This window comes from Taudactylus pleione, unplaced genomic scaffold, assembly GCF_031769625.1.
Source record: "Taudactylus pleione unplaced genomic scaffold, aTauple2 ptg001327l, whole genome shotgun sequence".
Lineage (NCBI taxonomy): Eukaryota > Metazoa > Chordata > Amphibia > Anura > Myobatrachidae > Taudactylus > Taudactylus pleione.
The window spans coordinates 371,365-443,453 of NW_028285727.1; positions in this window are offsets into that span (position 1 = coordinate 371,365).

The window sequence follows — 72,089 nt, forward strand, 5'->3', positions numbered from 1 at the left end:
TAGATAAATGAGTATTGCTACCATTATAAATCAAATAGAATTACCCCTGTAATAAAGTAAATTAAAATTATCCCCGTATTTACAAACTAGACATAAAACTGCCAAAAAACATGCGGTTTGCAAAATCGCACTTTAGTAAATATACTCCTAAATCTGCCCTGCTAGGTTGATTAACTCTATACATACTTGCCTACTCTCCTGGGACTGTCGGGAGCCTCCCGAAAATCGTGTGCCACTCCCGACACCCCGCAAGAGGAGGCAAGTCTCCCGCATTGTCTGCCACACCCTGCAACTACACCGCAACCGCATGTAGAAGTGGGCGGTTTGGGTGGTGATGACGCGATTTGCGCTAAATCGCGTCATCGTAAGCCTGCCCCCTGCTTTGTAATGCTGGTAATATCAGCATTATAAAGCAGGGGGCGGGGCCGCGATGATGCAGACACGCCCCCACTCCGCCCATTACAGCCGCCTGCACCCTCCCTGCTGGACCGACCTGGCAGCCCCCTCCCGGAAGGGGCTGCCAGAAAGTCGGCATGTATGACTCTATATCAGGTCTGTAATGCTTTATGTATACCTAATACACAGTATTAAGTCATAAGGCCCCCATAAACAGTCCGATATAGCAGCCGATCCGATGGCTTGGTACTATATCGCTGCTAGATCGTACCATGAGTGGGCATGATATCGGCCAGTGCGCGCTCCCGTGGGACCGTACATCGCACCTCCAGATCTTTCTGCATATTCACTTGATCTGGGGATGTGATGTATGATCCCATGCAGCGCTAAGCGGGTGGGGTAGGGAGGTCCTGGCATATCGAGCGGTCGCCCACCCGATCACTCTGTGTGTGGGGACCGCACGATATGTCGGCCGTCGGATCGCAATTCGCCTATAGATATTGTGTGTTTTCTGTCTACATTCCTATATTACACTACCAGTAGACAAGTGAATATTGGCTTATGCTGCCTCAGTAAGGTTAGTATTGGAAAACAGTATTTTATCAATGTTAAGTGGATCTTATATTTAGTTAGGCAAATAATTCTACCTAGGTAATTGTTTCTTGAATAAAGGTGAGGTGCTATTATTATCTTCAGCAATAACAGTTGGAAACTACTCTATTTTATTTGGTGTTCTTCTGCTGATGAATCTTATGATAACATGCTTTGAAAGGTATGAAGTGATGCAATAGCAGACATTCCTAAAAACAAAAGAAGAAAAAAAGAAAATTGATTTATTTAGTATAAATGATCTAAACTGTACTTTGGTGGTCTCCATTAAATAGGAAGTCTCATGACTTGTATTTTCTGCTTATATAGCCTTATGGCCCTGTTGTCAGTGTGGTCTCATGGGTTTTACAGTATTAATTCATGTCAAATCTCTGACCCAGCAGAAACCCCGCATGACTGTATGGCTGCACATAAAGGGATTTCTCCCCTCTCTTACTTGATATGCTCTGCTAGTTTAGCATAAATACATCTAAAATCCTCTAGGAAACATTAAAAAGTCTATAAAATTGTACACTCAAGTCAGTATAAAGTTCCTTGGCATAAGATGTTATGGCCTTAAGTGCCCCCTATGTTTAGATACAAGAGTAATGTATAGCTGCTGCTAGTGCAAGTGCTCTTTCAAGACTTGGGATGAAATCACATTACAGCAGTTGGCTCACATCACTCACTGAGGTTTGCCACATAAATAGCAACAAAAACAGTTATAGGATGCAGGGTCTGAACACAAAGGAATTCTTTCTTCATGTGTCCTAGCTTGGTATCTGTTATACTTCTCAAGCACACTAGCGGCCTAATGTAATTTATATTTGGAAGTATTCATCTACATTCTATTATGTTACCCTACAATAGTTAAAATAAGTAAATAATTGTCTTCCTTCTTATAATATAGCTGAGACGCTTATAAAGTACAATCAAGCTTTATGGGTCAATGGGGGAAATGTATGAAGCCCAGAAACGGTATCAGCGCACGTTATGTGCGCTGATACCGCTTCTCCACGATGTATGATCGGGGGTCTGGGCAGTAAATGACAGAGGCGCTATGCACCCCTGTCATAATCGGTCGCTGCTATCTACAAGATAGCAGCGCCGAGCGGCAGGGCCATGTACGAACGGTCATACCACATGACCGTTTGGCCGGCTGTAGCTATCATTATCGACAGCTACAGCATGGAGCTATCCTATCCCCGGCTCCAGGCTGCGCGCGGGGATCTCGCGATACTTGCGAGATCCCGCACATGCTCAGTGGAGCCGGCCGGGACAGAGACACAGCGCATCAGCACTAGGCTGATGCGCTGCTGTCTCTAGCAGGTAGCGCCGGAGGAGGGAGTTAACGCTCCCCCTCTCCGGCCAATGAGATGTTCTTACATCTCATCGGTAATGCTTCCTGCTTCGCCTCGGTAAAGAGGCGAAGCAGGAAGCGGTATAGAGGCACGGTAAGTGCCGCTATAATACATCTACCCCAATATGCTATATCTTGATAGTGCTGCTGATAGTCACCACTATCACTGTATTTTGTTGCACAAGCCCTCCAGCACACAGAATAAATGCCCCTGACTTTACCTAATCTTGCCCACCCCACTTTTCAACTGAGATTACTAGTTGAGCTAGTACCCCCTCTGAATCAACATAAATATATACACACCATTTGTTTTCACTAAAAAAGACATGTCTACATATATTTAACAGGCTTAGGCCCTGATTCAGACCCACTCGCAAGCGGGCGCACGTACGTTAGGCGTACGTACAAAAATATTTAAATTCAATGGCTCGCTCGTATTTTCGTTCGCATCTAAATTTCCTCCCTAAACTCAGACGACCCCTCCTCTAACTAACGAGCGTACGAAATAGCGAGCGTACATCCCCGAAATGGCTTGAAAGGAACGCACGCACAAGTATAAACAGGAAGTGGCCTTGTCAGATGTCGATTACCTGCTCCTTTATTCTGCCTACCTCCCTCAATCGTATCATGCCAATCAATGTATCAATTAGCTTAATTGTTTGTTTTTTTTCAACACAATGCAAGAAACTTTACTCTTGTCCGTGTTTGTGTTTACCCGCAGAATTTGTACGGATGAAACATTCGCTTTTATTGTTCAAAAAACATGTGAACCACAATTAAAGAATTGTTCTATTGCTGTGGATCCCCGCATATTTCCCTGGGTTCATTTCTTTATTTAAATTTGCTTACGCATGTCACTGCATCAAGCCTATCATAACTCTCCAGAGATTTCTGGCCCTGTCGAACACATGACTCATACACTAACCAATAAAATTGCTCCTGTTAATTTCCAAAATACATTAGCCAATCAGAAAATTTTTACACACTTTATCAAAAATGATTTTTAAGAAAAACAACATTGCCATCATGAGAGCCTCCGCATTCACCAGGCGCGAGCTGCTGGTGCTTACGGAGGTCATGGATCGCCGGATCACCAGCCAACCTCAACCCATCACCAACCGGCAGAAGCGCTCCGCGTATGCGGAGGCACGGTCCCGCCTGCGGTCCTTCAGCTCACGCCGCAACATCGGGCAGCTGGAGCGCAGGTGGTCCGACCTGCAACGGCGAACGCCCCGCTTGCTGGCATGCTTTCGCATGCAGATCTTGGAAAGTAAGTGTTATGTATTGTGGTTTTAATGTTTGTGTTTGTGGGGCAAACTGCGTGTGCATGTTTTCCTGTCTGTCCTATTTATTATTTGTACTCATATCTGCGTGTGCATGTTTTCCTGTCTGTCCTATTTATTATTTGTACTCATATCTGCGTGTGCATGTTTTCCTGTCTGTCCTATTTATTATTTGTACTCATATCTGCGTGTGCATGTTTTCCTGTCTGTCCTATTTATTATTTGTACTCATATCTGCGTGTGCATGTTTTCCTGTCTGTCCTATTTATTATTTGTACTCATATCTGCGTGTGCATGTTTTCCTGTCTGTCCTATTTATTATTTGTACTCATATCTGCGTGTGCATGTTTTCCTGTCTGTCCTATTTATTATTTGTACTCATCTGCGTGTGCATGTTTTCCTGTCTGTCCTATTTATTATTTGTACTCATATCTGCGTCTGCATGTTTTCCTGTCTGTCCTATTTATTATTTGTACTCATATCTGCGTGTGCATGTTTTCCCTCTATTTCTGATTTATTCATTCTACTCCTATTTGGCTTATTTTTTGGGTTGTTTTTTTTTTTTTGTTTTGGTGCCCGGATTTGTCCATAAACTAACCGCAATTTCTTTGACATATTTTAGGGGGACAGCCAAGACTCCGCCATCACCGTCCGTCCAGACGGCGTTCCCGGCCACTATCCCCAACCCCCAGCCAACACTCCACCCCAAATCTTTCCCCTATTCCCCACTCCTCCCCATCCTTCCCAGACCCTCTCCCGGAAATGTCGGGCCTCCTTCCCCTCCGTCCCACTTCCCCCTCTCCTCCACCCACCCCTCTTCCAATTACCCCCTCCCCGGAGTCCATCATAACTCCTCCCCATTCTTTGGGGAATGACGGATCCTCCGAGGAGGATCATGGAGGCATTTCCGGAGCTCCCGTTTTGGCTCCCGGTATGTTTTTATTTTGTTTTTTTTTAAACCACAAACTGTTTGTATGTAATCATGTGTCGTGCCTTTCTTTGTGTTTTTGTGGCTTGACTTTTGGTGATTTTGCAGTTTGCATTTACCTGTTCCTGGTGATTTCAACATACACATATCACACCTGTGGGAATTTGTACATAGGCCTTGTATTTTTGGCAGCACCCCCTTTTTTTTTTTTTTTAAAGGTTTAGGAGTGATTTGGTTGTGTTTTTGTTTTTTTAATGTGGATTCCCTATTGTTGTATTAACCCACACACTTTTCTCACCCACAGAGGAACAGAGGCGTCGGCAAGAGGTGGCGGATTGTGTTGGCCAGATGCGGCAACATGTAATCGGCATTCTGGTGGGCCTCGACCGGCTGTCTGGCCTCCTTCGCCAGTAGTTTTTTTATTTTTGTTAACGTTTCTAAATAAATTTATTCATACAAATATACGTTCTGGCTCATTTTTGAAATCCAAAACCAAGATAGTTTAGCATGACATAAGTAGACTGTTCCTGCAAGGATTTCCCTTTTTTAAAAGTTAGATTGTGTTTTGTCTTTGTATGTCAAACAGACACAAGAAACACATAACAGTAACAATGTCATTTCCCTTTTTGGGTGTAGTGTCAATTACATATTTCTACATTTTACAGGTTCCTAGTTGGTGCGCAAGCTGCTTAGGCCAATCTTACAAATCCCAAGGTTGGGCCAGGCTTCCTTTTGGTGTGGGTTGGGAAGCTGAAAACATATTTCAGTTTAGCTCAACTGGCGTCAGTACTGGATTACCCCTTAGTCAAATGTAACTTGTGTTAACCTGGTTACACTTGCTGTTAACGTCCCAAAAAAGGAAGACCATTTCACTCTCCAAACATTTATTCACAACATAACAGAGAAAACAAAGTGGTCACTCCCAAAAAAAGAACACAGTGATAAATTCAAATACAACACATACCAAGAAATATTTAAATAAAAACAAAAAATCAAGAACTGGTTGACGAAGGACCATGCCAACATGATTCCACAAACAGGGCGTTGCAATATGGGTTCCAGAATATATGCCCAAAAGGACCAGATCCAGGTTTGGTAAGGGTAGCAGGAAGTAGTGAGCGTTGGAGTGCCAAAGATTATGTGAACAAACAGAAGATGGTGAGAAAAAAAACACAAAATTAGATGTTCGCAAACAAACACAAACACATTAGGTATAAACACTGTAGTTTTGTTACAACTTACCTAAAAAATCTGGCCACCACATCATCACGTATGGCCCCCCCACATACTGACCTCCGACCAACCTCGGGGGGGCCATCCTCAGGTAAGGCATCCTCTGGCTGCATTGGGACACCACTCCTTATGGCAATGTTGTGAAATATCCCACACAGGACCACAATTTTAGACACCATATCCGGCACATACATGAGCTCGCCACCAGAGCGGTGGAGGCATCTGAATCGGCCTTTTAAAAGGCCGATACAGTGCTCCACCACTTGCCTGGTGGCTGTAAGTGCGGAATTATACGCACTTTGTGGCCCTGGTGTGGGAGCCAAATAAGGAGTGAGCAGCCAGGACATGCAAGGGTATCCACTGTCTCCTGTGAAAAAAAATAGCCAACATCAGGAACACTGTGTATCAAGCTTAACATTGTTATGTACTAAAGGTCTCCACTTACCCAGAAGCCACGCATCACCAGCTTGTAGGTTGGTTAATTTCTGCCATATCCCTGATTGCCGGATGACGAAGGAGTCATGAGCACTTCCTGGTAATTTAGCATTCAGGGACAGGATCTGGAGGGAGGCATCACATACCACCATTACATTCAGAGAGTGATAGTGTTTACGGTTTCTAAATATTGCCTCCAGCCGTGCTGGAGGCTGAAGTGGTATGTGAGTACCATCCACAACCCCTATGATGTGTGGGAAGCCAGCTATTTGGTAAAAATTGGCCTTGGCCACACTAAGGGCACCCATATCCAAAGGCATTTTAATAAAATGATGGAGGTGCTTGAAAAGTGCCTCCATCACTGCCCTCAGGATCCGGGAAAAGGAGGATTGGGAGATGCCCGCCACTATTCCCACCGTTGTTTGAAACGATCCTGAGGCACAGAAATGTAACACCGCCATAAATTGCGTCAGTGGTGGTATTGCTGTTGGACTGTCAATTTGCCGCTCAAGATCACTTTCTATTAATGAGAGAGTGTCTATGATGATTTTGGGAGGTAGACGGTAGCGTCTTAAAACCTCATCATCGGGCATTCCAAAAAGGGTGACACGTGTTCGAAATATCTGGGGCCTTGCACGCCTACGATGCCTACGCCTGGGACGAGTTTGAGGTTGGTCGTCTTCCGGGAGCAGGGCCAGAACAATTCGCCCCAGATCTACCTGAAATTAAAAGTTTACAATGTAAGGCTTTTGAGCCACCCCAAAAGTAACATAAAACAACTTAGCTTTATGATACCATCCATAGCTGCTTACATGCCGGGGTATTGTCATGATACGTATAAACTGTAAAAAAGCCAAAAATGAGACATCAAAAACTTAGAGGGTGATTTTTTGCTTGTCAAATTGGTGCAAGCCAACACATAAAATAGGCGAAACACACATTTGGCCATCGATTAAAACGACATTGCACACCGTACGTCAAATAGGGGTCAAATGGACCCCAAAAATGGAAAAGGGAAAAGCAAAACTGGTTTACATGATGAATAAGCCTCGAAAAATGCGTTAATTAGTTCGCAAATGCAAGTCACTACACCAACAGGCAAAAATGCGTTAATTAGTTCGCAAATGCAAGTCACTACACCAACAGGCAAAAATGCGTTAATTAGTTCGCAAATGCAAGTCACTACACCAACAGGCAAAAATGCGTTAATTAGTTCGCAAATGCAAGTCACTACACCAACAGGCAAAAATGCGTTAATTAGGTCGCAAATGCAAGTCACTACACCATCAGGCAAAAATGCGTTAATTAGTTCGCAAATGCAAGTCACTACACCAACAGGCAAAAATGCATTAATTAGTTCGCAAATGCAAGTCACTACACCAACAGGCAAAAATGCGTTAATTAGTTCGCAAATGCAAGTCACTACACCAACAGGCAAAAATGCGTTAATTAGGTCGCAAATGCAAGTCACTACACCAACAGGCAAAAATGCATTAATTAGTTCGCAAATGCAAGAAAAATAATGGACTTACCCAACTCGAATATATAAGATTTCCAACAAAAAGGTCTTTGGGTCCGAAAGCCAAAACAAACTAAAAAAGATGAAATTAGTGTAAAAAAAAATATATAAAACCAAAAACCAGAAGTAGACACCAATTGGCCACAAATTAGACTGCACAAAACTTACCAAATCAGGAAACGATGGAAAAAAATAAACCAAAAAAATGCGAACGGAAAACCAAAACAACTGTAGCAAAACAAAAAAAAAACCAACTCCGCCAAATCCTCCAACCGCAAACAACCAAATCCAAACAACTTAACCGCCAACAATCCAACAACGCAACCTCAACTCCACACACACCAAGCCATAAATAGTGTTTATGTTCCCGCACAAATTAAGGATGAATCATAGGGACGCACAATCAATGATGCGGCCGCAAACTAAGGACGCATGTATAAATACGTCACGAAATCACAGTTAATTTCTGGTTGATTTCATTCTGGAAGCAGAGACATGGCTTCAGACCAGGGAAACAATGGCCAAAAATCCGGCGGTAAGGCCTTCATGCATTTTGTCTCAATGATTCTTTTAAAACATAATATTGTGCAATTTGTGAAGTGGCTAAATCTGCATATTTACCCAAATAGGTGAGGAGGATGACATGGAAGAGACTGCTGGCCCCAGTCAACCCGCCAAAGCTGCCAAAAAAAAAAGGCAGCCACATTTCACAAGCAAGGAGATGGAGGTTTTGATCCAGAAGTGCGTTGACATCCTGCCCCAGGCAGCCAGGAATATGAGCCAAAGCCAGAAGTGGAGAATGTGGGAGGAGGTCGCCGTTGCTGTCAATAGGGTGGGTGATTATGTCCGTCTAGCCCGGGATGTCAAACGGCGGTAAGTAAACACTTTCCCATCCTAGAAACAAACCCCATTGTAAAACAAAGGATAATGGTTCCAATTTCATTCCACAGATGGGCAGACTTCAAATATCGTCTCAAGCAAAAACTTGCCGACAGGGCTAGGCATGCAAGGGGGACAGGTGGGGGTCCCACCCCTGTGTCATTGGAGTTGACAGACTTAGAAGAGCTGGCACAGGGGTGTGTGCAGGCTGTGGAGGTGTTTGGCGTGTCCAACATGGATACGGACATGCCAGACTTTGCGGCTCCTCATGTTGGCCAAGGTAAGTCTTGTGATGTCACCAACTCTGAAATGCTATTGTGCCAATATGTAGATTGTAATGTGAGTCTTTTCGCAATTTTCATAACAGAGACAGAGGCGGATGAGTCTGCTCCAGAGGGGAGCCTTGGCCGCAGAATTTCTGCTGGCTCTGCAGGGGAGGAACCAGTACATCCGGCTGAGGACCCTGCAGAAGCCAGTCCAGGGCGTGCCCCCTCGCAGGCAGTGGGCCTCCTCACAGAACTCAATTTTAAATCGGATTTCCATACGGAGATTCTGCAGAGGATGGACGCCAGTCTGATACGGGTGGCTGAGGCCCTGGAGCAAAATGCTGCGGCCAACGTGACCATTGCTCAGGCCCTGGCGGAAAATACCAGGGCCAACATCCGCATCGCCGATGCCCTGGAGCAGCTCGTTCGCCAGCACATGGTGGAGCCGACCTCCCTTCCTGCCGGAACATCCGGATCCTCCACCTCTGGCACAACATCAGCCAATCCTCCAAATGTGCCTAGCCCTGTGCCTAGTCCAGAGGCCACAACATCTGCCTCTGGACAGGCCAGCCCGATGGCATCCCGGACCCGGTCTGGCGCCCACCCTCACCCAGCCAAACGGGCGAGAAAACGGTGACAGCAATGGCGACTTTGCACACACTCCTTCTGTGCTTGGCTCATATTCCTTTCTGGTCAAAACTTCCCTCTCCTTTCTTGTGAAATTTTTTTAATTTTGGTATTTACGTTTATGTTACCAGTTATGGCTTTTTTTTTTATTTTAACAAATATCTTTGCCACAAAAAAAAGGCCAAAAAATATTAGGCCAATTTGTTTGTGTTTAAACAATAAATGTAAAACAAAAAACTGACATTGTATTGTGACATTATTGTACAAATGGGTTACATTTAATCCTGGCCCTAAAGGCAAAAACTGACCCTCTTAAAAAAAAAAAGGCCTCTTTAAGGAACGTTTAAAAAATCACATAGCGATGCAAATTCCACAGTAAACCAAAAAAAAGGGGAGCTAATTAAAACATGATGACATTATTGTTACAATAGGCCATAACCAACAAATTGTGTCCAAAATAAAACACCCAAAATGTACGCTAATTGATTGTGTAATCATGACATTAGCAGCTCTGATTTCCACCTGCGTACGCTTTTGTGCTATCCCAATAAACTGCTTTCCAAACACATACCAAGCCGGTTTTCAATCCAACACTAATTACTTTACTGACCAGCCGCGATTAATCGCTGCACCATCGTTGAGTCCCGGGACGGAGGAGAAGGCCATCGCCAATGTGGTCGAGAAATCCTGACCCTAAGCTGTGCGAGCATTTTGAAGGGAAAGCGGATGTTTCAGTGACGTATGAGACGGTCCGAACACATTTGACGTTCGCATCTGCTAATGTATGTACGCCCCAAAAACGCCTCGCCACGCCTGCGTTTTTTCATCTCCACCCCCGTCAACACCCCAAAACGCCCTGTTCTGTCAATCACATTTGACATGTCACTTCCTGTACGCTATTTTAGGAACGAGAGAAAAAAAGCTCGCAATCTGCCGTACGCACATGCGCAGTGTAACACCGACGCATGCGCGGTTAGTCAACATCGGAACGCAACGAGCGTACTGTTGTTAACGTGCGGCTCTGAATGAGGGCCTTAATCCACGGTACTCAACCATCTGGGGTGCCCTTGGTATGTGACCACACAATTTACATGAAAAAAAATCATACAATCTCGGCACTTACTTTTCAGACTGTAAATCACGGGCGTATCTATAATGGGTGCAGGGTGTGCGGGGAACATGGGTCAGGCGCTGTAAAAAAAACTGGAAAATGGCCACGGCAGCCATTTTCCCATCGTTTACGCATGCGCAGTACAGGGACAATGGCCGCCACGGCCATTTTCTCGGTGATCTGTGCATACACTATAGACTCTGGGCACACTCTAGTGCCCAGAGTCTATAACTCCGGCGCTGGCCGCGCACAGCTCAGTGCGCTGCCGGCTGCTGGGCGGAGAGGAGGGGGCCTGTGTCGGAGACTGCACACGGGCCCCCTCCTCTCTAGAAACGCCCCTGCTGTAAATACAGGGATTGTTAGTTCCAAAGTATTGCAATAATTTGTCCAGCTGGCCAGCCACATCATTTACATTATTCATTACCTCCGGATTGAAAGATAGTAACATATTTTTGATGGTGTCATGACATCTTGTTAATATATGGTTCATTAGCATTCACATTTTTAAGGGATATCCCTGTTTTAGCAGACTGCTGATTTATACCAATACGGGACATTTTCTTTTCTTGAATGTTATTATTGTACTTATTTATCATTGCCATTTCCTTTTCTTCGTTTTTTTCTTGTTACATTATTATTTAGTTAGTGTGCTAATAATAAAGCATATTTTATGCTTCAGATTTCTACATTAAGATTGTATTTTCATATGAGACACCTCGGTTTAATGGATAATTCCTACCGCGCAGGTCTATATATATTTTTGTGTTGATTTAAGACTTTGAAGGGACCTAATAATATTTTTTACACATTTTTATGTTCATTCAAAAAACTAAGCACATTATGTGGGCGGTTTTCAAAAGCATAATTTTATGTTGTTCTTATTACTGTGCTCGGTGAACACATGTATATTCTAATGCAAAACTAAATGCATTGTGCATTCACATACCTTGCAGGTATTGAGTTACTGTTTCTGCCTCATATCAGTAAGCATGAGGCCAATATATTGTGTTGCTATAATTATGCCAGCATTGCTCGCAGTGCTTTTCAAAATTCCTCTTTAATTCATCCTTCAAGAAGAAGAAATTCATAATTTCAGCTCTACTTTTGTTGTAAGGGTCATGTAATGCTTATCTAATCACCTGTCTTCCTCTCCGACAACATTGCTTGATACCCAGGGCCTGATTCAGAGATGGATGCAGAACACATCACTGCTGCGTCTTTGGACTCACGTGTAAATATGCTAATGCTACAGGAGGCATCTAAAGGAAAAAGGCCCCTCAAGTCAGAATCTGCAATATGAGTGCTGCATCCAAGCATCGGATCAACATCACAACCATCAGTCTGGTCTCCTCCTGCCCGCTTGCGAGGCCAGGAAGTCTGTGTTCTCCAACGCAGACAATGGCCCTGGAACTTAAAGGAAATGGGGAGAACACCACCCTGTTTCCGGAAATGCAGGCCGGCACCACCCACTCCCTTCCCCCAAATGGCACGAGTCATGCGTGCGATCATGCAGGACTCCTTCTGCACATGCGCAGATGCCCCACTATTGGAAATGTACATAAACCATCTGTTTTATGGGAATGGGTATGAAATACCGCCGGCCATGCGGCCGGCGGTTCGATTCCCGTCAGCGGCAGCCCGACAGGAGCAGAAGCCCGACAGCGCTGGAAATCCTGATCGTGGATAGGTAAGTATCCACTAACCTAACCCCCCTAACCCTAACCCTCCATAGGGGTGCCTAACCCTAACTTCCCCCCCAAGTGCCTAACCCTAATCCCCCCTCTAAGTGCCTAACCCTAACCACCCCCTTCCCCGCTACCTAAACCTAAGTCCCCCGCGGGGGTGCCTAACCCTAAGTCTCCCCCGGGGGTGCCTAACCCTAACCCTCCCCCTAGTCTAACCCTCCCGGGGGGATGCCTAACCCTAAGTCCCCCCCGGGAGCCCTAAACCTAACCCTCCCCTTCCGCGGCTGTCCGCTCGCAGCGCCCGGCATCACTACGATCGTGATGCCGGGCGCTGGTCTCCCGGCGTCGGGGAAATGCGGGCGTCTACATCTAGACACCCGGCATTTCACCCTTGCCGGGATAAGACAGTCGGGAAGCCGGCTGCCGGTATATAGGCAGTCGGCTTCCCGATTGCTTCCCCTTTTATGTATATTTCCGAATCAGACCCAAAAGTCCCTTCAGTCACATGAATTATTATTTGCTTTCTAATGCAGTTAGCTATAGCAGATACAAGAAAAACAGAGCTCTGACCATTAATAGATTACATGATAATTAAAAATGTAGATAAGTACAAAGCACTTACGAAGCAGAAGAATGCAAGGCATTGTAGAAAATATGATATAGCAGACAGCATGAACATTAGGACAGATATAATAGTGGCATTCAAAGTAAATTCTAGTAGAATATCTAGCTACAAACTGCCCAACATTGAGCAGCTAACTCCATACAGGTTGGGTATGAAATCCTGACAGGGGTTGTACGTATGCTATCCCTCCCCCTAACCCTCCCTTAGTGGTGCCTAACCCTAACCTCTCCCCCGGTGGTGCCTAACCCTATCCCCCCTTCCCGCACCCTAAACCTAGCCCTCCAGGGGGGGTGCCTAGCTCTAACCCTCCCCCCATTCTCTCCGGTGATACCGAACCCTCCCTGCCCGTAGCCTAACCCTAACCCTCCCTGGGGGGTGCCTAACTCTAATCTAAACCTAACCCTCCCCAGCGGCTAAGGGCTAAGACCTAACAAGCCCCGCTTACCTTCGTTCGGGATGCCGGCTGTAGGGATTTCCACATAAGGATAAAGATAGGCTTTGGGATTTCGACACTTATATTTAATTCCAGGTCGGGCTGCCAACGACCGGCATAATATAACTACATCCCCTCCATTCTATAAATAAGCCATAAGCTCCAACTGGAAGAATAATATTTGCAATCAAACCTATATTGCACTTTGGCTATAATTGTAGATATGTGAGGGGGTTCAAATTTATTCCAGTCTGAGCAATTATCATATGATTTGCTAGCAAAATGTGTTCTGTTCAATATTTATGATATACTTGGAAATCTGAGGAGAAATAACAAAGTAGTTCTAGCTCAGGGGTGAATCTAATGTCAGACTTTGTTACACAGAGCAATTGATTAGTAACCTCTGCTCAATCTTTCACATAAAATGTTACTGCTCCATATGTAAATTTCCATAAAGTTTAATTCGATTTGGCTTTTGAAAATGAGACTAGGAAATGTGTAATCTAAAGATGCTCAGTGTCAGTGTAATACTGGAAGTGGAGTCCAACCAAGCACCACACTCTCAGTCTAAGGAGCAGGTGATTCCGTCCCCACATTCTGCTGGCCAATGAGAGAAGCAATGCGATTTTACCGTTGCCATGTATCATCTGGCACCCGCAGGGACAAGGGCTGCCGGGGCTTCTGCTCATGCGCATATGTGCAGCACCATTGCCTGGGAGGATTTTGGGGCAACCCTTCCCCAGCTAAATTTGCGGTGTAGCCCATAGGCTGCAGTGGGCTACCGCCATCTTCAGCCTATGGGGGGGTTGCAGCTGCTGGCGGGAATGGAGGGATCGCAGTAGGTATCGGAGATATCTGCTGTGGTCCCTCGGTCATACATTCGGGGAAAACTAAATATTTATGGTTACACCCCAAAAACACCCAAACAAGCCGCAAATATTTATTGATAAATGGGCCCCTTAATAACAAGAAAACCTGAATGCCATTGAATGGGAAGCCGCACAAAAACTTTAGTATAAATTATAAAGCGTGGATGTTTATATTTTTCATTTTATTGGTGTCTGGCTCTATTCAAATAAAAGTAAATTTACTACTCCTCTCTTGAGTGTTTTTGCAGCCAGACAAATAATTTAATGGGATATATTGAGGGAGTCCACAAGTGAAATCAGACAGGACATCAATGTTTAATATGATAAATGAAGTGTTGTACATAAAGCTGGCATTATTCCCATAAGCAGCATCACTACAACAAATAACTGCACAGATTCAGATACAAACTTATTTATAGAGACAACCAGGCATAGATTATTATCCTGCTTTGGTGATATGAAGCTTTTGAAATTGGGCAAATGAGAAACAGGCTCTAACATGAGTACTTACGTAATTTTTTTCAAATACCATGAGCAATTTCAAAAATTGTCCTTGGTGGTCCTCATGAAATGCACATTGCCATTGGAAATTTTTAGGCTAAGATAAATCTATACAATTGGTTATACATGACCACAATAACATGCTACTGTCATGTTTGTCTATTTGTCTTACAATTTGCTGTACATGTTTAAAGGTAAATCTGTGTAAAGTTAATGTCAGGAAAATCGCTCGCTCTGAATCAGGGCCGTCCTTCTTAATTTTTAGAGCGGCCACCCACAGCTATAACGAGCGGCCATGATGATGATGATGGTCAAGACCATCGCGACCATCGGGCTTGCGACGAGACCCTTGTGGTAGGGTCTCGTTCATTGCAAGCCCTAGAGAGATTTCGGCTCTAACAGAGCCGGAAGCTCTCCACTGACATCACTCGTGATGTCAGTGGGGCCGCCCCCAAACGGCAAGCGTTCCCTCGGAAACGTCTCCGTTTGGGCAGCCACCCCCCCGGCCCGCCCCCACCAAAGGGTACGAGCTGTCACTCAACATCGACAGCTCGCCCCCTTTGGTGCGAGACCCGGAGCGACGGATTTCCCGTCGCTAGCCGTGTCTCGCGCATGCGCACGACGGAGCTGGCTCCGTCGTGCGGATGCGCTGTGGGCCACCATCGACCCGGTTGTGAGAGCTCAGCGCTTGTGACCGGGTCTGAATCAAGCCCAAACTTCCTAGTTCTGGGGTCAGTGTGTTCGTTCAGGCTAATCTCTTGAACCACTGGACGGATTTTGATGGGGTTTTCACTATTCTATACAGTATTGGTCGAGGAAGCTTTAGGTGTATGAACCATTTACCTGTGACAAAAGGGAGCCGAGTAGTGACTATTTAGTGAAGCAGTCACAGAAAAAAATTCTAATCTTACACCAAGCTGAAACAGAAAAGTGAGAGCCAACCAGAGCTAGCTATGTGCCCTGTTGCTTAGCAGCAGCCTAGAGAGGGGACAGAGCTAGGGAGTCCTAGCCGGTCTCACCTTGTTCTGCGGTTCCTGCGTGCTGAGATTATTTCTCCTGTGTCACACTGTATAGATCATTGGTACAGCCTCATCTAGAATACTGTATTCAGTTCTCAAGAAGGATATAGACACATTAGAGACGGTACCAGTGGTGGAACTCCCGGAGACAATTAGTCATTTGCCGCCGGGCGCCAGCCCTGAAGGGGGCACCTGGCTCCACTGTCATCCGGGCCGGCCACTGCTGAGGAGCTACATGGAGAAGGAGCGCCGCTGATCGGCGCTCCACCTCCAGTGGCATAACTACGGGGGGTGCAGGGGTGCGACCGCACCCCCTGCACCCTCCATTTGCCGGGCGCCCGCTGAGTATGTTACAAGCGGGCGCCCGGCTCCTTCTCTCCCCCTCCCCTGGCACCAGCGGCAGCGTCCCGCAGTGCACTATGGGAATGACGTCACTCCCATAGTCCCGAGTAGCAGGCGCCGGGGACAGAAGGCAGCAGCACTGGAGCGGAGATTAAGGTGTTATTTATTTTTTATTTTTATGTGTGTGTGTGTGCGTGGCGGGGGGTGGGGTGCTCACTACAGGGACTATTACTGGGGGTCTGCTCACTACAGTGGCTTACTACAGGTGGCATTACAGGGGGGGGGTGCTCACTACAGGGGCTTACTACAGGGGGCATTACTGGGGGTGTGCTCACTACAGGGGCTTACTACAGGGGGCATTAGTGGGGGGGTGCTCAATACAGGGGCTTACTACAGGGGGCATTACTGGGGGGAGTGCTCACTACAGGGGCATACTACAGGGGCATTACTGGGGGGTGCTCACTACAGGGGCTTACTACAGGGGCATTACTGGGGGAGAGTGCTTATTACAGGGGGCATTACTGGGGGGGTGCTCCATACAGGAGCTTACTACAGGGGGCATTACTGGGGGGGGTGCTCACTACAGGGGCTTACTACAGGGGGCATTACTGCGGGGTGCTCACTACAGGGGCTTACTACAGGGGGCATTACTGGGGGGTGCTCACTACAGGGGCTTACTACAGGGGGCATTACTAGGGGGGTGCTCACTACAGGGGCTTACTACAGGGGGCATTACTGGGGGGGTGCTCACTACAGGGGCATTACTGGGGGGGTGCTCACTATAGGGGCTTACTACAGGGGGCATTGCTGGGGGGGTGCTCACTACAGGGGCATTACTGGGGGGGTGCTCACTACAGGGGGCATTACTGGGGGGTGCTCACTACAGGGGCTTACTACAGGGAGCATTACTGGGGGGTGCTCACTACAGGGGGCATTACTGGGGGGGTGCTCACTACAGGGGCTTACTACAGGGGTATTACTGGGGGGGGTGCTCACTACAGGGGCTCACTACAGGGGCACTACTGGGGAGTTGCTCAGTACAGGGGCTTACTACAGGGGGCATTACTGGGGGGTGCTCACTACAGGGGCTTACTACAGGGGCATTACTGGGGGGGTGCTTATTACAGGGGTCATTACTGGGGGGGGGCTCGCTACAGGGGCTTACTACAGGGGGCATTACTGGGGGGGTGCTCACTACAGGGGCTTACTACAGGGGGCATTACTGGGGGGTGCTCACTACAGGGGCTTACTACAGGGGGCATTACTGGGGGGGTGCCCAACACAGGGGCTTACTACAGGGGGCATTACTGGGGGGGTGCTCACTACAGGGGCATTACTGGGGGGGTGCTCACTATAGGGGCTTACTACAGGGGGCATTACTGGGGGGGTGCTCACTACAGGGGCTTACTACAGGGGGCATTACTGGGGGGTGCTCACTATAGGGGCTTACTACAGGGAGCATTACTGGGGGGTGCTCACTACAGGGGCTTACTACAGGGGGCATTACTGGGGGGGGTGCTCACTACAGGGGCATTACTGGGAGGGTGCTCACTACAGGGGCTTACTACAGGGGCATTACTGGGGGGGTGCTCACTACAGGGGGCATTACTGGGGGGTGCTCACTACAGGGGCTTACTACAGGGGGCATTACTGGGGGGGTGCTCAACACAGGGGCTTACTACAGGGGGCATTACTGGGGGGGTGCTCACTACAGGGGCATTACTGGGGGGGTGCTCACTATAGGGGCTTACTACAGGGGGCATTACTGGGGGGGTGCTCACTACAGGGGCTTACTACAGGGGGCATTACTGGGGGGTGCTCACTATAGGGGCTTACTACAGGGAGCATTACTGGGGGGTGCTCACTACAGGGGCTTACTACAGGGGGCATTACTGGGGGGGGTGCTCACTACAGGGGCTTACTACAGGGGCATTACTGGGAGGGTGCTCACTACAGGGGCTTACTACAGGGGCATTACTGGGGGGGTGCTCACTACAGGGGCATTACTGGGGGTGCTCACTACAGGGGCACTACTGGGGAGTTGCTCAGTACAGGGGCTTACTACAGGGGGCATTACTGGGGGGTGCTCACTACAGGGACTTACTACAGGGGGCATTACTTGGGGAGTGCTCACTACAGGGGATTACTAAAGGGGCATTACTGGGGGCGTACTAACTACAGGGGGCTTACTACTGGGGGCATTACAGGGGGCATTACTGGGGGGGCTCTACAGGGGGGTTACTACTGGGGGCACTATAGGGCTTACTACAGGGGCATTACTGGGGGGGTTCTCACTACAGGGGCATTACTGGGGGGTACTCACTACAGGGGCTTACTACAGGGGGCATTACTGGGGGGGTGCTCACTACAGGGGCTTACTACAGGGGGCATTACTGGGGGAGTGCTCACTACAGGGGCTTACTACAGGGGGCATTACTGGGGGAGTGCTCACTACAGGGGCTTACTACAAGGGGCATTACTGGGGGAGTGCTCACTACAGGGGCATTACTGGGGGGTGCTCACTACAGTGGCTTTCTACAGGGGGCATTACTGGGGGGTGCTCACTACAGGGGCTTACTACAGGGGGCATTACTGGGGGGGTGCTCACTACAGGGGCTTACTACAGGGGCATTACTGGAGGGTGTGCTCACTACAGGGGCTTACTACAGGGGCATTACTGGGGGGGTGCTCACTACAGGGGCTTACTACAGGGGCATTACTGGGGGGTGCTCACTACAGAGGCACTACTGGGGAGTTGCTCAGTACAGGGGCTTACTACAGGGGGCATTACTGGGGGGTGCTCACTACAGGGGCTTACTACAGGGGGCATTACTGGGGGAGTGCTCACTACAGGGGCTTACTAAAGGGGCATTACTGGGGGCGTACTAACCACAGGGGGCTTACTTACATTACAGGGGGCATTACTGGGGGGGGCTCTACAGGGGGCTTACTACTGGGGGCACTATAGGGCTTACTACAGGGGCATTACTGGGGGGGGTGCTCACTACAGGGGCATTACTGGGGGGTACTCACTACAGGGGCTTACTACAGGGGGCATTACTGTGGGGGTGCTCACTACAGGGGCTTACTACAGGGGACATTACTGGGGGAGTGCTCACTACAGGGGCTTACTACAGGGGGCATTACTGGGGGGGTGCTCACTACAGGGGCTTACTACAAGGGTCATTACTGGGGGAGTGCTCACTACAGGGGCATTACTGGGGGGTGCTCACTACAGTGGCTTTCTACAGGGGGCATTACTGGGGGGATGCTCACTACAGGGGCTTACTACAGGGGGCATTACTAGGGGGTGCTCACTACAGGGGCTTACTACAGGGGGCATTACTGGGGGGGTGCTCACTGCAGGGGCTTACTACAGGGGCATTACTGGGGGGGTGCTCACTACAGGGGGCTTACTACTGGGGGCACTATGGGGGCTTACTACTGGGGGACCTACATGGGGCTTACTACTGGGGGCATTACAGGGGGCATTACTTGGGGGGGGGCTCTACAGGGGGCTTACTACTGGGGGCACTATGGGGCTTACTACTGGGGGCACTATGGGGCTTACTACTGGGGGCATTACAGGGGGCTTACTACTGGAGGCATTACAGGGGGCTTACTACTGGAGGCATTACAGGGGGACTTACTACTGGGGTCACTATTGGGAGCACTACAACTGGGGGCACTAAAGGGGCCCTTAAAGGGGCACTGCAGGGGCTTACTACAGGGGCATTACTGGGGGGGTGCTCACTACAGGGGGCTTACTACTGGGGACACTATGGGGGCTTACTACTGGGGGACCTACATGGGGCTTACTACTGGGGGCATTACAGGGGGCATTACTTGGGGGGGGGCTCTACAGGGGGCTTACTACTGGGGGCACTATGGGGCTTACTACTGGGGGCACTATGGGGCTTACTACTGGGGGCACTATGGGGCTTACTACTGGGGGCATTACAGGGGGCTTACTACTGGAGGCATTACAGGGGGGCTTACTACTGGGGTCACTACAAGGGCATTACAACTGGGAGCACTGCATCGGGAGACAACTACTGGAGGTACCGCATAGGGGGACCATTACTGGGGGGTACTACATAGGTGGGCACTGCATAGGGGGCCCTCTACAGAGGGCACCGCACAGGGGGACCACTACTGAGGGAACTGCATAGGGGTGTGGCGGCAGCTGGGGCTGGCATAGGTGCTGGGGGGTTGGTTAACTTTAATTGGGGGGGGGCACCAACATTTATCTTGTCTCCGGGCACCTGGGATGAAGTTACGCCACTGAATGGTACAAAGAAGGGCATCTAAAAGGGTGCATGGCCTACATCACAGAACTTACCCAGAAAGACTAAAAGATCTTAATGTGTGTATTTTGGAACAGAGAAGTGAAAGGGAGGACATGATAGAAACTTTCAAATACATGAAGGGTTTTAACAAGGGACAGGAGGGGAGCATTCTTCAAAGGAAGCGATGTACAAGAACTCAAGGATGTGCACTGAAACTGGAGGGAGGTAGGCTCAGAGGAAAATTGAGGAAAAATTACTTCACAGAATGGGTAGTGGATAAGTGTAATAGCCTCCCATCAGATGTAGTTGAATCAAAAACGGTGGAACAATTTAAGCACGCTTGGGATAGGCATAAGTATGTCCTTAAGAGAGATGTAAGGAGCAAATAGGGTTGTAGTTGCCTAAAGGATACAAGAAAAGGAGCAGACTAGATGGGCCAAGTGGTTCTTATCTGCCGTCAAATTCTATGTTCTATCTGTTGTGGTTCCACATGCTCACGTCCTTGCTGGTGGGACTTCCCAGAGCAGTGACTTCTACAGCCGTGGCCTACCTCTCCGCAGCCCGCGGCATTTCCATACCACAATCCAGTCTAACCGCATCAGTTTGTGTCCAGCCGATTCAAGCCAGCAGTGTTCTTTACCTTGTTGCCTCCAGCTTGTGTTCCAGCCACGCTTGTGTTAACCTGTCTGCTCAGTCAGTGGCTTGTCATACCTCAGCCCTCAAGGCCATACTATGTTGTTCCTGTCGCACCTCAGCCCCCAAGGCCTCACTGGGTTGTTCTTGTTGTACCTGACTCTCGAAGCCACACCAGTTTGTTCCTGTCGCACCACAGCTCTAAAGGCCGCACTGTGTTGTTCTTGTTGTACCTCAGCCCTCAAAGCCGCACCGTGTTCTTCCTGTCGTACCTTGACCCTCAAGGCCACACAGTGTTGTTCCTGTCCCACCTCGGCCCTCAAGGATGCCCAGCCACATTATAGTGCATTTCTTGTCTCTCCTATCGTTGACTGTAACGCGGCCCTGCCACATCTGTTATCTCGCCTGTCTAGTCCTTGTTTGTAAATCCTGCAGTATCACAGTCCAAGTCACTCCTGCTCCACAGCTTGTATTCATTGTCTAGCTGCTTCTTGCCTGGTAACCTAGCTGCACCATAGTCCCAAGATGTATCTGAGATCATCATTTGTCACTGCTTGGGTATCTTGTCCTTTACAACTGTACTAGTAATCATCTGCCTGCAGCCTCACTCCAGCTAGTTCCTGTAGTGGAAGGACTGCCACTCCTCAGTTCTGCCATGTTTGTAGTCAGCAGTCCTGCGGTTTCTCATTGGTTGTGTAAGCCTCTACTACTGGAGTAAAAACAATAGTTGTGCCTGCGCTTGAAAGATGGTGAGGTGGTAATGAGATAAATGAATAGAGATAACTAAGTACAAATGGTGAGTATTTTATTTATTTATAAGTTGCAGAGTTATTATGGAGTCACAGTGCTCCTTGTCTGCTAACACTTCTGATGCAGGGTGGGAAGGGGGGAAGGTATAGGGAAGGGGGATAATGATGGATGCCGGATGGAACACGGAGGTGTCTAGTGCCAAAATGGTTGGGACTAGTAATTGTTGTTAGAGGGGGTTGTTTGCGTATGGCACACTGGATATGATCATTGAGGGTGGGTAATTGTCACATGGAGCATCCAAATAGATAGTGGAAAAAAAGAAAAAAATTTGAAAAAAATTAGGATGAAAGATACCGTATATACTCGAGTATAAGCCGAGTTTTTCAGCACAAAAATGTGCTGAAAAAGTACCCCCTCGGCTTATACTCGAGTTAAGTGTAGCGCTGACCAGACGGAGTTCGGTCAGCGCTACACACTGCCAAACACACAGCCGCCGGAGTCCGCAGCTGCGTGTTTGGTGTAATCAGCAGCCGCTGAGAGTCTGTCAGAGTCTCAGCGGCTGCTGCTGCTCCCACTGCGGGAGCCATCTTCCGGCTCCCGCAGTGGGTGATGGGAGACACGTCGTCATGACGACGTCTCTCCCATGCAAAGCGGCCGGAGGAGCGGACAGCGGCGGGACCAGGAGCGGGAGTTCAGGTGATTTTTTTTTTTAATCTTTTCACGTCTCTTTCTACTAGGGGGGGGGATTACAGGGGGCACTACCAGGGGGCGATTACTACAGGGGGCACTACCAAGGGGCATTATCAGGGGTCGATTACTACAGGGGGCACTAAAAGGGGAGATTACTACAGGGGGCACTAAAAGGGGGGATTACCACTGGGGGAACTACCAGGGGAGGATTACTACAGGGGGCACTACCAGTGGGGGATTACTACAGGGGGCACTAAAAGGGGGGATTACTACTGGGGGTACTACCAGGGGGGGATTACTACTGGAGGCACTGAAAGGGGGCATTACCACTGGGGGCACTACCAGGAGGGATTACTACTGGGGGCACAACCAGGGAGAATTACTACTGGGGGCACTACCAGCTGCTGCCATTTCCCACACTGGGCTTATACTCGAGTCAGTAAGTTTTCCCAGTTTTTTGGGGTAAAAGTAGGTACCTCGGCTTATATTCAGGTCGACTTATACTCGAGTATATACGGTAGATAAAAATTATAGAAAAAAATTCTAGGTAATGGTGCTCTGGAGGGGAGGCGTTCCGTGCCCTCTGGTCCGTCAGCTTACCCTATGTCCTGTGAAACACCATGATCCTTTCACTGTCCTTGGTGGTAATCGACCCGCTGCCTGCTGCTTGAGTGTGTGCCGCGTTACACACTCGCTGTGGTTCCTTCCTGTTTGCCGGCTATGGGGACGTCTGACGGAGCCCACGCTTCCTTGCGGTCACGTGGTCCCGGCTGACTCATGACGCAGCCATCCGCTCGACCCACCAGCCGGTGGGGAGACTTAGGAAATTTAGTTCTATTATGCTCCACAGCTTGTATTCATTGTCTAGCCGCTTCTTGCCAGGCAACCTAGCTGCTCCATAGTCCTAAGCTGTATCTGAGATCATCATTTGTCGCTGCTTGTGTATCTTGTCCTTTACATCTGTACTAGTAATCATCTGCCTGCAGCCTCACTCCAGCTAGTTCCTGTAGTGGAAGGACTGCCACTCCTCAGTTCTGCCATGTTTGTAGTCAGCAGTCCTGCGGTTTCTCATTGGTTGTGTAAGCCTCTACTGCTGGAGGCTTAAATCCAGGCGGCCACCTAAGTACCGGTGTGAGTATAAATCACTAAGGGAACAACAGGTGGCTGTTATTGGTGGAATATCCTCTCGGTGGCGCTAGAGGTCTTACACGACTGTGCGAGAACTGTTACAAAGCCATAATAACTAAGTGCTGGATCAGTCTGTAGTAGGCAAAGCTGGAAATGTGACCGGGAACCAAATTTTGGAAGGAGTGCACTCCTGCGTTGCATCCCTCCCACATCTGACAGGTAGGACTGAGCCTGCGATTACTAGGACCTTCTGGAGCTCAGCTAGAGAGGTCCAATCTCTGACATGCGCTCCAGTGCGTCTTTACTCCCTGGCGTTTTGCATGGACGGTTGGATCAAGGAAAACTCACCACCTTAAACCCTTGCTGTGCCGCAGTATTACTTGCAAGTACACTATACAACCACAATTGTACACTACACCACAATGCTACCATCCGCTAGTGCCAGTATTGCGTTCACGTCTGGCTCACTATAATGCCCAGCGATAACCAGGGCTCCAGGCTATCACAATACATATGTTATACTTATTGCTGTTGCACATTTGATATACCCTGTGTCATTTGCTACCTGTTGTTCTACCCGATAAATTAAATCTCAGAGCCGGTAAAGCATAACACGTGTGGCTAAACCACCACCAGTAACAACTACTGCTTTATACACCTATTCAATACCACTCACATTCTGGCTAGATATTTTATACACTGGCGTACCCTGGTGTACCATCTTGTCTGGAAAACTACTGCACCCAGCACAATCTGTTTTGCACTTCATATTAACATAAACACACAGGTACTATAATTGACCACTCTACCATTGTTTTACTAATAGTTTATGGACTCATATTACTCTGCTAATACCAAAGACATGAGAGCCAACTTTTCTGCCTTTATTTACAAGTGATATATGTGAGACTTTGGAGTCTTCATTATTGGGGGCTTATTGACCCCCCCCCCCCCCCCAGGGGATCCAGTAGTGGCCTGGGGAGAGGAGAAGGTAAAGCAATCAAACCATCTTATGTCCAACTTGGGGAGTCAGAATAATTTTATCCATGTTCAATGGTCCCTAAGGATGAAGGGTAGCAATGAGGAACCTTAAAAACATTATTATTTAGGAAGGGTTTAGAACCAATTTTGGCTCCTTTATAGCAAACAAGGGGGAGACTTATTTTATTCATTATTCTAGCCCAGACTGTAAAATGATAGCAGCCAGTTAGTTGCTATGGGGAACTTATCCACTCTCGCCAAGATTTTATAAATCCCCCCCCCCCACCTCGAAAAAAGAAAGGTGCTAACACTGCAAAGGAGAGAGAGAGATCTCTGTGACTGAGTTTCCCAACAAGGGAACTTAAGGCAGGATTCACCTCAGGGGCAGATCGTGCAGGTGTATTGCCTAACTCCACAAAACCTATTTATCATCTTTAACAAGTGTGGCTCTACTGTAAATGCAAGCTGGGCAAACATATACCTCTAATTTTTCACCAAGTGACCTATGTGAGAATAGCTTAGTGGCTTATACCACTCTTGCCATCTGTATATTGCTATACTCACCCCTGTTAGAGGAGGATCAGAACCTTGTGACCGCATCTGTCTTCCAGTCAACAGGAACCTGGTGGGGAAAAATACTTTGAATTGTAAAGAGATGTATAATGGACAAACTCTCATTGTGCCTGCTCTGGGCATATGTGCTATATCAGCTACGAGCAGAGGATGTGTGTCTGGTATGGACATAAGTGTTTTGCCTGCTTCAGGGAAGCTAACATTTAGTCTGAACAGGTGTCACTGAGTGGAAGTTCATCCAAATGTCTCCTTTTCCCCATGTCCCCTCACGTTTTTGTATGAAACGTCTCTGGAAGAAGATAAGGAATTATTGTCTTGAGAATTTACTTCAGGCACTGAGGTAATGTTACTGTTACTGTCATCTGACCTGCCTGAGGGGTGTGTGTGAGCGTGCACATGACTCTAACATGCACACAGCTCAAGAGGTTCTCCTCCACTATGGGAACAAGATGACTGAAAACGGTTAACTTTTTCTTATTACAGCGGCATCTAGGGCTTGCTCACTACCCACCAGCAGTTTTTTAGGTGGCAAGCCCCCGAAGAACAACTCGATAGGCTTTCTATATAAGTATAAACACTCCTGGCATAAACCTAACACATGATGTATGCTTGTTATGTACAGCCAGACATGTTGTAAGATGTAGGGAAGAGAGAAAAAGAAGACTCTTGGTTGGGGGCACTCTTATGTGAGAATGGTATAATTAAAACTTAAATTTTAATAAGCCATACTAAGAAAAATAGGTGAAAAGAATTGACAAAAGAAATATGCAAAAAGAAAAGAAAAAGTTATAAGATATGTGCTTATATGGGTAGATATCCCAATAAGCTGTGCCAAATTGGCAAGGCGAATTGTTTAGTAATAAAAAAAGCTGTTAATAATTATTAACTATACCCTTGTGCTGAAGTGTGTATGTGTACTGTCTTAGTGTATATGTATGTGTTAGTGTGTATAATAATAATAATAATAATAATAATAATAATATTTATATAGCACTTTTATCCTAAGAGGACTCAAAGTGCTTTACATTTGTCTTTACAGCACAAAAATCAAAACAAGCTTAACAAGGGATATTAGTGAAATGTTTGTGTGAACAGGTGAGTCTTAAGTTTATTTTTGAAGGATTTTAGAGTGGAGGCTTCTCGAACTGTGCGGGGAAGTGAGTTCCATATAGTCGGAGGCACAAAGCAGAAAGTTCAACCACCAAATGAATTCCTGGAGATTCTAGGTACTGTTAATACTCCTCCATCAATGGATTGCAGTAATCGAATGGGACAGTAAGGTTTCAGTAGCTGCTTCATGTACCCTGGGCCCTGGTCATGTAGGGCTTTGAAAGTCAGTAAGCCAATCTTGAAAACGATCCGCCATCTTACAGGCAGCAAAGGCTGGAACGGGGCTGTGTGTACACAGTGCCTTGCAAAAGTATTAACCCCCTTCGCATTTTTCATGTTTTGTTGCCTCACAACCTGGAATTAAAATGGATTGTTTGAAGGTGTGCATCATTTCATTCACAGAACATGCCTACAACTGTGAAGTTGTGTTTTTTTTAATATTGTGAATCAAACAACATTTAGGACAACATGACAGAAAACTTCAGCGTGCATAGCTATTCCCCCCCCTAAAGTTAGTACTTTGTTGAGCCACCTTTTGCGGCAATTACAGCTGCAAGTCGCTTTGGATAAGTCTCTATGAGCTTGACACATCTTGCCCCTGGGATTTTTGCCCATTCCTCAAGGCAAGACTGCTCCAGCTCCTTCATGTTGGATGGTTTCCGCTTGCGAACAGCAATCTTCACGTCTGACCACAGATCTCAATTGGATTGAGATCTGGGCCTTGACTAGGCCATTCCAACACATTTAAATGTTTCCCTTTAAACCACTCGAGTGTTGCTTTAGCAGTATGCTTCAGGTCATTGTCCTGCTGGAAGGTGAAACTCCGTCCCTGTATCAAATCACAGGCAGACTTAAACAAGTTTTGCTCAAGAATATCCCTGTATTTAGCACCATCCATCTTTCCCTCAACTCGAATCAGTTTCCCAGTCCCTGCTGCTGAAAAACATCCCCACAGCATGATGCTGCCACCACCATGTTTCACTGTGGGGATAGTGTTCTTGGGGTGATGGGATGTGTTGGGTTTGCGCCAGACATAGCGTTTTCCTTGGTGGATGAAAAGTTAAATTTTAGTCTCATCTGACCAGAGCACCTTCCTCCATACATTTGAGGAGTTGCCCACATGCCTTTTGGCAAACTCAAATCGTGTTTCCTTATTTTTATCCCTAAGTAATGTTTTTTTTCTGGCCACTCTTCCATAAAGCCCAGCTATATGGAGTGTACAGCTTATTGTGGTCACATGCACAGATACACCAGTCTCTGCTGTGGAACTCTGCAGCTCCTTCAGGGTTACCTTTGGTCTCTGTGCTGCCTCTCTGATTAATGCCCTCCTTGCCCGGTCTGTGAGTTTTGGTGGGTGGTCCTCTCTTGGCAGGTTTGTTGTGGTACCATGTTCTTTCCATTTGATGATGATGGATTTGATGGTGCTTCGGGGGATCATCAAAGATTTGGATATTTTTTTATAACCCAAACAGAATTGTACTTCTCAACAACTCCCTATAGATTGTAAGCTTGCGAGCAGGGCCTTCCTACCTATATATCTGTCTGTTATTACCCAGTTTTATTCTATTAATGTTTACAATTGTAAAGCGCAACGGAATATGCTGCGCTATATAAGAAACTGTTAATAAATAAATAATAACTTTGTCCCTGACTTGTTTGGAGAGTTCCTTGGTCTTCATGGTGTGATGCCTCTTGCTTAGAGGTATTGCAGCCTCTGAGGCCTTTCAGAAAAGGTGTGTTTATACTGACAGATCATGTGACACTTAGATTTCACACAGGTGGACTTCATTTCACTAATTACGTGACTTCTGAAGGTAATTGGTTGCACCGGAACTTTTGAGGGGATTCTTAGCAAAGGGGATGATATACATATGCACATGCCAATTTTCAGAATTTTATTTATAAAGATTCTTTTTTATATATATATTTTTCTCATTTCACTTCACCAAATTAGACTATTTTGTGCAGATCCATCACTTAAATTTCAGATTAAAAAAATTAATAAATTACAGGTTGTAATGTAACAAAAAAGGTAAAAAGCCAAGGAGGGTGAATACTTTTGCAAGGCACTGTATGTATATATATATATATATATATATATATATATATATGTGTGTGTGTGTATGTGTTAATGTGTATGTTATATATTATACATGCTTATTACATATATGTGTGCGTGTTTATTAGGCACACACACACACACACACACACACATATATATATATATATACACAACCCCCCAGAAAATCTTTTGCATGAGTATCTCCGCTATATACTAACTGTAACTTGCAGAGACAGTGGTAGCGATAACCATTGTCCCTACATATCGGAGGACGTTTTCACATTTTTGAAAGGCGACTCCTGAGAAACTGACACTGCACAAACGCACAGTGTCAGTTTACAGAGCCGGATGGAAGCTAAAGGCGCACATCCACTTGCTGATTTCTATGAGCGATTGAACGATAACGATATTGTTACCGTTCAATCGTGCATGAATCGGGCACATTGATGTCGGAAACGATCAACGATGCGCGCTCCTGCTGGTAATTTCCGACATCAATCATCGCCCGAACATGCTGGTCAACCTGACGATTACCTCAGGTTGACCATGTTAGGGGATGATTGATGTGCCTACACTGAACAACTGAACGTTCAATGTAGGCAAAGCACAGACTGTGAAACGACTGCACGATTACAATGTCGTAGTCGTGCAGTCGTTTCAAAGTCTGCTAGTGGATGTGCCTCTTAAGGGAGAGTGATTGTAAGATCCCTCTCCTGCAAGAATGCCTCAAGTTTGTTACATAGGGCTAAGACCGTAGTGCCATTTTATAATAATGGGGACTGCGATCTGCATTGGTAGTAAGATATAAAATTCTGCATAATCAGCTTGATGGACCACCTAGATTTGTAAGCAAATAACTCCTTTGCCTTGTGTGGCACCAGGACTAGATACTTTAGCTATCAGGTTTCTAAACAACACCAGCACTTTAACTCTATCTGGATCTTACTTTACGAGCCCTTAATCTGTATACACGATATAAATATAGCCTATTTTTTTTTTTTTAAACGACAACTTATTTTACCTTTTTTATACTGTTTTGTTGTAACAACTTTCACAGCATCATAGGATATGAAAGCGCAAGTTTGTACCCTGCTTTTTCCTGTGTGTCTGATTACCTGTGTGCTAGTCTCACCCCCGCTCTCCTGCACGGAGTCTGCATGCTATTTATTGATTGGGTGTGTATGTATGTATGTATGTATGCTTTTCCTTTTTTTAAAGAAAGGATGTGTTAGGCTCTTTATTTTTCTCCTCTGGAGAAGAGGGGACAGGGGGGTGGTAAAGTGGGTGCTGCTGCATTTGTGAGACGATTGTGCTTCTGCTCAGACCTCCAACAGCCTGGCTTCCCTTTGAAGTTCTCCGCCCCACGACTTGAAGTGAGATCGATTACAGAAGAACAACAGGGACAAAGAAATGGTGCTTTACGTGAAGGCACTTTCCCACGATCAGGGCAGTCAGCTCAGCAGCAGCAACACACCAGAGCAGACACAGCCACATTCCTCTCACCTTCCTTCCCTGACAGCTAAACACCAAGGGGGGCAGCGCGGGGAATGTGACTAAATAAAAACACCAGGGAAAAACAAAGACACAAATGGGTAGAGGAGGTGGTGCTGTCACCCTATGTGAGGCAGAGGTCATTCTGAGGATAAACATGCAGCTAATAGTTGCCATCAAAGTTTCTTAAAAGGAAACGATATGTATTAAGGAATTTATTAGAATGAGCCCGGAGCTTTTTACATCATAGACAAACATTGCACTCCCAAACGTTCTGACGACTATTTGCAGTCTCCTGAGGCTGTGCACAACATGTGCATGATAATAGTAGCAGTATGGGATGTAAACACGTTTATGGAGGAGGACAAAATACTGTATATACAAACACTGCAAGTGTTTCATATACATTCTACTGGATCCAATCTGTGCCATATAGACGCCTGCTGCTGGCCTCTTGCATGTCGGGAAGCAGAGAGGGGTCGAAGAGTGAAAGGAAGGCGGATATAATTGCATTACCTAATTTAACCTCTCTCAGTGCTGGGGAAGGAGGGGGCTGTGCATGGCGCCGCTAGAGACTGCTGCTCAATAGAGCAGGGTTACACAGCAGCACTCTCTGCAACTAAGTTTACATTACATTCTGTTACACGTTTACCTGTGTGCATAGTACAGCTAAGTGTAGCCTGTGTTTTTCATAACAAGGCTTTTACCTCAAACGCCTTTCAGCCTCTCCCTCCCCTTCGCCACAGCACCAACAGCGCTTAATAATTTGTCACTGGCATTCAGTCCATTCATAAAAAATAGCACCTAGACCCCCAAAGAAGGTGGCTGCCCGGGGGGATTCCTCCTCCTCCTCCTCCTTTTTTTTTCAACTTTCCCTCTTTCTCAGCGTTTTGTTTATTAACATCCCCCACCCCAGTCTCCCTTTAATGGCGAGACTCCACCCCGCCAGACTGAGCGGCGTCAGGTTCTGAGAACGAATAGAGAGATGGACACAATCAATAGCATTGGCCGCAGATGACTGCAGGAAGTAGTGTGTGAGCACTGCATCAGCCACCAAAGCCGGGGATCATCGGTTCCTTTGATACTGGGCTGGAGATCCTGCCGGCAGTGCTCTGCAGTAGAGAGACTGACCTGCAATGTTTACTCATCCCTAATGCAAAATACCAGGCTCTCGTGTACTCAGAAGCGCTATCCAAATAAATATATGTACACTTGTGATGTTACATAGTTTGTCTATTTGTTTTAGAACCCTTTCCCCTCTATAATTGTGCCACTGTGCTTACTACAATGTCCTATATAGTTGGCATTGTCAATAACTTTGTTGTTCAGAGGTAACGAATCTGCTGTCAAACCTCTGTGTAACTCAATGTACCCTTTTTATATTTATTTTTTTTACACAAGATACATGTGCATTTTGTAATTTATAATGGCTTTTCATACGATTTTGGCTATTCGGTGCTTCAGGGGAACAATGTGAACCATCCTCTCTGATTATCCTGCTAGCATAAGAATCATTGATCCCGGTGCCTGGATGCCTCTGCTGTACACACCGAGAACAGATATAACCGTTAATAACACTGTCTCAGTAATAAGTATTACAGTTGTGTCCACCAGTATATTTTGGCGCCATCTTGTGTTTATTTACTTATAGTCCCTACTCACTCAGAACATAGGCTTTATTGTGAAATATCACCTTTGTTTAAGTTATTTTTGTCTAGATTTGTGTACATAAAAGTGAGTTCTCCAGTTTTGCATATATGTTATTTGTTTTCTGTTGAGACATATTACATGTGTATTGCTGGGAACTCAAAATATTCTGTATGTATTGCTGATCAAATATTCCCTGGGTACTCCTGAATCTATCATATTGTTATTATTTATTTTTACAGTTTTCAAACAATAATGCTTGAAAAGTTTATTCAACTATAATATACTAGTTGACCCTCCCTGGCTTCACTTTACTGCGATAGTCTCTTTTATTTTTTTAACTGAGGTTATAAGAATGCCATACAGACGACATTAGTTGTTTTTCCTCTAGACAACAACACGAAAAGATTTAGGGGCCTATATATCAAAGCTTGGAGCTGTATTCAATTTGATTCGCACCCGCGATACTTTTTCGACTCCCGAACTTTCCGCTGACGTCACCTGTTTTGAATGTGGAAAGTATCGCACGTATCCCCGTATTCAATTTGAAAGTAGGCGAAAACGGGTCCCACTGAAACAAGCGGAAAGTCTTGTTAGATTTGGGGAAATCAGCCTGACACTCCCCAAGAGATGCTCCGACATGGGGGTTAGCCACAGTTACCCCCGATTTGGCTTGCTGAAGGTATTTGGTGTTTTTAAACGGCCTCAATAGCTGCTAAATAGTATTTTTGTACAAGTGGTGAAGAATAGTATTCAGGAGTTTCTTTTGCAGAAATTAACTTATCCCAGCAAATTTGGGGTACTTGAAAATGGGGGCCAGCATATTTTAAAGTTGCTAAAGTTAAGTTTATAAAATCGTGAAAAAGCCACCTGCTGCAAGCATCTGCAATAAAAAAAAAATGCATGGGGCATACTTGGTGACCCCCCTAGAAGTCTAGTTCTCTAGTTTTTAACTTTGTCCCCCAACATTTTTTTTCGCCCCCAAACTGAAAATGATTTTTTGGGGTGTTCTTAAGTGTTTTTTTTGTTTTGATGCAGTTTACCTCTGGGGGACTGTCTGAAGGCTGCACGGTGGTTCCCGCAACGTTGCACCCCAAAACCCCAATTCTGCACTTTTTTCCGCCTGCTATTCATAGGCGAAACTTGTTCGCCTATTACATTGCATTGAGGAAAGTCTTTCAAATTGAATACGGCAATACTCTTCCGCCTGGTGAAATAACGTCATCTGCGAAACTTTTTCGCCAATTCCGGCTTTTCGCTCCAAATTGGATATGGGCCTTGATGTGAGATAAAATTGTGAGGTATATATCACCAACCAATCAGCTCCTAACTATCATTTTTTAAACAGCCTGCAAAATGTAAGTTAGAAACTGATTGGTTGGTGATATATATCTCATATCAAGCTTTGATACATATGCCCCTCAGTTTTGACGTGACATACAAAAGACCTATGTAAAGCTGTTCATGAGAAAACCTTCTCCACTTAGGGAACTCCAGCCACGTATAGGGGCATATGTATCAAAGCTTGATGTGAGATAAAATTGTGAGATATATATATCACCAACCAATCAGCTCCTAACTATCATTTTTAAAACAGCCTGCAAAATGTAAGTTAGAAGCTGATTAGTTGGTGATATATATCTCACATCAAGCTTTGATAAATATGCCCCTATGGGGCCTATTCATTAAACATAAAAATGCAATGGAGATAATTAGCTTTAGAACTCTCATGGAGTTCTAGCTAATTATAGGTGGAATTCATCATTCCACCTCTCCATAAGTATCTATTCCGAAAAGCTGTCATTTTTGCGATGACAGCTTTTCGGGAAATAGATACTTTTCCCTGCCTACACTACCTTATTGCATCTGGAAACAGTGCTGCGCATGCGCTGTTACATCTGTAAAACCAGCGCATGCGCAGCACTGGCTACAGATGCGTTAAGTTTCGTATCCCCCCCACCCCCCTCCCCCCTCCGCTCACCTTCCCCCCCCCGACTTACCTGTCCGCGCAGCAGCCTCCGGCTCCGTCCTGCTGGTCTGTCATGTGGTTTCCCAGCAGACCACATGACAGATTAGAAAAAAAAATAAATTTTTTTTTTTCTTTTTCTAAACTTTCTTGTGCTCTGCTGGGGAGCACACATGACAGACCAGCCTCTGGAGCCTGAGGACGGAGCAGAGCGCCGGAGGGACTCGTCGGGGGACCTGCACACGCTGATACAGGTAAGTCTATTCTGCTATTCGCCACCTCACAGTGGCGAATAGTAACTGCATCAAATTCCGAAAATTTATAATTTTCGGAATTTGATGAATACCATAATTTCCACATCCCCATACTAATGTATGGGGAGTGTGGAAATTAACGCAGGGGAACTTAGCAAGGAGATATCTGTGATATCTCCTGTGTTAAGTCTGTTCATGAATACCAAAATAACGTTATTTAAGGAAAATGTCCTTAAAAACGTTATTTTAGTGTTGATGAATAGGCCCCTAAGTGTCTGCCCTTGTGCTTTATTTATTGCCATGCCAAAGCAGACTCTTAGCGGGAATTGGACTCGTTTGAAATTAAAGAATCGTTTTTCACATAAATTAAATCGGAACTGGAAGTAGGGAAAAAAATTAAATTTTGTATCAGTCAACAGGGCTTACATATATTTTACTGGAAAGACTGGATAATACATATCAATCTCTACATGGTATAAAATAAAATCAATGTGATATATCTTTAACGGTCTAGGTAGCGTAAGCCAAGAAAGTACTTGAACGTCCATTTTTTTCATTGACTTGCTTCTCTAAAATCGTCACTGGTCGACTCTCTTTTGTCATACATTAATGTTTCATGCACCTAAACCTTCGTCAACAAATGCTCTATAGTATAGTAAAAATTGCATCAAAATCTGTCCAGTGGTTCTTGAGATTAGCCCGGACAAACAGACAGACGCCTACCAGGGACTTTATTTTATCGTACTTTATGTATAGATAAGAGCAAATGATGGTGTTCCCACCATTGTGCTCTTGAATTTAAATGTTTAAAATTTTGCATAAAGCATAACCTATTTATCAAGCATCAATGTATAGGCAAATGCAGGGGGGTTTACGGTTACCTGGAAACCCCCCTCCCTAGCCCACACCATGATGACTACAATAGGAATAGCATATAATACTAAAGTTGCATGTTTTTTTAAATCAGTGTCACAAATGAACTAGCACTACAGTACCTGTTGATCTTGTTAATGTGTCAGCCAGTAATGAATATACCTGTGCACCAACTAGGAGATCTGGAAAACATGCACTGTTATGGGTGCACTGATACAGACCATCTGTAGGGTCAATTATTACACTATCCAGTACATAAAGAGACAAATTTGCCCATCTAGGGCAGTGCAAGGTTCTTTTTCTGCCACCCCCCACCCCAGATTCCTAAACTTCTAAACTTGCTCAAATGATCTGGAATGGAGCCCACATCTGAAATAAAAACATTCAGCTCAGACAGGATGGCCCCACTTTCGCATATAATGGCATCTGTCATTGCTGGTCCTGTATGTCCGAATTATTTCCTACCTTCGTGTGACATATATTATAGCTGGTTAAGTATGATTATGCCCTTTTCATGGACTGGCCACACTTGTTTTAAAATCAAGCATTTGGAAACCCCTCTGTAGAAATCATGCGTTTGCCACTGCAATGCGCACTGCTAAAAAAAAGATTATGGGGCATAGGAGCCAAGTCCATTTTTACTTAAAAGCATGAAGAAACTACAGTTACCACAAGATTTAAATATCGGGGCTATGTAATAACAGCCAAATGCAGGAGATTTTACAGAAATCCCCTAGAAAAGGCTAATTAGCGCTTCAGACCGCAGTCCCCATTATTCTCAATAAGGGACAGTGGTCTGGCAATTATGTACCAAGCTCCAAACGCATTGCTTTTCATAGCTTGGCCCAGAAGGCTGCCACCATTGTCAGATGGCAGTAGCTGCTTTAAGCCTATGGACACAGTTTTTTTGGAGGAGAAGGATCTTGCAATTCTTACGTTATAGATATGGTGTTCTTACATATTATTTACTTAAAATTACATAAAATTAATATGCATTTTTGACCCAGCTTAAAATCCATTTTATTGCATTACTAGCACATCTAAAATGCATTTAAACTATGTAAAATGGATTCAGCTTGAATTTGACACCTCACACTTCCTGGCTCCCCAGAGAGAGAAAGAGAGAGAAAATCCAGATGCTGGATTTGATGTGCATTAATTTGAGTATTTGATTATTCATGTGGATCAAACAACCTTAATAGTTCTTGCCTGTGCTTCCTACTGTGGGCCCTTCTCTTTAGACATATTTGGACAATGTCCACTTGTGGCACTAGAGTAAGTTTGAGCTCTAGTATGGGAGGGTTAAGGAGTTAGCAACATAAATTCATGAATTATACACTAAATTGTTAACTGAACTTTAATTTATATTTTGTTTATATAGGGTTTTTTTTTTACTTATTTCCTTTAATTGTTCTTTGTTTTATCTCTTTTTATTTTGGCAGTATTAAGCTTTGCATACTCACAATGTATGAAGAAGAGTGCCTATTACCTCAGTCACTTTTAGATGTAAAATATATTCATAAAAAAAGCACAATTGTTTACATATGTAAAGTTGCCTATGATATAGCAAGACTGGCAAAACGCGCATTGGCGTTTCTGTAGCCAGCCACCTAACAAACTATGCCCACTGCAAATTAAAATAGTTACTGTAGTTGTGGACAGTAATAGCACTTCCAGCAATCACAAAACTGAGACGTACTGACTGGTTCTCCTTTAGCAAAGATATACCACTAATATGAACATGTTAGGCAGTATAATAAAGAACATAAAATCAGCCTTATACAAGCTCTCTTACTTAATGATATATATCATTATAAGTTTTGTCATTCATTAGAAAACTATATATAGAAAGTCTAAATATCAAAGATTCATGACTCCCTAATTAATAATCAAGTGGCAGAAAAATTATACACACAGTATATTAAGAAAAACCTTGAATAAACCCATCCTTTACAACAACAGCAAATAAAAACAAACAAGAAGGTGTAGTGAAAGTTATTAGAGGAAATTTCCTTGGGGATTAGTCAAGAGTGAATAACATAACATAGATGTTTTGCCTTTTTTTAGGAAATAAATACTGGTCCCTAACCATTTGAAATCTACGCGTGCGCATATCACTGGCTTCCAAAGGGCTGCAGCCCCTAGGAGCCGGGTAGGGCTGGCCAAAAGGCAGATAGCAGCTCGGACTGGTAGACCCAGAGGAAGGAGAGACCTCCTCCTGAGACTGCCTGCTGTGTATATGACTGTCAGGTAGTGCTTCCAATCAGAAGCCACCTCCAGTCACAGTGTAGCCAGTGCAGTCACGGACTGCAACTGGCTCAATGAGGTGGCAGATTTTACCTGCAGCCCCTAGATAAAATCCGCCACTGCTTAGTTCCATTTTAGGTACACCTCAACCACTGGCTGGGAAATCACAACAGATTTACTGTGGGCCAGTGACTAGAATTCTACAGCATAGACTTTTTATGAAGCCATTTATTGGCAGTTGCTAATGCACTTAACTGGGACCTCGGCTGGCACTATGTAACTTTAGGGATCCACAGAAGACAGAGGGGGCCAATTGTAATAGCCCACAAGATAGACAGATATGGCAATTATGTTAAAGACAAAACAAGGTTGGTTTTGCCTCAGATACACTCAGATATAAAGAGGTTAAAAGGGATAATATTTTAAAATGGATTTTATACAGTTGTTTTTTTTTTATGTAGGAATGACCTATTTGTTACTTTTATTCTAACTGGTAGATTAACCTACACTTTTATTATTCATGAATAAGAATTTCCATATTGATAGTGTTCTCTGTATAACACATGATTACTTACAAAGAATAACTTTATCTAGGTCCCCTAATTATTTTTATTTTTTGCAATTATATAAGATGGGGCTTATTTACTGTAATATATTAATATTGCTAAAAAAAAAATCACAGCATCTCTATCTACTTTTATCTCTTGGAGAATGCTTATTCAGATAGAATTATCAGCCTTGCATAATATTACATGATTACAGGAAATGAAATAAAAACTCATACACAATTCATTTGTAAAATATGTTTTCACCATTATCAAATATGCAATAAAAACCATCACCATTTGTATACTTGTTATAATACACACAGTGCATCTATACATTGTTAGGTATTTTATTACAAATAACTAAGGATAGACTAATTTATTTGTAGAGCTTTTTATGTCTTTGTTATAAGATACTTATGATTTATTTCCAGTCTTTTTCATATTAGCAGCAACAGCTCTCTACTTTTTCTCAATTACCTTTTCATTCATTCACAAATTCAGTGGGCTCCCCCCTGGAATGAGACCTATGGTTCTTCAAAGAGTCTGAATGACCTGATGCAGTTTCCAAGTAATCAGAGAAACAAAACATGCATAGATTAACATCAAGGTATCAGAGCTGTCTTGGAATTTGCTGGCAGGAATAAACATTGCCACATATAACATGTGAACTGTGTTTATACCAGGGAACAATCTTCTTCCAGAGCACAGATTTCCAAATGTGATAACCTATAGCAAACAAGTAACTGTTTAGATATACATTTTATCTAACAATAAGTCAAACAAGGTTGTGGGACAAGATCTGAGTAAAATGTAGACAAGCAGCAGCCTCTTATACAGGGCACTAAAAATGGTCAGCAAGGAGGACATTTGCTTCTGATAGTCCTAGTCAGTGTGTGTGTGTTTAAGAAGTCCTACAACATCAGCTAGTAACAAACTCAGAAGTCCAAAATAAATGCCCAATACAAAAGTGTACACACCCTTATATATAAAGGTGGATGCATATTCTTCTAATGTGATTCATAACCCAAAAATCACCAATAATAAATCCAAATAGTAATAAGGAATAGTGTATCCAATATCCAACAAAATATTATTATTATTACTACCAGTTATTTATACAGCGCACACATATTCTGCAGCGCTTTACAGAGAATATCTTACCATTCACATCTGTCCCTGCCCCAGTGGAGCTTACAATCTATATTCCCTATGACATGCACACGCACATACACACTATGGTCATTTTTTTGTGGGGAGCCAATTAACCTACCAGTATATTTTTGGAGTGTGGGAGGAAACCGGAGTACCCGGAGGAAACCCACGTAAGCACAGGGAGAATATACAAACTCAACAATATATAGTGATATGCATACCAGAACGATCTTTCTTATTCTCTATCCCTCATCTCCATCGCAGGATATTTGTATGAAGAATATGGACTCTAAAAAGGAAAATAATACTATAGTGTAATATTGATATTCCATTATAGAGCTCTTATGTAATATCAATAGTGAAATAGTGAAGGAAAATATACAAAGATTATAGATAAATATAAAACACAAAAAAACACTTCAAATTGTGCAAAAATATATTTTCCAACTACCAGAATAATAATAATATATCAAATTGATGGTGACAAATTTGCATTCAACACAATACTGTGGCTTTAGCTTATGGGCTCAGACCAGGGGTTCAAAGAAACAATTGTGTAATACATACAAAAATGTAATATACATAAAATTTTACTAGGATCCAAAGCCGGGGTGCTGCCCTCACTGCAGGAATTGCAGTAACACATGCGGTCTTACCATTACTCCCGTTGCTGCTGTCTCTAGGCACGAAGTATCCCGCAATTGGTGGCAACTTTGAATGCTGAATCATGATAACCTTTATGTAAGTTTTTTAAGTGTGCTATAATTAAATACTTTTATACTTTCTTTGACCACATATATATTTTGCTTTCGATTTTAGTGCTATAAATCATTTGTTTGGCTCGTTGCTTGGTGATGGGCACTACGTCACACGCCCGCGACTCAGCGTACGTGATGACGTCATCCAAAGCCAACACCGGTAGGGATCGTACTTAAAGTACTGAAACGTCGATTTATATTTGACACAGTTGTCGTGGTTAATTATTTGATGAGAGTGCCGCACCTTTGCACTATTATATATAATATATATATATATATATACAATGTATATATTTGTGTGTATATATATATATATATATATATATATATATATGCGCCACTCTGGACTGTACAAAAGTTGTAGATTAACATTTCAGTGTGTTCACCACTGTCATCAGGATTACAAAAGCATAAAACAAATAGCCTTAACATATATCCCCATCACAACCACACCACGCATAGCAGGAAGTGGGACCCAGTGCCCCATTGGCTTGACAGGCTCGTGAGATCCTGCTCATGCGCAGCGCATGCACAGAGTGTGACACAAGTGTATACCCATCACCATGGGAACCAAAACTAAATAGAACATACAAAGATTGAAAATAAATAAATATATGTTTAAAAAGCCTAGACACTAATATAAACAGATGAAAAAGGGAATCAATATTATTAAATATATATATAAAAGAGACATAAACTAATAATATTAGACATCCTATAGGCAAAAAAACAGTTTTAGTGAACTGCATAATAACTCCACACAAATAAATAAGCTACAATATCAGCAGAACTCAAGCTACTCCAATAATTGGAGAAGCATGTATTGATAAACATTAATTAAGGCCATGGGGGCTAATTACATCTAGCCTATGGATCCATTGTGCTTTCACATTTAAGCAACAATTTGCCATGATCACCACCCCTAGGCAAAGAGTGGACGTGATGTATCATCCTAAACAGTATTTCAAGCTCGACATTTATATATATATATATATATATATATATATATATATATATATATATATATATATATAATAGAACAGAACAAAGCAGAGTTCACTCACCAGGGCTTCTCTTCAAAGTGTAACAACACCTACTTTAATAATCACATAATTGGTGCAGTAAAAGTCGATATTTCCACCACAAAAACTTGGTCTTTTTCAAGACACCTCCAGCGCAAACAGACAGGACACATGGAGGTGTCTTGAAAAAGGCCACGTTTTTGCGGTTGAAACGTCGACTTTTACTGCACCAATGATGTGATTATTAAAGTAGGTGTTTTTACATTTTGAAGAGAAGCCCTGGTGAGTGAACTCTGCTTTATTCTATTATGGATATGATGATTGTGTATCATAATTGAGGTAATCACCCCAGGCAAAGCCTGAATTTTGGAAACACAGCATGAGCTGGCTGTCATTTTTTATATATATATATATATATATATATATATATATATATATATATATATATCAAGAATCCAATGGGGCAGCACTTATGTTATGTACAAATTTCAATAGTAACTGTGCTCTCCATAGGTTCTCCTGGCGTGGGGCTCAACAAATACATCCAATGCAGACGGCACTCAGATTATCACACCACACAGGTAGGTATAGTCAACGTTTTGATGTTTATTCCATCGTCATCAGGATATTAACAATACAAAAGTTTACTGAGCTTATAACCATTACCACGCCATGTGGAACGCCAGTCTCCGGGTCTGGTGGAAGACGTCCACAAATGACATCATCACACATCGTCCATTAGCTGTAAACAATATACAAAGTGAACAAACCTAAAAAGAAACAATAAAAGCAGCTGCTAATCAGATAGAAACAGAATATTGTACTGCTGGCAAATGAGATAATCACAATCTTGCACATACAAATCGCTTGATCATATGCATAAATACAAAAAAATCATAATAAAAAACTTACTCAGTAGATAGAATAGTGAGGAAATAATGCAGCCTATAGAAAACAGTGTAGCCCCTGTACTCATTTAAGCCCCTAGGAGCCATAGTTACTAATCTATGTATCCATGTTGATTCACACTTTAATAAACTCAAAGATCTATAGAAGGGGGGGGGGACATGATCGATAATCATGTAACGTAGGACTGAAATATTGTGACCTACCTGTGCGAAGTGATGTGCCACTGGCTAGTCATTCTGTCCGCTCTCAATCGCTGCCTTAATGGGAGAGCGGTGTAATGCCATTCGCTCCCTGAGGGTCCTATCTATCTTACCCACATAACTAAGCCCACACAGGCACATGATCAAATATATAATGAATTTAGAAGTGCAGGTTAATCTATGTTTAATTGAAAATCTCTTACCACTAAGTAGCTGGCAAAAGCTATTGCCAACAGACAGGTACCTACAAGTTAGACAATTTAAACATCTGAAACAACCCTTCTTCGGTTTAAGGAAATAATCCTGTTCACTGTGTTTCAAATGCAAACCTGTTATGTTGGTTTTAACTACCCAATCCCGTATGTTCCTTCCTCGGGAATAACAGGGCATGAAGCTAGTTTCACTTAAATTCAGATTACCATCAGATTTCACAATAGGCCATAAACATTTGGCAATATGACTAATTTCACTACTCACAGTATTCAAATGCCTTTGTGTATGATGGGGCCACATTAGACCCCATCGCACATCCTGCTAGCTGTAGAAAAAATCTCCCATCATAGAGAAAATAGTTGTGTATATATATATATATATATATATATAAATATATATATATATATATATATATATATATACACACACACTAATAAGCAGCCCATCAAAATGACGGGAAATTGTTGCACCCGCGAAAAGTTCAGTTTGATCACTTATATGGGTCACTATTCAGTCATTTCTGCACTCCAGCTCGGGGGGGTTGCGATCTGAAATGTCAGCAGCAGCAACTGTGCGTGCCTGAACGGACCAACAATTGCTCCGTTGGGCGGCATCTAGTGGCCGTCAGCACGCAACACACTTGAATTCCCCCATAGAGGCGAGGAGCAGTGTTAGCCTTTTAGATATATATAATTTATTACCAGTTATTTATATAGCACATACATGTTCCGCAGTGCTTTACAGAAAGTATTTGGCCATTTACATCAGTCCTTGCTCCAGTGTAGCTTACACTCTATGTAAAGGATCTGTAAAGACAGGACTTGGTACAGGAAACAGAGTATTGACACTGACTTCATACAGGCTTGTTTTCCCTGGTATGCTGGCTTTTATTATCTCTGATATACATGCAATTGGTAAATATTTAATTGTTATAAAATACTACACTAACTGTGCCCCCTGTTCTTTTTGTTTTAGATTATCCATATGCTGCCCTTCAGGAAGGGAAGGGTAAAGAGGGTGCTGTGATTTGTGTTATTACTGGAAATTTTTTGGACTATTTAACGCTGTTCACATTCTTTTGTGCTATATATTCATTTTTTTAATATATTATATATAAAAAATGTAAAACGCACTGAAAACAAATCAGAAAAAATGAAGGTCCTGGTGTCAAGCGCAATGTAATGTAGAGAGAGCAAACAATAGATAGCACCCTGGAACAGCTGCACTAAACAAGGTGTGATTTTTGTGCAAGTCAGCAACGTTTCAGGCAAAAGCTGTAACAGTTTGTTCAAAATGATCCTGCGCGCTTAATCAATAAATTAGCAGCTGTTCTATTGGGTGTAATCAGACACCTGATTGACACTCTAATAATGGGAATATAGGGGGGTTTGGACGCGCTGTTTGGATTTGAAGTGGGGTGAAAAAAAGTTATAAAATGGACAAAACAGTTGTGTACAGATGTATCAATAGTTATATATCTATGAGACCGGCAATTGCTAAGCAAGCAGAGGGCTAAAAAAGACACATAGAAACAAAAGGATGTTCATAGCTCTTTCATTGACAAATGTGTGTGTTGGAAGAGTAGTAAGTCTGTTGCGGCAGTCCCGTGTCTTGCACGCTGAGAGTGGAGCAGTGGTATAGTACTCACCCTATCTTACCCTACTGACGGCGCAGACTGGAGTCTGCTGACGACTGTTGGGAACAGGTGGTATCGGCTGTGTGCTTTGCGTTGTGGCCGTCCTGCTGCAGTTTCTCCGGGCTGTGTTTTTTCAGGCTCTGTGATGCGAGCCGAAGTCCGGGGTTCCCGCTGCCGCTTGCGCTCCTGCTGTCTCTCTGTGATCTTGCTACGGGCTTTTCCTAACACCAACGCGTTTCGTCATTCAATGACTTTTTCAAGGTGTCTGTCAAAAGGATTCCAGCCTCCTTAAATACCCATTGGAGTGTTCTCATTGGTTCTTTCTTAATTAGCGGCTGGATTCTCTTATCACTCTGTGGCCTTACTGATGTAATGAATATGTGAATAAAAATGATGAATGCAACAATCTTTAATGGTTAAAATACATGTGGGGGTTAAAATGTTAAAAAATTACTTGAAAATTTGTTAAATAAAAAGAGCTACATATGTTCCTTTGTTAATAGTACTGATTAAGCACATCAATGTTACTCAGGTGTTTGCCAGGTCCTCAAATTAGTATTTGATTAAAAATTGTGAATGTTAAAAGACTGTATAAAATGAATTTTATAAAATAACTGTATAAAATTATTTATAAAATAATATTTAGAAATGATTTGTAAAATATACTGGTTCATTAAATCCTCAAAAAAGCTCCTAAATCAAAATCGAGGTTCAGACCCCTAGGTTGGAGAGTGCCCATTTTATAAATCCATTCTGTTTCAGATTTTGAAATTTTATCCACATACTGTCCTCCTCTCCAATTTTTTTCCACTTTATTTATTGCTGTAAATTTCAACCCCCTCGGGTTCTTTTGATGGTGTAATAAACACTATGTGCTGTGAAGCCTTTTTTAATATTGTTTATATGTTCTCCCACTCTCGTTTTTAATTTTCTAATGGTGCAGCCAATGTACTGGAGTCCGCAAGGACATTCCAGTAAATAAACCACACAATGAGAACACTCCAATGGGTATTTAAGGAGGCTGGAATCCTTTTGACAGACACCTTGAAAAAGTAATTGAATGACGAAACGCATTGGTGTTAGGAAAAGCCCGTAGCAAGATCACAGAGAGACAGCAGGAGCGCAAGCGGCAGCGGGAACCCCGGACTTCGGCTCGCATCACAGAGCCTGAAAAAACACAGCCCGGAGAAACTGCAGCAGGACGGCCACAACGCAAAGCACACAGCCGATACCACCTGTTCCCAACAGTCATCAGCGGACTCCAGTCTGCGCCGTCAGTAGGGTAAGATAGGGTGAGTACTATACCGCTGCTCCACTCTCAGCGTGCAAGACACGGGACTGCCGCAACATACTTACTACTCTTCCAACACACACATTTGTCAATGAAAGAGCTATGAACATCCTTTTGTTTCTATGTGTCTTTTTTAGCCCTCTGCTTACTTAGCAATTGCCGGTCTCATATATATATAACTATTGATACATCTGTACACAACTGTTTTGTCCATTTTATAACTTTTTTTCACCCCACTTCAAATCCAAACAGCGCGTCCAAACCCCCCTATATTCCCAAAAGCTGTAACAGAATAGGTTTATGAATGGTGGTGTTGCTGCAGTGCAGTTGTAGAAGTGGTTTTCTTTAGTGCAGTATTAGAAGCAGCTGTGTTGCTGTAATGTGAGTTTGGAAGTTGTGGTGTTACTGTAGTGCAGAGACAGGGATATTACTATATGGTGTGTGTTTTTTTTTCTGTGTCGGAAAATTTTTCTTTTTTCCTATGTGGGCCAATTCGTGTTTTTTGTTACTGTGGGGAAGATGTAGTTTCACTGGGTTAAGGCGCTACATAAATTCTTGCACACGCTGCTAGTAGACTATGGGAAGGCAAAGGAATGACCTGGAGGGGCGAACATGGCTGATTGGTGGCTGTTCCCAGAAGGGGGGCTGGGTCATCCACTGCTTTTAATTCACAGGCAGTCTGTCAATCAGAAGCAGGGGAAGCAAGCTGCTCACTGTAAATCCAGGCCCCATCCTGCTGTAGTATATGCACTCCAGGTCCATTCAGTGTCCAGAGAAAAAGATCCATTCAGTGTCCAGAGAAAATATTGACTGACATTGTTTTTACAGTAGGGATCAGTGTCTCTATTTTATCAAGCTGTTATGAATACAACTAAGAGGGGTATCCAATTAGCTCCGATATTATTTTGGGGGTTAAAAACAGGGATTTCTTTGCCGATATTCCATCTTTTTCGACGATATTTTTTTTCTCCCATATCCTATTATTTTGGATGAAAAAATAGTATATTTCGTCCGAAAACACATAAGATAAGCTCACAGACCTATGTGTTCTGGTCATTGCGGGGGTGCAAAAAACGGCACTTTTTGTGGATTATTTTTCGAGACACACCAGGTCCCGAAAAAAGTGTCAGGCGGCACTTCATGGCTAATTAGATAGCCCCGCGATCATCCATTAGCAGCGCTACTTTAGCGCTGCTAATTGGATACCGGCCTAAGGCTAAATATAACTCAGGTCCAAAGTAAGCAGCTGTGTTTATAAACAATTTGGGAATGATACAGAGGTGAATGCAAGTACATTTGTGGAACATATATTGTATACTTTCTGGAGACAAGCACAAGCAATGCATGTATCATGTATATCACTACTAATGCACTGCACGTAGGCAAAGTTCAGCATGGAAGAATTGGGAGCTATGTAGAGTTGTTCATATGTGTAATTATACCTGTGTTCAGATGGATCTTTTGTGCCAGGGATAGAGATGGTAAAAGTGTGACCTGATAATAATGACCGATATGAACCAAACATATGGATATGGACGGTCACAGAGATGCCTACAGCACTGCAAACACATATTTGCATTTATTTCTGTACAGTATTGAAATCTGCTTTAGCCGTTGTGTGTCTCATGGCAAGAATCCGAAAATCTTGATGTTCTGTTTATGACTTATCTGAATATAATTCAACTGTCTAATGCTAATAGACAATGCAGATATGTCCTTAAAACATTACTGAAATAATTGCTATCTCAGAACAACTGATACAGTAATTTTCCTTTTCAACAATTGATATATTATTTTCCTGAGGAAGTGGGCCACCTTGTTTTGCTTCAACAGATGTCTCCTTCTGGTTAAGTCGTCTTGTCAAGAACATAGAGAATAAAAAAAAGAAAAGAAAAGAAACCTCACAGATCCATAAAACCAACATCTGTCAGGCCCCTTGTTAATCCAATCCTGAACTTTAGTACTGGGCAAATATCAGTTACTAGTTTGAAGCGAGCAAACAGAAACAAAAATGATCATTTAATACAGTAGTAGTTTACAGCGTTCTTAATGTAGCCACAACTACAGCTCACAAACTACAGTTTTCAGAATATTTCTTGATTGTTACCTCAATATATCATACAAAATAAATGTACATTTCTAAAACTAATGATGGTGATTATTTGTCATTATTAATTCATATAAATGATATACAGTATGAAATATGTAGAATGCAGTTATGAGGTTCTGAAACAGGAAAAGCTCACAAAATCCATTATTTTACCGTAACACCAACATTTCTGACTGCTTTCATGCACAAGTAAATTAGTGCCATTTAAGATGCTTTAAGCCTATGGAGGCTTAAAAGCAGGAGAGAGATATTCCACATGCGCAGTGTCAGCTTCCCCCGGAGAAGTCTTTCACAAACGTGAAAGACTTCTACAAAATGCTGGGGATATAACTCACAGGGGGCCAGATGTACTAAGCCTTGGAGAGAGAGATAAACTACCAACTGAAGAGAGATAAACTACCAACCAATCAACTGTCATTATTCAAACACATCCTGTTTCATAGCAGTTAGCTAATTTGTTGGTACTTTATCTGTCTCCACAATATCACTCTCCATCACTCTCCAAGGCTTAGTACTTCTTCACCTGGAAGAGCAGTTAGCGCAACCGCTGTCCCTGTGAGTTTCTCTTTGTACATAGAAAATTTAAATATCCACAACGATAATGATACTTAATAATTTCGGCAGTTCCAAGATTATTAATACATAGGTCCCTAAATGAGCCCCAAAGCAGTTACATAGTTTTGCTCATATAAACCATGTGTGTGTATATACATGTGTAATATATATTTATTTAGGTATATATAATAACGAGTAAGGGGGCACACAGTGGTGTTAATATGTTTAAATGATTTGAACTTAATGTGGATTAAAAACATATGCTATATAAAGGGATTGACGTGCCCGAAACATTGCTCTTATGCTCACATGCTAAATAAACATATTTGTATTTAAACGTTACTCCTGGAGTGCCGTATTCCTTCTTCAATCTACACTTTTATTTCTTTGGCACCTGAATTTGCACCTGAATTTGCTGTAAATTTGGATTGATTTGAGTGCCCACAGATTTGAAAATTTGCAGTAAAATACTTTGAAGTCTTAGTAACAGAATGACTCTACTCAAAATATTCACCATCTGCCCTCAGACATTTTCTCCACCTCTCAACCCAAGCTGTGAATCCACTATGTCTTCAAAATGTTGACCCCGGAGACAGTATTTGAGAGGGCCAAACAGATTGAAGTCAGAAGGAGCCAAATCAGGACTCTATGGTGGATGTGGCATTATTGCCCACCCCATTTTGGCAATGGCCGCAGATGTTGCCATCGAAGTGTGAGATCTGGCATTGTCGTGGTGTAAGATGAGATTTGACAATGGGATTGTTGACCTTTTTTGCGGATGGCTTCTTTCAGTTTCTTAAGTGTAATAATGTATCGATCACTGTTGATTGATTGGTTTGGTTCCAAGTAATCAATGAGAATAACACCTCGGCAATCCCAGAAGAATGTGACCATAACTTTGTTTACGGATCACTGTGATTTAAACTTTTTTGGCCTAGGTGAACTTGGGTGTTTCCATTGTTTTGATTGGGCCTTTATTTCTGGGTCATAAAGGAATACCCAGGTCTCATCTCCTGTAATGACATTTTCCCAAAAAATGTCTCAGGGTTGGCTTCAAAGTTGGTCAAAAGGTCATTGCACACTTCCACCCTCTGGGCCTTATGATCCCTGGTTAATTGCTTTGGAACCCATTTAGCACACACTTTACGATATCCCAAATCATTGATTAGTGTTTCTACAGTGCCATGGCTACATTCAAGTTCATCACTGATATCTCTGATGGTCTGATGGTCACACGACGGACTTTCTGAATCATGGCATCGACTTTGTGTTGGTTCTCTGCTGTCACTGCAGTTGATGGTCTGCCACCATGAGGTTTGTCGCACACGGATGTTTCTCCCAATTGAAAAAACTTCATCTACCTTCTGACATTGCTATAGTCAATTGTATGCTCACCATACACTTTTTTCAGTCTTCTGTGCATTTCTGTAGGACTGCAGCCTTTTTTTTTCCAGAAATTCAATGACGGCTCTTTGTTTCATCTTGGATTCCATTATTATTGGATTATGAGCATTTAGGCATTACTTTTTGGACAACCCTCGTATATAAGTCAACGTTTCGGTCACAAATTATGGCCTTCATCCAACATTATCCACACCAAAGGTTAGAACAGCAAAGGAATTTCATACTATCAATTTTGAAAAGGACAATTACTTTTTTCAGTTATTTGAGATAGCAATTTTTTCAGTAATGTTTTAAGGACATATCTGCTTTGTCTATTAACATTAGACAGTTGAATTATATTCAGATAAGTCATAAACAAAACATCAAGCTTTCAGATTCTGGCAATGAGAAACTAAAGGGCTAAAGAAGATTACAACACTGGGGTGCTGGAGAGACACAAGGAGGCTGGAGCTGGGGAGACACTGCAGGCCTGGAGAGACACAAGGAGGCTGGAGCTGGGGAGACACTGGGGTGCTGGAGACACTGAGTAATTGGAGAGAAACAAGGAGCCTGGAGCTGGTTTGAGACCTGGTGATATGGTGAGGTTGGAGAGGATCATGGAGGTGGGGCTGGAGCTGCATATACATGGGGAATGAGGCTGGAGGGACACAAGGAGGCTGCAGCTGCAGAGTCCCGGGGGAATGCTGCAGAGATAAGTGGGAATGAAGCTAAAGAGAACTGGGGTGAAGTGGTTGGAGATTATCCCCAACTGGCAGAATTAGAAGGAAAAGGAACAGGAACAGTAATCATCATTAAGGCAGCAATTCTAAAGAAACATTACTGATACAAATGGTATACCAAATTAACAAGCACATTTTACCCTGTACCAAAACATCTGTTACTATGCATTATCTAGTTGAACCTCTGTTATATGGTTATGACATTGGTCATATTCCTGCACAGGCATCTTCTAGACCACGTGAGAATAATGAAAACCAACTAAGTCACCATCTTTCCAGGGTTAAAGAATTTCTTCAGAGGTTCCCTGTTGCATAAAAACCACCATAAAGGTAAGAAAGACTCTCATAAATCACAAGTAAAACATAAAGGTTAAAGACTGGCATATATGGGGCAAATATGAGGATATTGGAAGCTGGTTCCTGGTTTAAAAATGGAGCCACGGCGCTTCCTACTAACAGGTGTGTTCTTCCCTGATGTGCCAGTTTTGTAGCTGCATTAGCAGTCACAGACAAACTGCAGCAAAAGGAAGGACACGACTGACTTCGACTCAGAATCAGGCCACATGAGAAGGGAGTATCCCACCCCTCCCCCACAGACCCTGCCCCCTCAACAGACCCCAAAATATGCTGCAAAGTAAGAATGTTTTAAAAAATAGATTGTGTTGATAATTTATTTTGATCAATCAACAAAATGCAAAGTGAATGACCAGAAGAGAAATATATATCAAATCAATATTTGGTGTGACCACCCTTTGCCTTCAAAACAGTATCAATTCTTCTAGGTACACTTGCACAAAGTTTTTGAAGGATGTAGGCTTGCTCAAATCCTTATGTATCTTCATGTAATCCCAGACAGATTCGATGATGTTAAAATCAGGGCTCTGTGGGGGCCATATCATCACATCCAGGACTCCCTGTTCATGTTTTCATTAGAAGATCACAGTACCTGTGTATATGAATACTATTAGAAAACTGAATCTGCACTGGTACTTTTCATGTATTAATTTGTATGCGTATTTGTTTTTGTAACACAATATAAATAGGTGTTTATGATGAGATATATATGCTAGAAAAGTGATTCATTCCACCTGCCAATTTGTCACATATTTAAATATCTACACAGATGACTATTTATTAATGATCAAATATCACAATTAAAGGGAAGTGCGGTCTTACTAACACAACTCCTCTTGACAAGGTTGGATATGATGAATTGCATTGACTTGTTGCCAGTTAATGGCACATTCTGAGTAGCGGTTTCCGGAAGGAGGCTTGAATCGTGCAAACAGCAGGTAACAGGGGAACAGTGTAGCCTTGGGGGCTGTTGTGAACTTGGCTGAGGTACGGCCTTGGGGCCGAGTTACAGCCTTGGGGGCTGTTGTGATGTTTGATGCAGATTGTCCACTCAGATGCTGAAATGCGGCTTAGACTGCTGAGATGTCTGACGCAGATTGTCCATTCAGATGCTGAAGTGCGGCTGAGACCACTGTGATGTTTGATGCAGATTGTCCACTCAGATGCTGAAATGCAACTGAGACCGTAATACACGCTGGACACATGAAACTGGAACACACAGGAGCAAGAATTCCATACCCAGGAACCGGAAAGCACGAATTGTACTGAACGCTATCACCGGCATCTGAGCAACCAACAAGCGGGAAAGAAAAAGGCCTGTTGTGTACTTGGCTGAGGGGCGGCCTTGGGTCCGAGTTGCAGCCTTGGGGGCTGTTGTGTTGTTTGATGCAGGTTGTACACTCAGACGCTGAAGTGCGGCTGAGACTGTTGTGATGTTTGATGCAGATTGTCCACTCAGTCGCTGAAGTGTGGCCGAGACCGCTGTGATGTTTGACGCAGATTGTCCACTCAGACGCTGAAATGCAACTGAGGCTGTAATACACGCTGGACACGAGAAGCTGGAACACACAGGAGCAAGAATTCCACACCGAGGAACCGGAAAGCATGAACTGCGCTGAACACTATCACCAGCATCTGAGCAACCAACAAGCGGGAAAGAATAAGGAGAAGGAACAAATCTGGTAAAGGCAGAGATGACGGAGCAGCCAGGTAGGAGGGCTTCACGGAGTAGCAGTGTGGCATCCAATGCTTCTAGTAACGGGCCTGAGAGAGCTGCCCGGAGAACTGTTGTCCAACAAGACACCGCGTGTGACAATTATTAAGTAAAGAGAAAATTATGTAAAGTTAACATAATTCTAAAGAAGAAAATGTTGATTTTGGATGCAATTTAATGTTTGAATTTCCCATATTGCAACTCCCGTTCCACAATTTATCGCTAGGTGGTATTACTATTAGTAAATGTTGGTTGACCACATGTGTTCACATGCAAGAGCAATCAGTGTCTGAGGCTGAATATTGAAGGTAAACATCAGTATAACTAACTTGTAATGTTAGTTTCAAAACATGAATAAGTTTCCTTCAGCTTTGTAAGATGTGTAGTTTTTAGATACCATAAGACATATGAGGATTATGGACATCTAGTAAATACCTCAAAGTCCAATGATGGCCATTAAATAAAACAGCTTATCTCATAAATGGTAACTAACGTTACACATTTTCACTGTAACTAACGTTAATGTCTTTTGTTATTATTCATACATGTGTATTTCAGTCTATCATACTGTAGGCTACACAATTATTATTATCTCCAACTTTGTCCTCTTTTATAACTTACTAGGGGTAAATCACATTGAGTGTGAAAATACAACAGGTTTTAGAAAACTGCTTAATTTGTTTTTTCTTTTAATGAAATTATGAAACTCCTGGTATATTAAAATATACAAAAGGTGGAAGCATTGGCAGGGTGATGATCATTTGAGGGCAAGGGACATCCACCCCTTTAGACGTTTTTTTTGGGGGGGCGTTAATATTTTTTATGTTTGCGATGACAAAGTAAGTAATAGATGGAGGACCTCATATGTGAAACATATGGGGTCAAATGTAAAATGGTGAAAGTTTAGCAGTAAACTCTCACATTGGTCGAGTTTTATCTTCAAAATGGGAAAACATCCTGATGAGAGTTTAAATCGTGAGAGTTTTTTAAGTCTGAAGAACATGCAAGTTTGCTCTTTTGCTTTGTTCTCGGACTCTATTACATTGGTCAAGTTTAAAAAGTGTGAGAAAAATCTCACATTTTAAAAACTCTCACCCTACTACATTTGGCCCATGGACTTGTTGCATTTTAACAGATATACCCCATGCTGTGTGTATAAGTTATTGGCACTGTGGTAGGAGCTGCCTGCGTTTCCCACTGATCGGCTCCCAGGATGTCACTGCTCTGTGGCAGACTGTATGCTGGGGTCTGGGTACAGCATTGGTGTAAGCTCAGACTAGAATTGTAGGTTGATTACAGTATGTTCTGTAACTCTAAATAATATTTTGAAAAAGGACATTTAGGAGCTGATTGGTTGATACTTTATCTCCATCCACTTTATCTCTCTCCAAGGCTTAGTACATAGACCCCTAAGTAGAAAGCCAAACATCCCATTCCCATGCCTTCATAGATCTAAGAAAATAATAAGTATATGATAAGTGGAAAACGGTCAAGTTCAAAATTCAACTTCTGATGAACATGCAATTATTGATAAATCTGCTGTTGAATCTCAGGTCACAGTTCTACCTGTAAACTCTTTTGTAATGGTTAAATACCTTACAGTTAAAGAGCTTCACAAAACCTACATTGGAAACATTATAAGTATCAGTATGACAACTTTCTTAGTGTTCAATACTTGAAAAGAAGGGATGTAGTTGAAAACCCGGCTTTCGGGATGCCGGCACCAGAATCCTGACACCAGCATCCTGACCTCTGGAATCACGACGGTAAGTAGTGGGGTTAGCGGGAGGGTTAGGGTCAGGCACTAAGGTTAGGCACTATGGGGGGAAAGTTAGGTTTAGGCAGTAGGGTGGTAGGTTATGTTTATTGTATGGGGAGGGAGCGTTAGGGGTAGGGTTAGGATACTTACAGACAGGTGTCGGGATTCTGACCTCCGGGATCCCGAGTGTCGGCATCCCGTACTCAACCCGATAAGAAAAGGTAGTCTAGGGTTTACAGAAATATATTTTGTTTTTCCTGAGAAAGATGATATAGGTATCATAAGCACAGATTTAGTGCTGTGTACTTCGTTAAAGCTACGTGAAACCCGTGGCAAACATTATTTCTTTGATTTTCCACGTAATATTAACTTTTGTTAAATGTTTATTGTTATACAGCACAGAGTATAATGTATATTCTTTATGTAACATAGATATATTATGTGATATTAGTTATAAAAATGGATGCCTAGTTTGATACATATTAAGCATAAACATACCTGAAAATGTATGCTACTTCATTTAACTAATTATACAAACATAATCTCATGTAGGACTATAGCTATTGCAAAGGGAAAAATTGCCATTTACCTCATTTAACAAATTTATAAAAAATAAATTTTAATACTGAGGTTTTTAAAACATTCATGGCATGTAGTCCTAACTTTTTAAAATTTGTTAAGAAACATTATTCTCTTATTTACCAAGTAGAATTGAATTTATTCTTTTTTTTTTAATTGAGTATTCTTTTTATTGTTTTCCATCAATTATACATAAACAACTAACAAAACAAACATTCAATTACTTGCAGCACAAAATAATAAACAAAAAAAAAAGAGGGAGGAGTCACATATCACACCTAATACTATAACAATCATCAGGTAGGATATCAAAATGACACATACTTTGAGGAGAGCCATCTAGACCAAATACGGTCAAATTTAGATTCTGCTTTACGGACAATATGCAAATATCTTTCATGTTGTATCGTTGTATTAATAATCGAGACCCAGGCCTGAAAACACGGACTCTCGTGAGCCATCCAACGTCTGGCAATGCAGACCTTGGGTATAGTACATAAATTCACTGCATATTGCAAACTACTCTTATCTAGATGTTCTTCGTCAACAACTCCAATACAGCAGAACCTAAGTGTAAGAATCAAGGACGCAATCCCCGTGACCGCTAACACCCGACACACCTGAACCCAAAGGGATTGCACTTTTGGACATTCCCATAATAAATGCCAAAAAGTACCTGAAGCTACTTGACATTTGGGACATGCATCAGATTTCAGCCCACCGAACTTCACTATCCTAACTGAAGTCATACTGTATATGATCTGTGCAAAATAAACATTTGAATGTGCTGAAAGCGGACAGAGGCAGTAGATATACAAGGACATGCTATTGCCCTACTCCATTCTTTGTCAGATAACCTTCCCACGTCTGATTTCCAACTCTGCTGTAGTCTGGACAATCCAGAACTATGGTGATATGACAATAGAAATGTATATAAACAAGAAAGGGTACGTTTAGGACCTAACTGAAGGAGGAAAGTTTTTAATGGAGAATGCTGTATGGAGGGGGGTTTATCAGCAAATTGGGCGGACAGTGCATGGTATAGTTGTAAATATCTAAAAAAGTATGAATGTGGGAGATTAAACTCATTTGCAAGTTGAGTAAAGGATTTAAGAAACCCATCCTGGTACAGCTAGTTAATCGTGGTAATGCCTCTTCTGCCCCATACCTCACCAGGATGAATGGAGGAGATTTCCAACAGCTGATGGGAGTTCCTTAATTAGGTATCTGGGTCAACATCATGAAATTGCATTAATGTATGAACTGCCCGCAAGATCTTCACTGCTTGTATATATAAGGGGGGATTCTTCCTGCAAAAGGTATCACTCATCAAAGCTTGTAGTGGTGTATGCCCAGGTGTCACTTGTGCAATTAATAGGGCCGGGAGAGAGCCTACATCATTATCCTGCACCCATACCCGCATATGTGCCAGCTGAGCTGCAAAATAATAATACCGAAAGTGGGGCAGTGCCAAACCTCCTGAGTCTTTAGAACTAGTGAGTGTAATTAACTTAATGCATGGCCTTTTATCTACCCAAATCAGAGAGGAGATCATACTGTTCATTTTTTTGAAAATTGAGGCATGGAGATAAACGGGGGTCTGTTGAAAAACATATAGGAATTTTAGTTGTATTACCATTTTAATTAAATGAACCCTCCCTATTTATTCTTATTATACAGGTTGTCTCCCATATCCAAAATGCTTGGGACCAGGGGTATTTTGGATATTGGAATATTCTGTATTTTGGAATATTTGCATAAAATAATTAAATATCTTGGGAATGGGACCCAAATCTAAACACAGAATGCATTTATATTTCATATACACCTTATACACACAGCTTGAAGGTTATTTTATACTATATTTTTAATAATTTGTGCTTTAAACAAAGTTTGTGTACATTGAACCATCAGAAAGCAAAGGTTTCACTTTCTCAGTAATGCTAAAAATATTCTGTATTTCGGAATATTCCGTATTTCAGAATATTTGGATATGGGAGACTCAACCTGTACTATATAGAGAACAATTTTCTTGTATTATATTCTCTCTTTGTAATGTTAGTTACATGTGTGTAACATTAGTTACAAGAACATCTATTTTATAAATATTAAACACCATTGAAACCTATGGTATTTCATTTAACTAAATATACTAACCTGATCATATTTACTGCTGGCTGTACTACAGTATAAAGTTGCCATTTACATCAACTATATAGAAAAGCAGAAAATTCAATTGTAACAATGGCTATTACTTTTAATCACTCTTTAAATGTAATGTTAGTTACAGAAAGCTAGACCAGAATTTGTAATTAATTGTCAACCTACGTTTTTCAGCAAAGAAAGTAAATTACACTTATAAAAACACATTAAATTTCTGACTCGTATCTCCAACTGTTTCTCTGCTATCGCTTTCTGGATGTCCCAGCGATTTCTTAAACTTAATATGTCTAAGACAGAGCTGATCATCTTCCCACCCTCCCACATAACCTCACTTCCCATGATTTCTTTATCAATTGGTGGCACAACTATCTCATCCAGCCCCAAAGTGTGCTGTCTTGGAGTTATCCTGGACTCATCCATCTCCTTCAAACCACATATCCAGAACCTCTCGCAGTCCTGTTGTTTCCATCTCAAAAATATTTCTAAGATTAGACCCTATCTCACCCGGGATGCTACTAAAACCCTCATACACTCACTGGTCATCTCCAGATTGGACTACTGTAACCTCCTCCTATCTGGCCTCCCCAATTCCCATCTCTCTCCACTCCAGTCTGTGTACTCAATGCTGCTGTTCAGCTCATCTTCCTCTCCAAATGCTCTACATCTGCCTCCCCTCTCCTATAAGCACTCCACTGGCTCCCCTTCCCTTTCAGAACCCAATTTAAGGTTCTCACGCTCGCTTACAAAGCCCTCACCCAATCTTCTCCCATTTACATCTCTGATCTCATATCCCTTCACTCTCCTGTTCGCCCTCTTCTTTAAATTAATGCATGCCACCTTTCATGCCAATTGATTACTTCCTCCCACTCCCGCCTCCAAGATTTTGCCCGCACTGCTCCCCACATTTGGAACTATCTCCATCTCCCCATCAGACTCTCCACCTCTCTACAATCATTCAAACGGGCTCTCAAGACCCACTACTTCATCAAAGCCTTCCAGCTGCCATCGTTACTCGCTGATACATGCTCCTTCCTCCCCGTCTACCCCATCTGTGTCACTCCTGTTTGTCTGCCCCTCCCTTTTAGAATGTAAACTCTTATGAGCAGGGCCCTCTACCCTCTTGTGCTTCCCCCTACTTTACTTTCATCTACTTTTTACTCACCATTAGGGCACCTGACACTTGGTTGCTTATGCTCGGCTGCTTATGTGGGTGTTATGGTTGCTAATGTAGCTATGTATATTATCCATATCCTTGTCCTGTATTGTATTGTATTGTTCTGTAAGTCACTGGTCACCTATTTGTTTATGTACTTTGTAAGGCACTATGGAACACTTGTGGCACCATGTAAATAAATGATAATAATAATAAGAAGAATTAAATTCCACTTACCTTGTAATACTATATTTTATACATCTTCCATCTACAGTATTTGGAAGCTATGCAGTAATGTTCATGTAACGGACAGTAGATATGTAATGTTACCAGCAAACAACCTTTGGCAAAGATTTTCTATATAGGTGTTTCATAATGCTAGTCCTCAAGGACCCTTAACAGTGCATGTTTTCCAGAGTCCCTAGTCGGTGGACAGGTTACTGGCTGACACATTTTAAATGATTCACAGGTGGTGTTAATTATTTCACTAGTGATACACAGGAGATCCGTAAAACAAGCACTGTTAGAGGTCCCTGAGAACTGGAGTTGGGAAACACACCTCTATAGTGCAGCACACACCCGCTTGTAATGAAGCACACACATCTTGTAAGGCATCAAACATGCCTTTTAATGGAGCACACATCTCCAGGAACTTCCTTGGGCACACATCACCTGTAATTCATCAACCATCTTTGTGCACACAGCCACTCGGTGTGCAGGATAGTGATGCAGGATAGTAGCGGCACATGTTTCTTATGCTGTTTGCTCCATGTTGGGTGGAGAGTGATGATGTTGTCACTGTATTGCAACTAGAGATGTGTGCCGGACCATTTTTGCTGAGTTTGGATTTGGCTCTGATTCGACATTTGGATTTGCCAAACCGTTGTGATTAGATTTGGATTTGGATTTTTTACAAAAATGTTCAAAAAAAGCTAAAATCACATAATTTGGTCTTTTTTGTTCCTACAATTGTAAAGCGCAACGGAATATGCTGCGCTATATAAGAAACTGTAAATAAATTAATTTTCAGTCATTTACAGTCAATTTAGACCACCCCACAGCTCACAATATTGTTTTCACCATTATTGGCCAAAGGCTGCAGTGGACTGGCTGGTTACTAAGCGACAGAGCAGCAGCACAGACACCGAAGTTTAAAGGACATCTATGAAACATTGCCACACAGCAGTGGCAGAAATGAAAAGTATCACAAGATGTAATTGTCCTTGTGCCCTGCCACCCACCCAGTGGGGTACGGCCAGCACAGTCACAGTACTTGTATACACAGTGGGCTATGGCCCAAGGAGTCACAGTGCTTGTATATACAGAGGGATACAGCCCAAGGAGTCACAGTGCTTGCTTACACAGAGGGCAATGGCCCAAGGAGTCACAATGCATGTATACAGTATACACAGAGGGCTGTGGCCCAAGGAGTCACAGTGCTTGTATATACAGAGGGATACAGCCCAAGGAGTCACAGTGCTTGCTTACACAGAGGGCTACAGCCCAAGGAGTCACAGTGCTTGTATACACAGAGGGCTATGACCCAAGGAGTCACAATGCATGTATACAGTATACACAGAGGGCTGCGGCCCAAGGAGTCACAGTGTTTGTATATACAGAGGGATACAGCCCAAGGAGTCACAGTGCTTGCTTACACAGAGGGCTACAGCCCAAGGAGTCACAGTGCTTGTATACACAGAGGGCTATGGCCCAAGGAGTCACAATGCATGTATACAGTATACACAGAGGGCTGCGGCCCAAGGAGTCACAGTGCTTGTATATACAGAGGGATACAGCCCAAGGAGTCACAGTGCTTGCTTACACAGAGGGCTACAGCCCAAGGAGTCACAGTGCTTGTATACACAGAGGGCTACGGCCCAAGGAATCACAATGCATGTATACAGTATACACAGAGGGCTGCAGCCCAAGGAGTCACAGTGCTTGCACATACCTGGACTTCCCTGGTAAGAGGTGGGGCTGCAGCGCAGTTCAAAAGTCAAATAGGGGAGCCACACCAACTGCCATTTCAACCGCTGCCAAACATCACTGGCTGGGTCTCACTGGCAGTTGGTGTGACTTCCCTATTTGAATTTTGGACTGTACTGCAGCCCCACCTCTGGAGCCTCCACCAATCATACATTACCAGGGAAGTCCAGGACCAGAGCATTGTGTCCCTCCTGGAGAGGGTCATGTTGGGAGGTATGCTTGCATACAGTACACAGTGACATACAGCACAAAAAATATATATATTTTTTTAACTTTTAGTTATTTTTAACTTTTTAAAAAAATATAATTTGACCTTTTTTTACACTGGAGCAGTGGGGCATGAGTACAGCGCAGCATACATCAGCATGCCTTGTACACACAGCCACTTGTGAGTCTGGACACAACCACTTTAATCAGCAGAGTATAGCGCACACTGCGTGCCGTGCAGTGTGCCCCCTATGCACAGTCACTTAACAGCCCAGCTACTTGTGAGTCTGCAGTCTGGACACAGGCTACAACCACTTTAATCAGCAGAGTACCGCAGCATACATCAGCGTGCAGTGGGCCCCCTACAGTCACTTTACCAGCACAACCACTCTGGACACAGCCAGTTTAACATATGCAGAGAGACATTGCAGAGCAGTGCACAGCGTGTGAGTGAACAGTGAAATGGGTCAGAGTCCCGGCATCTTGTATAGAAACGAACTCTCGCTAGAAGCCAACGTAGGGAGGATGACGTTCGGCCTCGAAGTGGCATCCGAGCCTCGGCTCAGGTGGACTCGGACCCCCGGTGTTTGGAGCAGTTCGGATTCCACAGAATCTGAAACGCTCATCTCTAATTGCAACCACTATGCTTGCCCTGTGTGAGATTGGGCAGGCAGGTGTACTTATTCAAGAGATATGTGACTGGAGAAATAGAGCTGATAATTATCCTGACAGGATTGCAGTAAACAATAGGTACTGTATATAAGATAAAAAAAATTGTACATGTAAAAATATTTAAATGAATGGCTCATTGAAGTGTATAGGAAAAACGTTTTCCCATTACTAGAATAAAAAAATCATAAATTTGATTATAATATTCTTAATTAAAATTGTACACACATTCGGCCAAATGCAATACAGTGAGAGTATAGAAAATGTGAGAGTTTAGCAGTAACCTCTTACACTATTACATTGGTCGAGTTGTATTTTTAAAATGGGAAAACATCTTGATGAGAGTCTAAATCGTGAGAGATTTTTGAGTCTGAAAAACATGCAAGCTTGCTCTGTTTACGGACTCTATTACATTGGCCGAGTTATAAAAAGTGTGAGAGTTTACTCTCACATTTTCTAAACTCTCACCCTCTTACGTTTGGCCCAAAATCAATTTGCTTTAACCTATAATTATGTATCATTAACAAGGGACAAGGCAGAAGTGTGCAAAAGTAAAAGATCATGAAACAGATAAGAAACACTGTTTTCTTTAAAATGCAAAAATACTTTTATGGAAATAAACTGATAATTACATATAATATACAGCTTATTTGAAATAACTATAAACATTCTAAAACTGATACAAACTTGAAAATACAAGTTTCTTCCCTCACCCCCCATAAACAAGAGGCATCAGATTAGCATAGGCATAAAGAGCAACATAGAAAATTGTACTTGAGGCACTGTGTGTTAGTATTGTTATTGAACCATCATACTGGACTGCAATGATAGATCTCTTTAATCATCAGTATTGTAAGTCCTAAAGTTAGTAGATGTTACAGAATACTCTCCCTTGTTTGTATGTGTGTATACATGTGGTAGGGAATATAGATTGTAAGCTCCACTGGGACAGGGACTGATGTCCTGGGAGGACTGAAAACTTAACTCTATGGTGCCCGATGCCTGACGTCATCACCTATACCCCAAGGTATCCTGTGGAACCCTATGGACTTCGTAGAAATAGAGATAACAAGGGTAAGTTCTTACCATATCTCATATTTTTTTAAAGGCCTCACAGTTGCTTCCTTTAGTGGTTCAGGAGAAATTACTAAAAGAATGAGAACCGTCCGGGCACAATAGAACACAACAGCTGCCTTAACCTAGATAGAGGAACGTTCCTCCCCATGCACTAACTAATATGTATGATATGTATGATATGTGTTTACACATTCAACATATTCATATATAAAAGCCAATATGGCATAAACTCAATTACTTCCCTTTAGGTGATGATTCTCCTCTTATCACCTTGGCAATGGGATCAGTTTTGTAACATGAAAAATAGAGAAATAGAAATTTTTCATAGTGTAAAATGTAACAATAAATGTATTAATTCCATCCAAAACATAGCATTCATATACTATGCATAAAAACTTTCCATAAAACAATCCTGTCTAAAATTCAATCACAACGGTGCAGATGGGAACATTACCAGATTCATGTGATTGATTTTGCAATTAAGTAGATCTTTCCTGGGATGGTGGCTCTTGAACTACCAGACTTCACTTGTATCAGTCTCCAACTCCAACTTTACCTCACTGGTATTGCGACCACTCTGATGTCTTCTGTCATAGGCCAACGCATATCGAGCTTAACTCTTTGTCAGGGCAATCTGATGAAGAGTTAAGCTCGATACACGTTGGCCTATGACAGGAGACATCAGAGTGGTCGCAATACCAGTTGTGATCAGGTGGCAGACATGCTGGTTTGCAAAGCATCTCTACCGTATGGAAAGCTGAGCAGGTCTGTTGTTTGCAGCCATGATCTCACTTGGCAGGAACTTGGTTTTCTTATAGGTGATTGTGGATTGCTATTCTTCAATATGCTTTACTAGGTTAGTCAATCATCTTTGAAGCCTGCAACCATTCTTGTTGAGCTCTCTAATACTGTTGTTAAACCAAAGAAGCTTAGAGGTGTGGTATGCGGGGTTGTATACAAACAGGAGTGATAATATCCTTTACAGCCGTCACATCCCTATTATAGTAATAGACAAGGGAACAAGTATCTTCACAGGCACTCAATACTGCAGAGAGATCAAAATTTGCTGCCTGAACCTGCAGAGTAGCAGCCCTCATTGGAAGATACCTAGAGGGGTAATTCAATTGGGTGCAGGGTTTTTCATGTTTTTGAGCGGCAGGAGGTTTTTTTTATCGCAGCCCCAGAGCACGACAAATTTATTTCTAAAATCCATACTTTTAGGAAAAATGGTTGGCAATTACTCTGGGACCCCTGTGGCGCTCCTCGCTAATGACTAATTAAACAATTGGAAGTTTCCAATTAGCTTACTTAACAATTACTCAGCTTACAAAGTGGTGTCTTTTTCCTCCAGCGTCGGGATCCTGTCTTCTGCAGCAGCGGTGTGTGTAAGTATGTGTGAGTGTGTATTTACTAGTATGTGTGAGTGTGTGTGTAGGATATGTGAGTGTGTGTAAGTATAAGTGCGTGATACCCAGGTGTGTGTAACTCCCACAGAGGCAGCAGCAGGGAGAATGACATCTCCTAGCAGCCCACCCCCCCCCTCGCAGCAGCCCCTTGGCCTTTAGCTCTGTCCATGTTATCTCTCTCCAAGGCTTAGCACATCTATCTCATTGTGAGCAGAAATAGGGCATGGACTGATGTACCTGAATAAAGTTGTCTGACATACACGACTGTGGTATATGTTTGTACTAATTCCTATTTTTCGTCACACAACTGTAACCTACTAGCCAATTTTGTTTGATTTAACAGACAAAACATGGTCCAGGGTTTTAGCAGTGGAGGCACAAACTGCCAAGGACTGTATGTACAAATTATCTACAGATGGTACCTATTTCCTTCAGGCCTTTCAGAAATGTTACCCTTCTTAGCATATTCTAGATGTTTTTTAGGCTGCTCAGATGATGAGACAATGATTGATGTGCATATGCTGCCAAGTGCAAATTGCACATTTAATAAAAATGGACCTGGAAAAAAAATATTATAATGATACTCTGCTTCATGTATAAGAACCAATAAGAGGGTTTATTGCACAGGAACATTTAATATTTAATGGTTTGCATTAGAAAGAATCAATATGGGAATACGTGGTGGAGATTTGGATCAAGAACTTTTGAGAAGGGAGACCAAGAGGGGTATTCAATATGAAACGTAAACTTCGCTGTCGAAGTTTACGTTTCATATCGGAGTTTTTACCTGCGTTAAAGTATCGGGCGCGCGCCCGCTTATCCCCGTATTCGATATGAAATTAACAAAAACGGGAGACTCCGAAGTTGTATTTGCGTAAAGTTACGAATTTTTCCTTAAAAAAATTGTAGGACCCCCCTAAAGTTGTAAAAACATGGGGGATCACTATGGGTACCCCCGTTTTACCCTGTAATTGAAAGTCGGGGATTTAAATAGCTGCAGCAGGTGTTTTTTCCCGACATTGAAGAAGTGATGCAGAAGAGCACTTAGGTTATTTTTGTCATTTTTTTAAGTGGTCCCATCAAATTTGGGGTACATGAAAATGGGTACTAGCATATTTTTAAGTCCCTAAAGTAAGTTTTTAAAAATTCTGCAATTGTGCACCTGCCGCTATAAATCTATTCTAGAAAACACCTGCCGCATACTTGCAGAATAGCCCTGAACCTATTTCCCTATTTTTAAACAATTTTTTCCCATTTTTTTTTTCACCCCAATTTTTAAATTAATTTTTTGGGGTGTCCCTAATTTTTTTTAAAACTTTTTTTGACACAGTTCTTTTTAAATGTCATTCCCAGGGGTGCAGGCTATTTTTTTAAGCCTGCACCCCTAAACCCCAATTCTGCACTTTTTTCCGACACCTATTCAATGGTGAAAAGTTATCCCTGTTTTTGATCAAAGACTTATCGAACCTGCGATAAGTCTTTGAAATTGAATACGGTGTAAAAGTCAAACCTGCGATAATGACGTCAAAAGTGCGATATTAACGCAAAAACGATGTTTTCGCTCCCATATTGAATACCCCTGCAAGTGGATATTCCTCATGGGGAGTATGGCACTAAAAGGTGTCAATGAAAGTAACAGCTATTTGCCTTTTATTTGACTTTATTCAGGATATAATATCAGTAATCTCCTTTAAAGCTTTTCCTATCCTGAAATATGGGAAAATAGACTTTGTTGAACTACTTTTTTATCTATCAATATGGGGGAATTAGACATAGAGATATTTGGAAACAACTCAATGGATCTCATGTATCTTATATTAGATAGCTTCTAATGAATCAACTTTAAAAAGATACATATGGTTTATAACAATAAGGATAATATAGAACTTTATAACGTATACATATTACTTGTGTTAGCATTTTTGATACAATCTGATTTCAATAATGTTTGTTCCAATAAGAACCATTAAATATTACAACATCCGTAAGCTTATGGACAATTTATGTGAACCTTATTATGATTCCCAATTATATGAAGCCATACATACTATTCAGTTATGATAATGGTATCACTATAAAGGATTCATAAATAGTAGTCAAAGTGATGTAATATGGACATTTATATTAATTACGTCACTTTTTATGGTTTATAACAAATTATTTAATGATTTGGTCACTATTTTTCATCACTGGTATTGGCACTTTATGTCACATTTTTTCACATGTGTAATTACTATGAGTATATTATACAATGATCAATTACCTTAGGTCTTTTGATAATAAATGCCTGATAATTGTATTGTATTATTATATTTTTATGCATATTTTGGCATTTTATTTGATATCTACGCAGTACATATGTAAGTTTATATATATATATATATAGAAATCATAGGGCTCTGCACTCACCATAATAACTAACAATAATAATAATAAACATAATAAACAGTGGGGTTTTGGTTCATGAATTGATCAATGCATTTAAGCTTGCAGCCCCCATCACGGGACCCCACTTTACTGCAAGTCCCTACTCTATTGCTCAGAATTATAACATGGACATAGCCATCACATTAGTGTTAAACTCAGGGTATGCTATCAATGTTTAAAGCTCACAGCAACTTTGCTTTTAAATGTGAGACAGTTACCAAGCACACCTGTTGAAAAGCACCTAGGAAAACAGCTGACACAAGTTAGATAACTAGTTAAAAAGGGTGCATGAGAAAATGTGATCACAAAAATGATTAATTATAAAAATTAATCATAATAAATAAAAAGTACTAATCCACGGCACACCATTCCATGATCACATTTTCTCATGCACCCTTTTTAACTAGTTATCTAACTTGTGTCAGCTGTTTTCCTAGGTGCTTTGCAACAGGTGTGCTTGGTAACTGTCTCACATTTAAAAGCAAAGTTGCTGTGAGCTTTAAACCTTGATATCATACCCTGAGTTTAACACTAATGTGATGGCTATGTCCATGTTATAATTCTGAGCAATAGAGTAGGGACTTGCAGTAAAGTGGGGTCCCGTGATGGGGGCTGCAAGCTTAAATGCATTGATCAATTCATGAACCAAAACCCCACTGTTTATTATGTTTATTATTATTATTGTTAGTTATTTTGGTGAGTGCAGAGCCCCTATGATTTCTATTTTAACAGTGTGGTCACATTCCATGTTGCACCCCAAATCTAGGAATGGTGAGTGCCGTGGATTAGTGCTTTTTGTTTAATATGATTAATTTTTATAATTAATCATTTTTGTGATCACATTTTCTCATGCACCCTTTTTAACTAGTTATCTAACTTGTGTCAGCTGTTTTCCTAGCTGCTATGCAACAGGTATGCTTGGTAACTGTCTCACATTTAAAAGCAAAGTTGCTGTGAGCTTTAAACCTTGATAGCATACCCTGAGTTTAACACTAATGTGATGGCTATGTCCATGTTATAATTCTGAGCAATAGAGTAGGGACTTGCAGTAAAGTGGGGTCCCGTGATGGGGGCTGCAAGCTTAAATGCATTGATCAATTCATGAACCAAAACCCCACTGTTTATTATGTTTATTACTATTATTGTTAGTTATTATGGTGAGTGCAGAGCCCCTATGATTTCTATTTTAACAGTGTGGTCACATACCATGTTGCACCCCAAATCTAGGAATGGTGAGTGCCGTGGATTAGTGCTTTTTATATATATATATATATATACATATATATACAGTATATAAATATATATACAATATATATATACATATATATATATATATATACTGTATAATACAAATGTTCGGACGTTCAGCACTCCAGAATTAGAGTGAGACAGCTTACCGGGTGCCTTCCAAGCAAGTTTAAGATAGACAACAGACCAAATGGCGGCACTCACATTTTTTTCAGAAATGAGGACAACAGCCCAATCAATAATTCAATGTTTCGGTATATTTCAAGTTCAACCTTCATCAGGAATATCAAATATAACAAAAAACTTACTTTAAATACAAACAGTAACACCACGTCTGTGCTGGCTGGACCCGGAGTGAGAGTGATGTCACATGCTTGCGCGGCATAGCGGAAATGACGTCGTCGACCAGGGTCCGTTGCTATAGTGACAAACATACACCATCACCAACAAATACTGACAGGATAATACAGGTTAATGTTAATAACTCCTCAACGCCGTACATAGTTAAGACATAAGTCTAAATGCAAAAACTGTATATACCAATAAAGAAAAACATCAGAGACAATATGTGTTCTACAAAAAGCATGTTAGGGTGAGATGCTCATTAAGCCCGTGCGGATACACAGTGTTTAGCCGATATATCCACCGAGCCTCTGCTCTAAGTAAAGCCTGAGCACGGTCTCCTCCTCTAGGATCCTCTGGAATGAAGTCAGTCATTTTATAGCGAATTGTGGCTAGTGTATGCTTATGGGCACAAAAGTGGTGAGCCACAGGTTGCTCACTTTCCTTACCCTCCAGTGCTAGTCTAATCGCAGAGCGATGGAGTGCCATACGCTCCTTAAATTGATGTATGGTCTTCCCTATATAGAGAAGACCACGGGGGCAACGTATATAGTAAACAACAAATTTACTATTGCAAGACAGAGCATGCTTAATCATGAATTTTTGGCCTGAATGGGGATGTACAAACTTATCTCCTATCTCCAAATAGCTGCATGTAATGCAGCATAGAGATTTAAAATTTCCTGCTCGTCTAGAGAGAAAGTGTGGTTTCTGTACTGTCAAGGATTTAGAAATGTCAGTATGGACTAAGCAATCCATAATGTTACGTCCCCGTTTATAACAGGGGATGAGTTTGGAGTCATGTAGTAGTGGTAGATCCTCATCTGAATTAATTAGCGGCCAAAATTTTCCAGCAATATCAATAATGCTCCTGCTTGCTGTGGTACACTTATTCACCCAGATGATTGAATTACAGTCAGGTGCATAAATATTGGGACAGTGACAGAATTTTCATATTTTGGCCTCTATTCACCACCACAATGGCTTTGAAATGAAACAAACAAGATGTGCTTTAACTGCAGACTTTCAGATTTAATTTGAGGGTAATTACATCCAAATCAGGTGAACGGTGTAGGAATTACAACGGTTTCTATATGTGCCTCCCACTTTTTAAGGGGCCAAAAGTAATGGGACAAACTAAACAATCCTAAATCTAACTTTCACTTTTTAATACTTTGTTGCAAATCCTTTGCAGGCAATTACAGCCTCAAGTGGAACGCATAGACATCACTAGACGCTGGGTTTCATCCCTGGTGATGCTCTGCCAGGCCTCTACTGCAAATGTCTTCAGTTCCTGCTTGCTCTTGGGGCATTTTCCTTTCAGTTTCGTCTTCATCAAGTGAAATGCATGCTCAATTTTATTCAGGTCAGGGGATTGACTTGGCCATTGCATAACATTCCACTTTTTAGCCTTAAAAAACTCTTTGGTTGCTTTTGCAGTATGCTTTGGGTCATTGCCCATCTGCACTGTGAAGCGCCGTCCAATGAGTTCTGAAGCATTTGACTGAATATGAGCATTTAATATTGCCCAAAACACTTCAGAATTCATTCTGCTGCCTTTGTCAGCAGTCACATCATCAATAAAAACAAGTGAACCAGTTCCATTGGCAGCCATACATGCCCACGCCATGATACTACCACCACCATGCTTCACTGATGAGGTGGCATGTTTTGGATCATGAGCAGTTCCTTTCCTTCTCCATACTCTTCTCTTCCCATCACTCTGGTACAAGTTGATCTTTGTCTCATCTGTCCATAGGATGATGTTCCAGAACTGTAATGGCTTTTTTAGATGTTGTTTGGCAAACTCTAATCTGGTCTTCCTGTTATTGAGGCTCACCAATGGTTTACATCTTGTGGTGAACCTTCTATATTCACTCTTGTGAAGTCTTCTCTTGATTGTTGACTTTGACACATATACATCTACCTCCTGGAGAGTGTTCTTGATTTGGCCAACTGTTGTGAAAGGGTTTTTCTTCACCAGGGAAATAATTCTTCTGTCATCCACCACAACTGTTTTCTGTGGTCTTCCGGGTGTTTTGGTGTTGCTGAGCTCTCCGGTGCGTTCTTTCTTTTTAAGAATGTTCCAAACAGTTGATTTGGCCACACCTAATGTTTTTGCTATCTCTCTGATGGGTTTGTTTTGATTTTTCAGCCTAATGATGGCTTGCTTCACTGATAGTGACAGCTCTTTGGATCTCATATTGAGAGTCGACAGCAACTGATTCCAAATGCAAATGTCACACCTAGAATCAACTCCAGACCTTTTACCTGCTTAATTGATAATGAAATAACGAGGGAATAGCCCAAACCTGTCCATGAAATAGCTTTTGAGTTGATAGTCCCATTACTTTTGGCCCCTTAAAAAGTGGGAGGCACATATAGAAACCGTTGTATTTCCTACACCGTTCACATAATTTGGATGTAATTACCCTCAAATTAAATCTGAAAGTCTGCAGTTAAAGCACATCTTGTTTGTTTCATGTCAAAGCCATTGTGGTGGTGAATAGAGGCCAAAATATGAATAGTCTGTCACTGTCCCAATATTTATGCACCTGACTGTATCTAACTGCTTTTTACTAGAGATGTACTGTTCTTTTGGTACCGCTAAGGCTTTATCTTGAGCTTTAATCAATAATTCTCGTGGATAACCCCTTTTCAAGAATTTATCAGTCATGTATTCCATTTGTTTTAATTCATCACTGGCATCACTACAGATTCGATGAATCCATAAGTATTGTGAATAAGGTAATCCTCGTTTAAGATGTGCCAGATGGTAGCTCTGATAGTGTAATACATTATTACACGCAGTTGGTTTATGATACAGTGAGGTAGTCAGTTGACCCTCACTAAACTTAACAAGTACATCCAGATAATTAATTGAGGTATTGGTGATGTAAAATGTAAATTTAATATTTTCGTCTTGTGTATTCACATGTTCCATCATCTCATTGAAGTGTTCCCTCATGCCTAGCCATATCATAAAGATATCATCAATATATCTAGTGTAGAATTTGATGTTTGCAGAATATTGGGGCTGACTGAAAAAGAGATCTCTCTCAACATCGAACATGAAGGCGTTCGCATAGGTAGGTGCGACGCATGAACCCATTGCGCAACCTTGTAACTGTATGTAGAAGCTCTTATCAAACAAGAAATAGTTCCGTGTGAGCATGAGATTCAATAAGTCCACAAAGAAAGTTGCATCTGGTCCTTTATACTGCAGATTGTTGATAATCAGGCGCCTCACGGCCTCCAGGCCACGATTGTGTGGTATGTTGGTATATAGACTTACTATATCAACAGTGCACATCCAACAGGAAGATGGTAAGTCCACAAGATTTCTAATCTTTTGAAGGAAAGAAAAAGTGTCCCTCAAATAGGTCCATTCTGATTGTACCGCGGGCTGTAGATAATAGTCCAAGTATCTAGAAACATTGTAGAAAAGAGATCCTCTAGCCGATATAATCGGTCTCCCTGGTGGTCTATTTGGATGTTCATGCACTTTAGGAAGTGTATAGAAGATCGTGATACGTGGATGTTCACGAGTTAGAGCTTTGGCCGTACTGGTTGATATAATACCAGCTTCTACTGCTGTTTGGAGGATATTATCAAGTTCCTTAGAAAATTACAGTGTAGGGTCACTGTCTAATTTTCTATAAACCATATCATCGTTAAGTTGCCTTAGTGCCTCTGATTTATAATAGGTTAAATTCTGGATTACAATACCCCCCCCTTTATCCGCAGGGCGGAAAACTACTTCATCATATGAGCTAAGATTTCTCAAAGCCGTTTTTTCATCATAAGATAAATTCGAATGAACCCTAGAATTAAGGGTTGCCTGAGAGTCAATACAGGTGTTCATTATTCGCGTAAAGCTCTTTATTGATGTATTAGATGACGGAGGATCAAAAGTTGATTTAGTTTTAACAGGACAGTCCTTTACTGATGAGAATAATGGTTCAACTTGTGCTCCAAAGTATTCTTTCAACCTAAGTTGACGATTAAGTTTACACATATCGATTTTACTATCTAATCCATAATGAATAGTAGTTGGAACAAAACTAAGGACCTCATTCAGAGTCGGTCGCGAGTACCGATGCACTCATAACCGACTCGATGGTTAGGCCTGCGCACGCGCAGCGGCCGCACTGCACGTGCACAAGCCCCGGAGCGAAAGAGAAACTCTGTCGCTCCAGAGCTTGCTACCAAAGAGGCGGCTTTCGATGTTGATTGACAGCTGCCCCCGTTTGGTAGGCGGGCCGGGGTTGGTTTCCAAAATGAAGGCGTTCCTTTACGAATGCCTACCGTTTTGTGGGCGGCCGCACTGACATCATCAGTGATGTCAGTGGGAAGCTTCCTGCTCCATCAGAGCAGAAAGCTCCCTGGGGCTTACGAGTGCCCAGACCCAACCTTAGGGTCTGGTCGTAAGCCCCGATGGTCGCGACGGTGATCACCATCGCGACAATCAACCTGGTCGGTCGTTAAGCTGTGGGTGGTAATCCACAGCTTAGCGATCGACAAGGAGGCGGCCGTTCAGGATGCAAGCGGCCGCCCTGATTCAGTGTGACCGCTTGCATCTAACGACCGCCTCTGAATGAGGTCCTAAATCCTTTATTCATTACAGTCAGTTCATCAGTGGTAAAGACTCGTGATGATAAATTGTGGACTATTTCTTCTTTTTCAAGACGCGTTTTCCTTTGTCTTTTGCACTGTTGTTCCTGTCTGGTGTGGGATCTTTGGCGCAATCTTTTTTGGCCCTTGTAGTTACCCCTAAAGGGGGTCTGCGTACAGAGATACTTTCTGAAGTGCCAGCACATTCCGAATCGCTATTGGATACCCCTCCACTAGGTTTCAGTTTCCAAAGTAAAGCGTTTATTTTTATTTCTGTAATAATTACAAGATTGTGGAGACCCAAGTATAGACTCTCCTTTCTTCATAATCACGATCTACTGTTGTTCTCTTGTTTTGCTTAAATTTTATCAGTAGTTCAGCAGCTTGTAACTTCTAAATGGGCACACCCTTGTCACAAAATAATGTCCAAATATGTATTAAAAGAAGTAACTAGCGCTAAAACACTGGGCAGTAAATATATTACTGCCAAATTCCTTTTTATGCAGTCGAGTCAGAATTCGAATGTAAGTCCTGATCTGGTTGTTCGGGAAAAAGGACAGCGACTGACTGAAGTGTCGATCCACAGTGACATACCAATTTGGCAGTAATATATTTACTGCCCAGTGTTTTAGCGCTAGTTACCTCTTTAAATACATATTTGGACATATAATTAACAGTTTTCAAATTACATACTAGTGCAAGAGATTGGTAAGCGTTCACTCGCTACGTATAGACAGCCCAGCAGAGTGAGTGACAGGAGAAGCCATTTGAGGGTGGTAACAGGGCCTGGCCATTAAAAACGGGGGAGTGGAGATGCGAATGGAGGCGTGCCTGAGTGTCTTAACGCCGTTCCAGAGGCGTGCATAATTTATAGACAGCGTCATAGTGCACGTCACTGGGCTGGTTTTTACACTGAAGTGCTCGCGGTAGAGTATGGTCTGCCACAAGTGCTGCGATCACATCCGATGGTACCTGATGTACCGATGGTTGCATACACCTCCTGGACATCACGTGCGCAAGTGGGCATCATAAGACAGGCTAGTGGGCGTCTGCATACACAAAGCGATCGCACGCCAAGCGT